At 49.0% G+C, this 70,881-nt stretch overlaps 1 protein-coding gene and 1 pseudogene across 2 annotated transcripts; both read right to left on the bottom strand.

Moving 5' to 3' along the window:
• Positions 1 to 13,347: 13,347 nt before the first annotated feature.
• On the bottom strand, positions 13,348 to 28,141 carry Phb1 (prohibitin 1). Of its 2 annotated transcripts, XM_045159708.1 has the most exons (7): positions 28,078 to 28,141; positions 25,921 to 26,035; positions 23,246 to 23,407; positions 20,882 to 21,024; positions 20,589 to 20,705; positions 16,105 to 16,200; positions 13,348 to 14,508 (listed from the first exon to the last, which is right to left on the bottom strand). In XM_045159708.1, the coding sequence occupies exons 2-7, from the start codon at positions 26,006 to 26,008 to the stop codon at positions 14,296 to 14,298; spliced, it is 819 nt and encodes a 272-aa protein (XP_045015643.1). In that variant the 5' UTR covers positions 26,009 to 26,035; positions 28,078 to 28,141; the 3' UTR covers positions 13,348 to 14,295. The 2 variants fall into 2 exon arrangements, with proteins under 2 accessions (XP_045015643.1, XP_045015644.1); XM_045159709.1 differs by lacking the exon at positions 20,589 to 20,705.
• Positions 28,142 to 32,354: 4,213 nt separating this feature from the next.
• On the bottom strand, positions 32,355 to 33,238 carry LOC123463334 (annotated as a pseudogene).
• Between the last annotated feature and the right edge of the window lie 37,643 nt (positions 33,239 to 70,881).

Raw genomic sequence — 70,881 nt, 5'->3', positions numbered from 1 at the left:
AAGACTGGGTAATTTTTTAAAAATATTTTTTAACTTTATTTATTTCAGAGAGAGAGAGAGAATGAGGGAGAGAGAGAATGGGCATTCCAGGGTCTCCAGCCACTGCAAACGAACTCCAAATGCATGCTCTCCCTTATGCATTTGGCTTATGTGAGTCTTGAGGAATCGAACCTGAGTCCTTTGGCTTTTCAGGCAAACACCTTAAACATTAAGCTATCTCTTCAGCCCTAGACTGGGTATTTTTAACTTGAGGTTTCTACTCATCTTTCTTTAAAAAAAATTATTTATTTAGCTGGGCTGATGGTGCATGCCTTAAAAAGTTATTTATTTATTTTCAAGCAGAGAGAGAGAGGGGATGGGGTAGTGCAAATGAATTCCAGATGCATACGCCACTTTGTGCATCTGGCTTTACATGGGTACTGGGGAATTAAACCCAGGCCATCAGGCTTGGCAAGCAAGCCTCTTTAACCACTGAACTATCTTTCCAGCTCCCACTCTTCTTTTTCTTCCTTCCTTCCTTTCTTTCTTTCTTTCTTCCTTCCTTTTTTTTTTTTTTTTTTTTGAGGTAGGGTCTCACTGTAGCCCAGGCTGACCTGGAACTTACTAAGTAGTCTCAGACTGGCCTCAAACTCACAGTGATCCTCCTACGTCTACCTTCCAAGTACTGGGATTAAAGGCATAAACCTCCACCCAGCTGCTCACTCATCTCTTCTTGTTCAATGAGCATGCTGACCAGCCTTGGCCCTGTTTTCTGTATAGAAATCTCTCTTCTTGGCTTTTGGAGTAAAAACCCTATGTGACCCTGGGGTGAAGCCTTGGCAACTACAGGGCACCAAAGGAATTCACTCCCCTGTCCCCAACACATACACCAGGAAGACTGGGTATGGAGTTAGGTGAATGAAGATCAAGGGACACCCTGAATCTTATACATTGTAGGAGCAGCCACCAGGATGTCTTGTTCCATTTTCCTGACCCCCATTATGAAGATGGTGCCTTTGTGGGACTTTTTCAGAGATGTGGGGCTGGAGAGATGGCTCAGTGTTTAAAGGCTCTTGCCTGCAGTCTGACAGTCTGAGTTTAGTTCCCTAGTACCCACGTAAAGCCAGATACACAAAATGGCACATGCATCTGGAGTTTGTTTGCAGTGACAAAAGGCCCTAGCATACCCATTCCCCCTCCCTCTCTCTCCTAAATAAATAAACTCAGAGATGCTGCTTCATGGTCCTCCTTAAAATTTCCCCTTGGGGAACAGAGGTAGGAGGATTGCTGTGAGTTCAAGGCCAGGCTGGGGCGGTAGGGAGCAGGCTTGGCTAATGTTGCCACCTGGCTTCAGTGGGCTAGTTCCAGACACTGAGAACCAGTGCACACACTCATGCCCTGGGCTCTGTCTGTGAGGTTTTACTTTTTATTTATTTATTTATTTTGGTTTCTTTTAAGATAGGGTCTTATTCTAGTCTAGGCTGACCTGGAATTCACTGTGTAGTCTCAAGATGGCCTCGAACTCACAGTGATCCACCTACTTCTGCCTCCCGAGTGCTGGGATTAAAGGTGTGCGCCACCACATCTGGCTACAATTTTCTTAAAAAACGAAATAGTAGGGCTGCAGGGATGGCAAAGCCAAAGGCCCCAGATTCAATTCCCCAGGACCCATGTAAGCCAGATGCAGAAGGTGGCACATGCATTTGGAGTTTGTTTACAGCGGCTGGAGGCCCTGGCATGCCCATTCTCTCTCTCTCTCCCTCTTCCTCTCTGTCAAATAAATAAAATGAAATGAAATAAAATAAAATAAAATAAAGCCGGGTGTGGTGGCGCACGTCTTTAATCCCAGCACTCGGGAGGCAGAGGTAGGAGGATCACCATGAGTTCGAGGCCACTCTGAGAACACAGAGTGAATTCCAGGTCAGCCTGGACTAGAGTGAGACCCTACCTCGAAAAAAAACAAAAACAAAACAAAACAAAAATAAAATAAAAATGAAATAGTAGCAACTAAATGAAGCAGGTTGATATTGGAGATCTTTCTTCTTCTTTTTTTAAAAAGCAACTGATGGTGACTCAGCCTTGGCTGCCAGGCCCACATCTAATGTTCTCTGTAGTCAGTGATAGTCATAATGATCGCCCGAGGCACTACAGCATCCTAATTCTTACTCTGAGTCACACTGCAAAGGATTAGGTACGCTGAGGTTTGTTTTCATGTCAGACAGAATTTATAAAAAGTCCAACTCCTTTAAGAGCTGCACCCTGTGTCTGGTATCTGTAGTGACTCTTCAGCTGGGCAGCCGACTTCCCATGGGGTCAGGTGGCATGCAGGACTCGTTTGTTGCATCAAATATCTATAGTTCTCATCTCCAGCCTCCTACCCTAGCCACACCTCTATTTCACACTCCTGTAACTGTCCCCACCACTCCCTCTTGTTCAGCTGCCCCACGGTCTCATGTAGCAATGCGTTCTGGCCCCACCATGAGCCAATCCTGCTTGCCACTCCTCGCGATTGGTCGTTCAGGCGGCTGACATTTACTGAGCATCCCGGGGAACACAGACAGAGCTTTGTGGGTTGGACACACAGCAGGGCAGAAGGAACTATGTCAGCCCCGTCTCCAGACACAACACACTCTCACTAGAGAGCTGCTTACCTGGAGTTCAAAAGAACTCCACCTCAGAACCAAAGGGGCAGAGGAGACCCAAGCAGGGTTAGGCTTATTGGAAAAGCCTTTCCAAGGTGGGAGCTATGAGGCTACGTTTGCCCGACAGAAAGGGTGGCCTCGCTGGCCATTCAGGTCTTCTGAAGAGCGAGTCCATCCTGGCAGTGAAACCAACAATTCCTGTCTCCTCTACCAGGAAGCTGCCTTCTGAACCTTGGGTGGCTCCTTCCCCTCTGGGCTCCCCGGCTGATAAGGACTGGGGACCAGCCCCAGCAAGGAGGAAGTGGACCGGCTTCCTGTTTGTTTGTGAATCTCAGAACTGTACCACACAGCTCTGCATATCAACCAAGCAGAGGGAGCCATGAGCCCCCCAGAGCCAACCCAGCAAGCCATGCAGACTCCAGCACTACACCCCAGAGAGCAGGGGGTGCTCAGGAGGACCCCTGCATGCTAGTGCTTCACGAACAGAGGGCAGGGGTCAGCAAGCTCCCCAGAGAGGCCAAAGCCACACATGCATGCTGTGAAGTCACCGGACAGCTCGAGGGACTCAACTCTGCCATCCTCCTCCTCCGAAAGGTCATTTCTAGGAGTGACTGTGGGCACATTCCTGTTGCTTATGGGAAAATCATGTACAAAGATCTCTTAGCTCTTTTTTGGGGGGTTTTCAAGATGGGGTCTGGCTCTAACTCAGGCTGACCTGGAATCTACTCTGTAGTCCCAGGCTGGCCTGGAACTCATGGCGATCCTCCTGCTTCTGCCTCTGAGTGCTGGGATGAAAGGCGTGCGCCACCGCTCCCAGTTCTTAGCTCTTTTTAAGAACCAGGAAGCAAGTATAGGGGTTCTGTTTGTAACAATGAGAGGCAAGTGGTGGCAGCTAATCCCCATGGAAGGCAAACAAAGCTCCGGGAAAAAGAAGGAGGAGGGCCTGGGGAGATGGCTCAGCTGTTCAAGGCTTTTGCAAAGACTGAAGGCCTGAGTTTGATTTCCCAGTACTCCTGTAAAGCCAGATACACAAAGCGGTACATGTGTCTGGAGTTCGTTTGCAACGGCAAGAGCCCCTGGTGTTCCATGTTCTCTCTCTCTTTCTCTCAAATAAAAGAGCTGGGGTGGCGCACGCCTTTAATCCCAGCACTCGCGAGGCAGAGGTAGGAGGATCGCCATGAGTTTGAGGCCACCCTGAGACTACATAGTAAATTCCAGGTCAGTCTGACCTAGAGTGAGACCCTACCTCGAACACCCCCCCCAAAAAAAAAAGAACGAAAGAGAAGGATTAGAGGTGCTGCAGTGGCTGGATGTGGGAGGCAGTTCAAAGAAAGCTGGAAGGCACAGGCAGTGCAGTGTGATCCCTTTAGTGAAAAACACCACAAGAGGAAGACATGTAGGCATAGACTTATAATTACATGAATTTTTTAAAAAATCATTTATTTTTGTTTTTGTGAGCCAGGCGTGGCATATATATATAAATGATATATATATCATTTATTTGTGAGCAGAGAAAGAGAGAACATGGGCACACCAGGGCCTCTTTTTGCTGCAATGAACTCCAGATGCATGCATCACTTAGTGCATCCATTGGGCTTTACATGGATACTAGGGAATTGAACCTGGGCCAGCCAGCTTTGCAAGCAAGTGTCTTTAATGACTAAGCCATCTTCCCAGCCCCAAATGATGTGTGTGTGTGTGTGTGTGTGTGTGTAAGGAAATTTACAAAATCTAACAGGTTATTTTGGAGAAAAAGGAACTGTGAGAGCCAAGGACTTTCACTTTTCACTGTCCTTTCCTGCCGTTTGCATGACAGTGATGTGTGCACATGTGTACAAAATGTTACCTGTGAGAGATGGCACAGTGGTTACGGCCTTTGCCTGAAAAGCCTAAAAACCCTAGTCTGATTTCCTAGAACCCATGTGAAGTTGAGGAACAAAGTAGTGGATGCATCTGGAGTTCATTTGCAGTAGCTGGAGGCCTGGGTGTGTACATTTTTTCTGTCTCCTCTTTCTCTCTCTCCTTGCAAATGAATAAGCAAAACAAATAATTAAAAATAAAAAAAGCTATCTGTGGACATGAGATTATATGGTTCCATCCATTGTATTCTTTGTACTTTATACTTCTCTGGGCCATTGACAATACAAAGTATTGAACATCAATCTGCTTGTTTTGTTTTTTTGAGGTAGGATCTTGCTATAGTCCATGCTGACCTAGAATTCACTATGTAGTTTCAGGGTGGCCTTGAACTCTCTGCACTCCTCCTACCTCTGCCTCCCGAGTGAGTGCTGGGATTAAAGGCATGCGCCACCACGTCTAGCTTTATTCTTCTTTTTTTTTGTTTTGTTTTGTTTTGGTTTTCAAGGTAGGGTCTCACTCTAGTCCAGGCTGACTTGGGATTTACTATGTAGTCTCAGGGTGGCCTCAAACTAATGTGGATCCTCCCCCCTTACTTTCCCCTTTGAAACTCCATTCTCCATCATATCCCCTCCCCATCTCAATCAGTCTCTCTTTTATTTTGATGTCATGATCTTTTCCTCCTCTTATGATGGTCTTGTGTAGGTAGTGTCAGGCACTGTGAGGTCATGGATATCCAGGCCATTTTATGTCTGGAGGGAACACATTGTAAGGAGTCCTACCCTTCCTTTGGCTCTTACATTCTTTCTGCCACCTCTTCCACATTAGACCCTGAGCCTTGGAAGGTGTGATCGGGATGTTACTCAGTACTCCAGTCACTTCTTTCCAGCACCATGATGCCTTCTGAGTCATCCCAAGGTCACTGCCATCTGAAAAGAGAAGATTCTCTACCCAAAGTGAGAGTAGTATTAATATAAGGGTATGAATATTAAGAGAAGTGCTTACTGGACAGTTTGATAAGCATAGTATATACACTTAGCCAGACATCAGCAGATGTTACACCCCTAGGGCTCATGACTACCCCTGTTTTAAGTTTTCAGTATCAGGGATGTATTCTCTCCCATGGAGTGGGCCTCTAGTCCAATTGGAGGGCAGTTGATTTCTACCATGACAGACGTGCCACTATTGCACCCGTTGGCTCATTTGGCCTGGCTGGCCAATTATAAGGCTTGCAGTGTCCACTGTTGAGTATCTTCACTGGTGGTATCTCTTTCTCCCATTTGAACTGCATATAGAATGGCTTCTTCCACCTTTCTGTCAGCTGGTTCATTCTCTGTTCTTTAGCTCATTAACAACTGGATAAGCTCCCCAAACTGATCTCAGGCCACCAAAACCTGCGTGTCCAGTGCCCTGAGATCCTTTCTGGTTAAAGGAAGGGTGAGAGCTGAACTGGCTGGCCAGCTCCCCGCCTGGCAACGACATGGGTAGCACCGGTTTGGCATGTGGTTAGACAGTTGGTATATTTACAGTCACAGGAGCCCAGAGGTTTCTGTATGAGGAAGTTGTCTGCCTGGGGTCACCTCAACCTATTTGCTTATCTTCAGTGTTGGCAGGAACAGACTCCTAGTTCTTCTGTAAGATCTCTTTCTGAACGCCTTGTTCCTGTCGCCCAGCCTAGCACACCCAGTGGCCGACAGACTGCTCCACCTGGTGGAGGAGAGCGGCCCAGCCTCTCCCGGCTCAGGGCTGGAGCGGGCTAGGTACGGCTAGAGAGGGCTTGCAGAGCAGGGGCAGCGGACTGGGAACTTTCCCAGCTACGACCTGCTGACAAGCCACAGCAGTGTCACAGGCCCTGGCGGGAGACTGATAAGCGTGGCACTGCCCGCTGTGCTGTGTCCTTTATGTACTGCTGAATCAGTGCACTCTTCAATGGGGCGTAATGTGGGTATGTGAGCCAGCTCTTTGTTACTGTGAAAAAAAAAAAAAAAAACACCACCTGAGAATATCACCTTAAAGGAGGAAAGACATATAGTGTTTTGCAGCCCTTCATCTGCTGGTTCCATCACCTTCAGGCCAAGAGCAAGGCAGAAACATCACCGTGGTAGTAACATGCGGTGGAACAGGCTGCTTACCTGAGGACAGCCAGGGAGAGGAAGGAGGAAGAACTAGGTCGACTTCTTAGTTTCTACCCCTTTCCAGTCATGCATCATATTATGAAATGCATCCCTGACTAATGAATGTACCCCTGGCTTAATCAATTGATTAGGCCCGAGTCCTCAAGATCCAATAATTTACCAAAGCTCTTCACTTCTAACATTGCACTGGGGCCAAAACTTCAACATATGAGCCTTCAAGAGACATTTCGTATTTAAATATTTAATTTTTTTCTGATTTATTTTTATTTATTTATTGGAAACAGAGAGAGGGAGGGAGGGAGGGAAAGAGTGTGTGAATGGGTGCACCAAGGCCTCTAGCCACTGCAAATGAACGCCAGATGTATGTATGTACCACCTTGTGCATTTGGCTTATGCGGGTCCTGGAGAATCGAACTAGGGTGTTTAGGCTTCACAGGCAAGCACCTTAACTGCTAAGCCATCTCTCCAGCCTGACATTTCATATTTAAACTGCAACAGTGGATCGTATTTTCTCAAGGTTTTTGTTGTTATTCTTGTTGTTATTATTATTATTATTTGGTTTTTTGAGGTAGTGTGTCACTCTAGCCTAGGCTTACTTGGAATTCATCATGTTGTCTCAGGGTGGCCTTGAACTCACAATGATCCTCCTACCTCGGCCTCCGGGTGCTGAGAGTAAAGGTGTGCACCACCATGCCCTTGCTAGTGTTGTTATTATTGCTTGATTTGGTTTTGGTTGAGCCTAATATGGATGGAACCCAGAGCCTTGTGCATACTAGACAAGTGCTCTACCACTGAGCTACACAGACCCCTCAATCGTTGTTTTTTAACAGGATACTTAAAGTACTTATTTTCTTTTAAGAAAAATATTTGTGTGTGTGTGTGTGTGTGTGTGTGAGAGAGAGAGAGAGAGAGAGAGAGAGAGAGAGAGAGAGAGAGAGGTAATATGATCATGCCAGGGTCTCTTGTTGCTGCACAGAAACTCCAGACACTTGCACCAGTTTGTGCATCTGTAGTTCTGGGGGAATGAGCTCAGACCATCAGGCTTTGCAAGCAAGCTCTGTCAACTGCTCAGACATCAGCCTAGCCCAATACTGGGAGTATTTAACTGACTAGAGATTTCTCAAGAATCAGACTTTAAACCCAGTTTTCCCCAATTTTTTTTTTTTTTAATTTTTTGAGGTAGGGTTTAGCCAAGGCTGACCTGGAATTCACTATGCAGTTTCAGGGTGGCCTTGAACTCCCTCCTCCTCCCTCTGCCTCCCAAGTGCGGGGGATTAAAGGCGTGTGCCACCACACTACCCTCCCCCCTCCCCCAGATTTTCCCAATTCTTCACAGTTCCAGAAACATCCACTACACTGAGCTGCTCTCTAGATGGAGCATCTGCAACGCACAGAGCAGCTGACAGCTTCATCATGGCAGCAATAGCTGGTACAGGTCACTGGCACAAAGAGAGTCTCGAAGGAGAGGACGTCACCCCCCATCTCCCACCTGGTCTAGTCTGGCTGGGGATAAAAGTGAACCCCCAGGGCGGGGAGATGGTGCAGGGGGTACAGCGCTTGCTGCACAAGCACAAGGACCTGAGTTTGGATCCTCAGCACCTACATAAAAGCCAAGTGCGGCAGCACACACCTGAAATGCCAGCTCTTGGGATTTGGAGACAGGAAGATCCCTGGAACTTGCTGCTTAGCTAGGCTAGCCAAATCGTGAGCTCCAGGTTCAGTGAGAGTCTGTGTCAAAAAAAAACGGCAGCAGCCAGGGCGGGGGGGGGGGGAGGGGTTATTGGAGAGATGGCTTAGTGGTTAAGGCACTTGCCTGTGAAGCCTAAGGACCTAGGTTCAACTCTCCAGTACCCATGTAAACCAGATGCACAAGATGGCATAGTGTCTGGAGTTCATTTGCACCCTGGCTTGCCCATTATTTCTCTAATATATAAAAAATATTTTTTTAAAAAGGTGGGGCTGGAGAGATGGCTTAGCAGTTAAGCGCTTGCCTATGAAGCCAAAGACCCCAGTTCGAGGCTCTATTCCTCAGAACCCACATTAGCCAGATGCACAAGGGGCGCATGCATCTGGAGCTCGTTTGCAGTTGCTGGAGGCCCTGGCATGCCCATTCTCTCTCTGTCTCTATCTGCCTCTTTCTCTCTCTGTCTGTCATTCTCAAATAAATAAATAAAAATGAACAAAAAATGGTAGCCAGGTGTCACATTTAATTCCAGCACTCAGAGGCCAAGGTAGGAGGATCACTCTGGTGACCACGTACTGGTAGCTGACAGAGCTCCCAACCCCTCCTGGTACCTGAAGTTTCCAGATTCTTCCCTTTTTGAGACTATTAAAAGCCTAAGTCAGGGGTCAGAAGCTTTTCAGGGACAGATAGTATTTTAGGCTTTAAGGACCATAGGTTTATGCTCTGGTTGTAGCACATAGGAACATAGATAGCTATGTTCCAAAAAAAACTCTGCTATAGACACTGAAATTGGAATTTGATGTCATTTTTTAAAAAAGTATTTTTATTTATTTGAGAGAAAGAGAGAGAGGGAGAGAATGGGCACACCAGGGCCTCCAGCCACTGCAAACTCCAGACACATACACCACCTTGTGCATCTGGCTTATGTGGACCCTGGGGAATCGAACTGGGGTCCTTTGGATCCTGAAGTGCTTGTACTCTAACTTAGATGGTCCCAGGCTTTCACTCATCAAGGGTTTTCAGGCTCATGCAGGTGGTCTATCCTCACCTTCAAGGGTGATAACAGCCTTCAACTCTCCACAGTGGCCTGGCCCTGTGGGCTTAGAAGTTACTTAATTAGAGAGGGTATGAGAGAAACCCCTCCTCGATCCACCCGGTGTCAGAGGCAAGGGTGTGCCTGTCCAGTTGCACACTGGTTTCCCCAGGCCCAGTACATTTCCATCTGATCTCTCTTCCAACTATGTTCATCTGGCCTTTGCCAAGGCACCCAAGCATCTCCCGGCTGGGGCAAGCCTCTGTCCTCCTTCTCCATTCAGTTCTCAATCCTAGTGTTGCCAGAGCTCCAGGGTTGATGTCTCTTTATTTTATTTATTTATTTATTTAGTTTTTCGAAGTAGGGTCTCACTCTAGCTCAGGCTGACCTGGAATTCACTATGTAGTCTGAGGGTGGCCTCGAACTCATGGTGATTATTTTATCTCTGCCTCCTGAGTGCGCCACCATGGCTTCCACAATCAAGGCTTCCACAAAGGCAGCCAGAGGTGAAGCACTGGAAAAGCGGACTGTAAGCCGGGTTTAGGGCAGGGAGAGGGCAGGAATGGAAGGAGAAAGGAAAGAGCAGAGAGGTGGCCCAGACAGATACTGGAGAGTGAGCTGCAGGCAGCTGCGAGGGGACAGGCTCCACCTGGAGGGAGATGCAATTCTGTGGAACTGATCAAGACGTTGGTATTAGTGGGTGCTCTGCTAGACTCAGAGAAATCTGATTCAAAAGCAGATTGAGATGGGTGAAACCCTACTTCAAAAACACAAAACAAAAATAAATAGAAAACTGCCACATGTGATGGTGCATGTCTTTAATCCCAGTACTTGGAGGGGGGGGCAGAGGTAGGAGGGTCACTGAATGCTGGGATTAAAGATGTTCGCCACCACACCCGGCTCAACAGCTTCCATAATTATAAACCATGATCATTCCCCCCCCCTCACTTTCCCCTTCACAACTCCACTCTCCATATTTTGTTTTTTGAGACAGGATCTCATGTAGCCCAGACTATCCTTGAATTCACTGTGCAGCCAAAGATGGCCTTGATCCTCCAGCTCCCACTCCTCAAAAGTAGGTTACAGGAATGTACCACCACACCCAACTTGCAAATACCCTGCCATTCTAATGCAATTAGGACCTCCCCCTGACCTTTGCCACCTGCCAATAATTACAGGTGAAGCCACCACCCTGGATGGGAATAACCTGGGTGTGAAGGTCACAGGGGCTGTATCTGACTTCCCTGCTTTTTGTCCACACCTTGCTTCAAACTGTAGTCTTCGCTGGGCATGGTGACACACGCCTTTAATCCCATCACTAGGGAGGCAGAGGTAAGAGGATTGTCATGAGTTCGAGGCCACCCTGAGACTACCTAGTGAATTCCAGGTCAGCCTGGGCTAGAGAGAGACCCTACCTCTAAAAAAAAAAATTATGGAAGTTGTCAATTGTAAAAAATAAAACAGCCGGGGTGGCGGTGCACCCCCTTAACCCCAGCACTCGGGAGCAGAGTTAGGAGGATCACTGTGAGTTTGCGGCCACCCTGAGACTACATAGTGAATTCCAGGTCAGCCTGGACTGGAGTAAAGCCCTACCTCGAAAAAGTAATAATAAGGATGACATTTACTGAGCCAGAATTTGGTGAGTAGTCTGTTTTCTTTCCCATCTTTCAAATAAACCCATCTGGAGTGGACCGCAATAAGCCAGCTTGCAGAGGCGAGGACAATGACATGCCTCTGAGGGTTTTTCGCTCCCTTCCCGGTTCAGGATCCATTTCCCAGCATGTGACACTTCCCAGCTTAAACAAGGGAGCTATTCAGCCAGGCTGAAGGAGAAGGAAGATACTTCCTGCTCTCTTCCTACCCAGGCCAGGAGATCCAAAGACTGGCCTTGATAAAGGGCCATTGTGACAGCCCCTGAGAAACTCAGAGCCATCAGGGGGCTCTGGGGCAGAGAAACCACTTAACAGCTAGCTCTTCACGCTGTGAAAAGAATTACAGAGTTTAGGTCCCCTGAGGCTGCCACTGGGAATGTGCCTCTGCTACCCCTGACCCAGAGCCAGCAGGGGACTGGCCAGCCGGCCACCCTACGAGCTGCACCGAGGCAGAAGGAAGCCAGACACCGCGCAAGCAGCTTTCCAACGCACGGCTCCGGGACACCTGGAGGATGAAACCCAATCTCCAGGCCAAATGTAGGAAACACAAGGGCTCCTTAAAAGGGCCTAGGGGATAGAGAGGAGCCTCCGGAGCACCCCCCCCCCAAGGGTAGGCAAGCAATAAATGGCAGAGGAGGAGGAAGAGGCTGCAGGGTGGAAGCTGATCTGGGACTTATTCAGGACTCTGCTGCAGACTTCCCACTCCTTCAGCAAACACACGGGAAGAGCTGGGTCTGGGTGGTGGTGGTGGGGACGCAGCAAAGTGGCTTCATGGAGACCGCTCAGGTGCAGTGAGGGGCCAGGATTCCATCAGTCGGCCACTACTGAGGGAGGGAGGGAAGAGACCAGATTCTGCCAAGGCTCTGGGAAAGGTCTATGGTGCTGGGAGAACGCGGTCCTCAGTTCCACCCGCCATCTGTGCATTGAACCCCTCTTTCCCAGCTGTCCAGCCTGGTCCTCTGGGAGAGGACGTGCAGGGTCTTAGGTCAGAGAACTGCCTGAAGAACTGTCTTCTGAAGACTGAGAAAGGCAAGCGGTGTGCTTGCTTACTGCAGTTTCTACCTTTTTCTTTTAAATATGTATTTTTAGTTATTTACTTGAGAGAAAGTGACACGGAGAGAGAATGGGCACACCAGGGCCTCCAGCCACTGCAAATGAACTCCAGTCACATGCGTCATCTTGTGCATCTGGCTTGTGTGGGTCCTGGAGAGTTGAACAGAGATCCTTTAGCTTTGCAGGCAAACACCTTAACTGCTAAGCCATCTCTCCCCAGCCTCCCCCTTAAAAAAAAAAAAAAAAAAAAAAAAAATATATATATATATATATATATATATATATATACATACATACACACACACACACACACACACACACACACACACACACACGTGTATATATATTTTTCTTTTGGTTTTTCAACGTAGAGTCTCACGCTAGCCCAGGCTGACCTGGAATTCATTAGGTAGTCTCAGGGTGGCCTGGGACTCATGGTGATCCTCCTACCTATGCCTCCTGAGTATTGGGATTAAAGGTGTGTGCCACCACACCCGGCCATAAAATACATATTTTTAAATTTATTTGAGAGAAAGAGGCAGAGAGCGAAAATCTACCTTTCTCCTTGTTTTTCAAGGTAGGGTCTCACTCTAGCCCAGGCTGACCTGGAATTCACTATGTAGTCTTAGGCTGGCCTTGAATTCAGTGATCCTCCTACCTCTGCCTCCCAAGTGGTGGAATTAAAGGTGTGCGCCACCTCACCTGGATCTTTGTTTAAAATTACTTACTTGCAAGCAAAGAGAGTCTGCCTTGATTCTAAAAGCACGAGACCGGTGGGTGACAGTTTCACCTAATTCTAGGGTCTGTTCTCTCTTCACAATCCAACATGCATGAATTTGGTCCCTCTCAGATGCCAAGGAATTCCCAGTTTGTTCCGACATCAGCCAAATAGCTCACTGCAAGCAAGCCAAGCCAATGTACAAAAATCAAAACAGAGGCTTTGGGCATCACAGGTCTCTAATACCAACCACTTACCTCCCACCAGGGAGCACTGTTGCCATGTGGGTACTGGGGAGCTAAATCTGGGCCCTCAGGTGTCACAGGCAAGTACCTTAACTGCTAAGCCATCTCTCCCGCCCTAGCAGTGGAAAGCTAGCCACCTTTTCTCCCTCCCTTCCTTCCTGTGAAGACAAAGCTCATTCAAGGTTTGATACCAGTAAGGTTGGAACGAAGTGAACATTTTCTGAGACCAAAACATCTTCTGCTTTGTTGGACAGTATCCCAGCTGGTGATGCAAATGTGCACAAACAAGAACTGCTGGGACACTGTGTTCCCCCGGCTCCCCAAACACACGAAACTCCAAAGACAGCTGGACGGTCTGGGTGTCATTTTATTGACAGCAGTTTTCACGTTTTCTTCCCACAAATGCTTCCTTGGAGCAGCAGCACACAGGCCCAAGGACGGGCAGTCTCTGGCGAGGGAGCGAGGCAGGCAGGGTGCACACGTCCTTGGCAGGTGTTTGGCCCCGGCAGGATGCAATTCTTCAAGTCGGAATCCCTTTGGGTATTTGAGGACCAAGGTTGGGGTGTGTGTGTGTGTGTGTGGACAGGAAGTCTTCTATAGGACTCACATCTCAGTCCAGGCCCCTCGTACTATCCAAGTCCATCCCAGCTTTAGGACTCTGGGGGGCAGCAAAATCAAGCCCACCCACCTCAGCAGGGGCAGATTCATCATCCTGTGCCCTTTCACACACACCTGCTTCCGCCGGTCGGTCGCAGTTAGAGGGAGTCCGCCCTACGGTTAAGACGGAGCACTTCCTCTATGAGCCCCTGCAGCTGCATCTGTGCTTGGAGGGCTGGGAAAACGGGGCTGCCTTCCTGGCGCTGCTGCAGGTGCCACTGTCCTCAAATCTTCAAGGAATCACGGGAGGGGGGGGGGGGCGGGGGCTACAGGTCTGCTTGGGCTGCCAGCTGTGCTCTGCGACCACAGTGCACACTGCCCTGCCCTTTCTTTTGCCAATTGCCAGTGCCTAAGCCGCAGTGCCAGCAGGCCCAGAAGGGCCCAAAAGCCACTCTGTGTCAGCACCTGGCAATCATGGGTAGGAAAGTGTCTGAAAAGGCAGATGGATATGGGAGCAATGAAAGTTTCATTTGATAATTAGGTATCTGTAGTGATTTGATTTTATTTCCTTCACTTTAAGCCAATCATGAAATTTCACAGTGATTTCTGAGGTGGGGACAGGAGGACGGTGGTGGTGTTCAGAACCATCAGGGCTGTGGCCCGGAGGTCGGGAGCCGAGGAGGCTCAGGCAGGGCGGGCCTCACTGGGGCAGCTGCAGGAGTACGGACTGCCCGGCCGGCAGGTAGGTGATGTTCCTGGAGCGAGAGAGCTGGTACGCGATGTCCTCGGCAGCCTCGAGCTTGCGCAGCTCGATGAGGCCGTCCCCCGCAGTGGCCAGGGAGTTGGCGATCAGCTCGGCTGCCTTGGAGTCGCCCTCGGCAGAGATGATGGCTGCCTTCTTCTGCTGCTCAGCCTACAAAGGAGAGGAGGTAGAGACAGACCAAGAACACAGCGGAGGGTGTGCATGCCAGGCCCAACTACGACCGACTAACTTGCCCTCACAGGGTCACCAAGGAACTGGGGGCTCCCTTCCCTTGTGTTAAAGCCACTAAGCGCATTATACACCTGACCTTATGTCTTATACTTCACTAGCAATCTATCAAATGCCTCTTTTCCCATCCACGGCCATGGAAAAGAGAGAGAGAAAAAAAAAAAAAAGAAATGTGGCTGGGTATGGTGGCACACGCCTTTAATCCCGGCATTCGGGAGGCAGAGGCAGGAGGACTGCCATGAGTTCAAGGCCACCCTGAGACTACACAGTGAATTCCAAGTCAGCCTCAAAAAAAACCAAAAAAAAAAACCCCACCAAAATAAAAAATGTGAATCAATCCTTGGGGTTCATCTTTGCCTGTAGTCCCAAGTCAAAGGAAGAGTGGTGGCTTCATGCCTGTACCCCCAGCACTCAGGAAGCAGAAGGTAGGAGGATCACTCAGCCAGTCAAGAGTACAGAGTGACTGTTTAGGAAAACCGAACCAAAAGAAAAAAACTCAGCAGAGCTTTAGCCTTTCATCCCAGCACTCAGCAGAGCTAGGAGGATGGGAGGCAGAGCTAGGAGGATTGGCATGAGTTCAAGGCTACCCTGGGACTACAGAGTGAGTGCTGGGGTCAGCCTGGGCTAGAGTGAGACCCTACCTCAAAAAAAATTAAAGCAAACAACCACCACCACAAAAATAAATAAATAAATAAATAAATAAATAAACCAGTTCAGCTGGGGGGAGGAGAGAGTTCCATCCTGAGGCTGTGAAATAAACGTACAGCAACCTGCCCGCCTTCTGCTTTGATACTCAGGACAAGAGCTCAGAGCCTCACACATCCTAGGAGGCATTCCACCACTAGGCCACAGCCGCAGCGAGGGTGACAGCACACAGAATCCGTGGGTGGTGGTAGACTTGCTACAGGCTCTGCAGACTCAAAGTATGACAAGCTCCTGCAAACGGTGCTCCTGTCCCCAAGTTAAATCCCTCTTCTCCCTGGTTCTGAGGCCTGAACGGTGCTGGCTTAGGAAAGCTGCTGGTGAGGAGAAAGGGACAGCAAGCAGTCTTTACAACCGCCCCGATGGCCAGGCTGCCGTGTGAAGACGTGCTCCACCACCGACACATCTGGATGGATTTAGTGATGGGAAAACAAGATCCAGTGACGACAGCACATCTGGCACAGTTTGATCTTGTTTTACAGTCAGTTTCACTATGTAACCCACGATTAAAAATGACTTCTCAGCAAAGCTGAACTTATTCCAGGAATAACATTTTTTATTTATAGGAGAAGGTTTTTGATCTTGGACAGGTAGAAAAAAAAATTACCCATTGGTGACTTAAGAACATAACTTCACATATTCCTGACTAATCCCCAAAGACTCTGGAAGCAATTGCTGCAGCAAAGTCCCTCAATCCTCTTCCGGTTATCCCGGAAGAAGAGTTGACAGACGATGAATTTCCAGGCCACCCAGCAGATGGAGAAGCCAAGCACAGGAGAAAGGGAGGGAGCGCCTGCCATCTGGTTGGATGCTCACCTTTTCCACCACAAATCTGGCCCTCTCTGCTTCCTGCTGAGCCACCTGTTTGGCTTCCACAGCTTCTGTGAACTCCTTCCCGAAGGTCAGATGTGTCTAAGGGGAGACAGTGAGCACAAGCTGAGGCCGGGTAATTGCTTAGACAGCGTTGCTGGGAGGCCTCCCTGCTGCTGCAATGAAGAGGCCAGGAATGGCTCTAGCAGCTGGAGGCACTGGGAGACACCCCTTCATCTCCACCTTCTCGTTCACCCCAAGTTCACACGTCAGGTTGTTCTGCTGCCCATGCTGTGCCACACAACATTCTGCCATCCTTGCTGTGGGCATTCCATGCAAACCATAGTGAATGAGGCTTTTTTTTTTGGTGGTGGTGGGGAAAGGATTTTTGAGGTAGGGTCTACCCAGGCTGACCTGGAATTCACTATGTAGTCTCAGGCTGGCCTCGAACTCATGGCTATCCTCCTACCTCTGCCTCCTGAGTGCTGGGATGAAAGGTGTGCGCCACCACACCTGGTTTGACTGAGGCTTTTGGTTGGGGCCTATAGGCACTAGGAGGTGGCTACTGCATCTCCTCCCTAGGAGACTCGTGGGCTCCAGGACCTCCATCACTGACTACTGCTCTTTTAGGCTTCTCTAATGCCCTGTTTCAACACCCGGGAGAGGCCATGCGGCAGGTTAAGACACCAAAGGTGGATGATGGAGCTGGTTGCCAGGGATTCACAAGCCTGTGGCTCTCTCCTGATGGATTAACCAGTCCACTTCTTGCTCACTGCACCTCCAGCCCTAACAGGAAGGCAGCGAAGGTGGAGCACAAATCATGGCACCCCCAACATACACACGTGGTTCTGGTAAAGGGTTTAAAAGAAAGAGAAGGCAGGGAAAGCCATTGGCCAGAGCGCGGGTTGAAGTATGATTAACCCCAGACATTCCCTAATCACATAAATAACTGGGACTTGGCTGAAGCGACTGTCTCTAAAGATAGTACAGACAATGGAAACAGACCTCAGAGCTCGTAAGGCCAAGCCCAGAGCAATTTACTCCATCTAGCTTTCTACTGAAAAAGCAGGCACAAGCGAAGAAGAGCATCGGTCTCACTATCAGTGAGATTCATTTCCTCCTTCATCCTCCCAATCTCTGGTCTTAAAAAATATAAGCAGCCTCAAAGTTTGGAAAAGTAAATCCTGGCCTCACTGCCTCCATAGATTTCAAGGCTTTCTTTTTTTTTTTCTTTTCTTTTTTTTGAATTTTAGTTATTTGAGACAGAGCGAGAGAGTGAGCGGGGGGGAATGGATGCACCAGGATCTCTAGCCACTGCAAACAAACTCTAGCCACACGTGCTACCTTGTGCATCTGGTTTTATGTGGGTACTGAGGAATCGAACCTGGGACCTAGGCTTCGCAGGCAAGCGCCTTAACCACTAGCAACCTCTCCAGCCCAAGTTTTTTTTTTTTTTTAATTTTTAAAATACTTTATGAATTCATTTGCAAGGGAGGGGAAGAGAGAATATGAACACACCAGGGCCTCCTACCACTGCAAGCAAACTTCAGATGCACATGCCATTTTGTGCATCTGGCTTTACTGGGGACTAGAAATCAGGCAGTCAGGTTTCCCAAGCAAGCTCCTTTAACAGCTGGGCCATTTATCCAGCCTTCTTCCAGAACTCTAAACACTGCACTCCTGAGTCTTTATTTTTACTATTATTTTTTAAAGTAGAATCTTTTTGGTGGATTTATTTATTTGAGAAAGATAGAAAGAGGGAGAGAGAGAGAATGGGCAGGCCAGGGCCTTCAGACACTGTAAACAAACCCTAGATGCATGTGCCACCTTGTGCATCTGGCTTACGTATGTCCTGGGGAATCAAACCTGGGCTCTTTGGCTTTGCAGGCAAGCGCCTTAACCGCTAAGCCATCCCTCCAGCCCCACTCCTAAGTCTTCATTGAGACAAGTTCTCACTCTGTCACCTAGGCAAGCTCCAAATCCATGGCAATCCTCCTATCTCAGTCTCCCAAGTACTGAGGTTACAGGTATGTACTAACATGCCTGACCAGGTCTCACAATGAAGGCACACTACTTTTCTTTTTCCCCTCCAAGGTAGGGTCTCACTCTAGCCTAGGCTGACCTGGAATTCACTATGTAGTCTCAGGGTGACTTTGAACTCACAAGACATCCTACTACCTCTGCCTCCCGAGTGCTGGGATTAAAGACACGCACTACCACGCCCTGACGCTGCACTACTTTGCTTGACCCTGTCTGAGTTCTTGCTCAAAGCTCAGGTAAGAAAATATAATCTTGGCTATGCTTATCAAACCAATAAGCACCTCTCTTAATGTTCATACCCTTATATTAATGCTACTCTCACTTTTCGTAGAGAATATTCTCTTTTCAAATGACAGTGACCTTGGGATGACTCAGAAGGTATCATGGTAATGGAAAGAAATGACCGCAGTGCTCAGTACTACAATATCTCTATCACACCTTCCAAGGCTCAGGGTCTAATGTGGAAGAAATGGCAGAAAGAATGTAAGAGCCAAAGGAAGGGTAGGTAGGACTCCTTACAATGTGCTCCCCGCAGAGACAAAATGGCCTCGATATCCATGACCTCACAGTGCCTGACACTACCTACACAAGACCATCAAAATAGGAGGAAAAGATCATGGCATCAAAATAAAAGAGATGAGGAGGAGATATGATGGAGAATGAAGTTTCAAAGGGGAAAGTGGGGGAAGGGAAGGTTATTACCATGGGATATTTTTTATAATCATGAAAGTTAATAAAAACTTTTTTTTTAAAGTTTTTTTTTGTTTATTTTTATTTATTTGAGAGTGACAGAGAGAAGGAGGCAAAGAGAGAGAGAGAGAGAGAGAGAGAGAGAGAGAGAATGGGCGCGCCAGGGCTTCCAGCCACTGTAAACAAACTCCAGATGCGTGCACCCTCTTGTGCATCTGGCTAATGTGGGTCCTGGGGAATCGAGCCTCGAACCGGGGTCCTTAGGCTTCACAGGCAAGCGCTTAACCGCTACACCATCTCTCCAGCCCTAAAAAATTTTTTTTAAAGAAAAAAAATTAAAAAGAAAACATAACTTGGGCTGGAAAGATGGCGTAGCAGTTAAGTGCTTGTCTGCAAAACCACAAAGGACCCTGGTTTGATTCCCCAGGACCCATGTAAGCCAGATGCACAGGGTGGCACATGCATCTGGAGTTCGTTTGCAGTGGCTATAGGCCCTCGCATACCCATTCTCTCTTTCAAATAAAAAAAAAAAAACCCACAAAAATACAATCTTGAGAAATGAAAAATGAAGTATGTAATTAAGGAGTAAAGTTTCTTTCTAAAAGGTCTAGCGGAGGGCAGCAAATTCCCCAGGAAATCTAATTTTATTCTCACACCTCTTAGATATGGTTTCTTGTGGTCAGCCCACATTTCCCCAGGATGGAGTATGTGGTTGGAGTCCAGCAAAATGCCAAGTTTTCTCTTAGGTTTTTACTTTGTGCAGTCTTAAAGGCAAGGTACGTGGGTTATCAGTTAAGTGAGGAAGAGAGAGAGATCATGGGACTGGCTCTCTGCAGAGGAGCCAAAGGCTGCAGCCTGGCATGCTGCCAGTAGAGGGAGCCCCAGTCCTTCCCCTAGGAGCAACAGAAGGACCAAGGTGAGGGGAGCCGCACCAGTGTTTAAACAGCTGCACAGATGCACAGGGAGGCGGCCTTTCCCTGCGGACGCTCTAAAGAACTGAACAGGAAGCCATCTACTCGGACAAATCACCCCAAAGCACTTTTCCCGGAGAATCTAGCAACACGACCCCTTCCCCTCAATGTGAAATGCTATCCTGCCTGTATTGCTTTCTGTCTGAGCTATGACATTCAATGTCACATAAATACCGACCATGTCTCAAGAGGCCCGCTTACACCTTAGAGATGTCCCCGCCCCCTTCCAGGCCTTGAGGAACAGAACCATTCATTTTGCACTCTCTCACCTTTCACTGGGGTTCCCAGAACTCACTTTACTGAGCTTTGAACACTGAAGTGTTGGGAAATTCCTAGGAGTCAGGCTGGGAGGTATGTGCTAAGAAGGCCTATCGGCTGCTTTCTGTGGCACGTCGCAAACACTCAAGTTTGCTGGTTAGAGACCAGCTAGGGGCAAACAGAGGTTCTAAGAAAACTGTGTGTGGCAGACAAAAGGTCATGCATCAAGAACGTTCCATGCCGGGCGTGGTGGCGCATGCCTTTAATCCCAGCACTCGGGAGGCAGAGGTAGGAGGATCGCCGTGAGTTCAAGGCCACCCTGAGACTACATAGTGAATTCCAGGTCAGCCTGAGCCAGAGTGAGACCCTACCCCCCCCCCCCAAAAAAAAAAGAAAAGAACATTCCATGTGTTCAAGTCTCCCATCTAGAAAAGTGTGACATAGAATCTAACTGTGACTACCCAGCAACAGAGCCAGGCACCCGAGTAAGAACTTGGCAGTCCCTTCTCCTCAGCCTCCCCAGGAACTTACCAAGGACACGTCGTCCAGGATGAGCCCAAAGGTTGCTGCTCGCTCTGTGAGGTCATCACTCACCTGCCTGGAGACCAGCTCTCTTTGGGTGATCAGTTCTCCAGCATCAAAGCGAGCCTGGTCCCAAAGGCAGGGGCAGAAAGCAGGTCATGTTAACGGGGATGCAGAAAAGAACTGGCGGCGTACTGTATTAATAGCCCCAACCTAACCAAGCCCTGACTAAGCTCTCCTTGCTACCTAGTGACCTCTAGGGCTGTGTTCTGGACTCAAGACCCTGGGTCCTGTCCGCTCACCACCACCGACTTGAGGATCTCCGTGGTGATGGACGGCAGCACGCGCTCGTCGTAGTCCTCGCCGATGCTGGTGTAGATTCGAGGAAGCTGGCTGGCGACAGGCCGGAAGAGGATGCGCAGTGTGATGTTGACATTCTGCAAATCTTAGGGTAAGGAACAGACATTAAAGTTAAGAGAAGGGATGGCTAAGCGGTTAAGGTGTTGGCCTGCAAAGCTAAAGGACCCAGGTTCGATTCGAACGTAAGCCAGATGCACAAGGGGTGCACGCGTCTGCATTGTTTGCAGTAGATGGAGGCCCTGGCACGCCCATTCTCTCTCTGTCTTCCTCTTCTTCTGACAAATACATAAATAAATAAAAATAAAAAATGTCAAGAGAAAATCCACAGGTGTCCTTTCCTGTGACTTCCCCTACCATAAATTCAAACAGGCAAGGAGCAGCTGTGTTCTGGTCTCCTTGGCAGAGGACCCAGCAGAGCAGCACCGCAGCTAAGACTGCTTAAAGGGTTTGGAAAGACACTCAACATTTCAAGACAACGCACAAACCAACGCCATGGATTCTAGGGTGAGGCCTGCCTTTCCAAGGCCTGGAGTGTGCACCGAGTTGAGAGTCAGCCTCAGCTTACTGTGGGTCTGGTGAAGACGGCACCAGCTGGGGGCCCACAGGCTGCTGTACCCCACTCTGCTGCTCACACATGATGCAGCCAGGTGAAGCCTTAGCCAACCTGAGCTCATTTCCCTGACTGTGAGAATGGTGCAGAAAACCGAGGGAGAAGTCAGATATGAGAGCACTGTCTCGTAATCAACAGAATTAAGGAGGTCTTAAAATTCTCTCACTGTACACTTGCTACCTGATACTCTGGTACTCCCAGTGTGTGAGGAGTTCTGTCTGGTACAGGGTCTGAGGGCAGCAGGTGGGCCACTGGCATGCTGAGGGCTTAGACGGCTGATTATCCACAGGCTTGCCCAGCACCTGAGGAGAGAATCTGCCTTCTCCTGGACAACTCACGGCTGTGCAGAGCTAAAGCACAGCTACACTATGCTTGCAGCCATCCACGCCACGAACCAAGCACCCCACCAGCAGTGACCTGGCCACCAGCAGAGGTGGGAAATGTGTAACTCCACACAAGCCTCTGCTCTCTGGAGGCGCCTGTCCAGGTTTTAACCAACACGTACATAATGCATCCTTAGAACTGTATGACAGTACAGAAAGAAGCCCCAACAGGTGGAAAGTTCAGAAGAAGGCTTTTAAGTTAAACCCATGTTTCTTCAAACTGCTCCCATCTTTTCTTGGCAGAAAGCAGGCCAGTCATTACATACGCAGCTGACACTTTTCCCTTCGGTACTTTCCTGCACCCCACATGGCCTTGGCCCGGTCCTCTCATGCTCTGAACTTTTTATTTGAGAGAGAGGGAGAGAGAGAGAGAATATGGATGCACCAGAGCCTCCAGCCGCTGGAAACAAACTCCATACACATGTATCACACCTTGTGCATTTGGCTTAGTTGGGTCCTGGGGAACTGAACCTGGGTCTTTGGGCTTCGTAGCAGGTGCCTTAACTGCTAAGCTATCTCTCCAGCCTGGTATTTTCTAAAAACATTTTATTATTATGATGATGACGATGATTTGAGAGGGGGAAAAGAGGCAGATAGAGAGAATGGGCACGCAAGGGCCTCTAGCCACTGCAAATAAACTCCAGAAGCATCCACCTCTTGTGCATCTGGCTTATGTGGGTCCTGGGGAATTAAACCTGGGTCCTTATGCTTCTGAGGCAAACACCTTAACTGCTAGGCCATTTCACCGGCCCCTTTGTTTTTAGTTGTTTTTTTTTTTTTTTATTTATTTGAGAGAGAAGGAGAGGGGAAGAGAATGAGTATTCCAGGGCCTCTAGCCACTGCAATCAAACTCCAGACACATGCATCACCTTGTGCATCTGGCTTTATATGGGTCCTGGGGATTTGAAACCTGGGTGCTTTGGCTTTACAGGCAAGGACACCTTAAGCACTAAGCCATCTCTCCAGCCTGTTTATTTTTTGAGGTAGGGTCTCACTCTAGCTCAGGCTGATGTGGAATTCACTATGTAGTCTTAGGTTGGCCTCTAACTCATAGCATCCCTCCTACTTCAGCCTCCTGAGTACTGGGATTAAAGGCGTGTGCTACCATGCCCAGCAACATTTTCATACATGAGCCATTATAATTTGTAGCAAGTTGTCTTCCACCTGCACTGTCCCTCCCCACAGCAGGTGTTCTTATAATGAGAGGCTTAACCTCTTTGGATCCTGATATCCCACAGATGCTTCTGGGGGCAAGAGAAAAGCACAGCACCTCTCCACACCTCCTACTTTACCTAACCACAGGCAAGACCCACCTTTGCTACCAGTGATGACTGGTACATTCCGTGGTCGAGAGCGGCAATCAAAGATAATTGGTTTCTGCACCCAAGGGATGAGAAAGTGAGTCCCTTCCCCTACCACAATGTCCTGCACTCCACGGAATCGGTCAAAGATGACAGCTCTATGCCCAGCATCCACTAGGAAGAAAGAAAAATGACAGGTCAGAAAACCCCTTGAGTCTGTGAGCATGTCTTTGAAAGATGTTGGCTGGCCTCACCCGTGTCAGGAGTTTACATTTCTGCCCTTTTCTAATCATTTATTAAGCTTCTCTTTGCTGCATCTTCCTGCACTTTTGGCTTCTTGAGGTTTCTAACACACCTAAGCAATCATTTGTCTCTTGCAAGGATTTCAGTAGCAGGCTGCTCTCAACATCCTTTCTCCTTTCAAGGAGTAGCTGATAGACCAGGCGTGGTGGAGCACTCCTTTATCCCAGCACTTGGGAGGCAGAGGTAGGAGGATCACTGTGAGTTCCAGGCCAGCCTGGGATAGAATGAGACCCACATCTTGAAAAGAGAGAAAAAAAAAAAAGAAAAAGAATTGACCTCTGGACCAAAAACAAACAAAAAAGATGTACTGCATCTTAACAGTGATTCTTATCCGATCTTGTTTCTGAAAACATGTCCACCAGGGCTTTAAAAGCCATCATGTAAATTACCAGTAAAGTATAACATATGCAAACAACAAAATCACTTCCATAGTGACAATACTTCAACCATATGGATATAGTCATAGAAACTAGAGGTTTTATGATTATTTTAAGGTTTTTTTTTTTTTGGTCTAGGTAGACAGTCTGCATTTAAATATCAACCATTCTCCTCTTTCGCTTCTTCCCTTAAAATTTATATGTATCCAGTACATTTAATTGAGAATTGTTATGTTTTTTTATTATGCTGGTATTTTCTTTTTATTTTTTAATTATTGTTTATATTTTCAATTAAAAATGTACAAAATACAGTTATGCTGCTGGTCTTGTAAGAACTATTCAATTTCCATAAATGTATACCTGTAACTGCAGCAGTTCACCAATTTCAAAAATTTGTAATTTGTTATCATTAAGACCACCTCAGATTTAAAGGCTACCTTACTGTACGTTTAAAGTGTATTATAACAGTGTGGTAGTTAATAAAACACTATTTATTTTCTTAAAAAAAAAAAAGAAAAAAAAAAAGAATTGACCTCTGAATGAATTTGATTAACCATCCTATCGACAAACTCCCACCAACACAATTCCGGTAATCACTTCACCAAGATTCTATAATTCATGAGCTCTTCACCATACTGCATGTACACACTGGCTCCAATATGACCCACTGCCCCTAGAAGCAGTGTCCTCACTATGGGAAACCTAAAATTCAGAAGTGCTCTTTTCAGTTGCTTATTTTTTTTTCTAGATAGGGTCTCACTCTGGCCCAGGCTGACCTGGACTTCACTATGCAGTCTCAGGCTGGCCTTGAACTCACGGTGATCCTCCTCCATCTGCCTCCTGAGTGCTAGGATTAAAGGCGTGTGCCACCACACCTGGCTTCATTTCATTTATTTATTAGAGAGAGAGGGAGAAAAGAAAGAAACATAGAGAATGGGTGTGGTAGGGCCTCTAGCCACTGCAAACAAACTCCAAACACATGTCCCACCTTGTCCATTTGGCTTACGTGGGTCCTGGGGAATTGAATCTAGGTCCTTTGGCTTTGCAGGAAAATGCCTAAACCACCAAGCCATTCCTCCAGCCCCAGTCTTAAACAAAAAAAAAAAAAAAGAGGAGCTGGGTGTGGTAGCACACACCTTTAATCTCAGCACTCGGGAGGCAGAGGTAGGTTAGCCATGAGTTTGAGGCCACCCTGAGACTACATAGTGAATTCCAGATCAACCTGGGTTAGAGTGAGACCCTACCTTTGAAAAGCCAAAAACAAAAACAAACAAACAAAAAGCTGGAGGAATGGCTGAAGGCACTTGTTTGCGAAGCCTAAGGACCCAGATTTGATTCTCCAGGTCCCAGGTAAGCCAGATGCAAATGGTGGTGCATGTGTCTTGGAGTTCACTTGCAATAGCTGAAGGCCCTGGTGCACCTATCCTTACACACTCACTCTCTTCCTCTGTCTCTAATAAACAAATAGAAAGCCTTAAAAAACAAAAAAACAAGAGCTGGGCATGGTGACACTTGCCTTTGATCCCAGCACTTGGGAGGCGGAGGTAGGAGGATTGCTGTGAGTTCAAGGACTCCCTGAGACTACAGGGTGAAGTCTGATTAGCCTGGGCTAGATGGAGACCCTGAAGGGAAGATGACAAGCAAACAAACAAAGGACAAGCTGCACACCAAGGGGATCAAATCTGACAATGCAGGTGACAGCATCACCTCCAATGGCTAGAGCATCTACAAACACCCAATCAGCAACTGAGCTGGAACTCTTTGGCAGGTACAATAAAAAATGTTGAGCCAGGTGTGGTGGCGCACACCTTTAATCACAGCACTCAGGAGGCAAAGGTAGGAGGATCACTGTGAGTTTGAGGCCACCCTGAGACTACATAGTGAATTCCAAGGCAGCCTGAGCTAGAGTGAGACTCTACCATGAACACCCCTGTCTCCCCAAAAAAGTCAAATGGGCATATAGACCAGCAGAAATCTTCCGGAAGCTGCCCCCACCTAGGGCCTCACCATTATATAAGGCAGAGTTCACCACGCCTCCTGCAACCGCTAAGGCCAAGCCAAATTTGCCGATGGACTCAAACACTTTAGCAGCCATTTTTCCTTCAGTTGGACCCACTCACACCTAAAGAAGAGGTAAAAACAAAACAAGATGACAACTCCAAATCCTTAAAAGAAAACAACTGAGACGCAGCATTCACTCCTCAAACTAAGTATCCATGCCCTATTCCCGAGAGTTCTAACTTGTAACTGGGCACCCCATAATAAGCCTTCAACATCTCCCAAAGTGTAGCATCAAGTCGTCTACTTTTTTTTGTTTTGTTTTTCTTTATTTCAAGGTAGGTTCCCCCCCCCCCAAACTATGTAGTCTCAGGGTGGCCTCTAACTCATGGCAATCCTCCTACCCCTGCCTCCCAAGTGGTGGGATTAAAGGCATGTGCCACCATGCCCGGCTAAGCACTCCACTTTTTGTTTTTGTGGTTTCTTTTCAACCACTCAGGAGTCTGGGACATTTGGCTGTCATGGGAATGAGGCATCATAGTAAACCACACTTCCATTTCCTAGACAAACAGGCCCCAAGAGAGAGAGGCTGTGTGTGCTGTTAGTTTTGTGCAATGTGGGTTTGGAAAAATAACTCAAAGAATGTGTTACAACTGAGATGCCAATAACAAATAATCGTGACTGTGAACATTTAAATTAGGCAGTTCCCCCCCCCCCCTTGAGGTAGGGTTTCACTCTAGCCCAGGCTGACCTGGAATTCACTATGTAGTCTCAGGGTGGCCTCAAACTCTCAAGTGATCCTCCTACCCCTGCCTCCCCAGTGTTGAAATTGAAGGCACGTGCTACCACACCCTGCTATTAGGCAGTTTTCTTAATCTTCACTCTATACAGATAATTGCAGATGGGGAAACTGAGGCTCAGAGGGATTGGTTACATTGAGGAGGCCAAGATCACACAAATATTAAGTGGCAGTATCAAGATTTAGAACCCAGAGGTCGAATTCTAGAAGGCTCAGCTGAATTCCTCACCATACCACTTCTCAACACCCTTATATAAGAATGCCTTGTTACTGGAGCTAGAGAGCTGTCTTGGCGGTTAGACACACTTGTTTGCAAAGCCTGACAGCCCAGCCCAGGTTCAACTCCCCAGCACCCACGCAAAACCAGATGCACAAAGTGAAGCACACATCTGGACTTCATCTGCAGCCTGGCATGCCCATTCTCTCCCTCTCTTTCTGCTTGCAAATAAATAATAAAAAGATTTTTAGCCAAGCATGGTGGTGCATGCCTTTAATCCCAAGAGAGGTAGGAGGATTGCCATGAGTTCAAGGCCACTCTGAGACTATAGAGTGAATTCTAGGTCAGTCTGAGCTAGAGTGAAACACTACCTCGAAAAACCAAAAAGAATATATTTTTGTTTTAGTATTTTTATTTATTTGAGAGATAGACAGAAAGAAGCAGAGGGAGAGAGAGAGAATGGGTGCACCAGGGCCTCCAGACACATGTGCCACCTTGTGTAGCTGGCTTACATAGGTCCTGGGGAATCGAACCTAGATCCTTTGGTTTTGCAGGCAAGCACATTAATCGCTAAGCCCTCGTTTGCAATGGCTGGAGGCCCTAGCGTACCCATTTTCTCTATCTCCCTCAAATAAGTAAATTTAATTTAATTTTAAAAAAGAATGACTTATTAAGAAACGGGAGCTGGCAGGGGCGCAGTGAAGCAGAGCTCTTCGGGACTGGAGGTGGAGCTGCGGCCGGGTGGCTGGGAACACACAGTGAGATAAGTAGAAACAACCCACCCAACCTTGAACTTTTGAATGCCCCGCCCCACCGCCGACGTCGCTCCCTTCCGAAATCTTCCCTCCTTTCCTTTACACCGCCACTCCAAGATCACCGGGTTTTCTCCACGCGCATTTACTTTCCTTCCCTGACACCAGGACACCAACCCTCTCCATTTCTAATAGCTTCTGGATTTTTCCTTACCCTTCCCCCATACACACCTCCCTCCCCCTGCACAACCCCTGGCCGGTCCTGGACTCAGCAACTTTCCTCTTTCCCACAAACTCTGTAACATGCATGCACCCTGCTCGCGCAACGTGCCTAAAGGACAACAGAAAGCTGCAAAAGCTGCCAGATACAGACCAGAAGCGCCCACCACAATTCTCACCTGCTTTCACTCTGACCTCCACATGAATTCCCCAACTACGCATACTGCGCGTGCGCCAAAAAGCTCCTCCCCTTCCACCACCCTCTCTCCAACACTCTAGCTCTCGATTGGCCGGGCGGAGCGCGGTGAGTTCTGGGAAGCGTGGTTTATAGCCTTCCTCTGGCTCTATGGCTTTTGGTAGGGGAACTACAATTCCCAAAAGGCCATGCAGCGGCTGTCCCGCGCAGAAAACTCTTTTCTCTTTGGTGGTAACTGGTGGGATGTTGCCGCAATGCCTTTTGGGGACTGTAGTTCCTTAGGAATAAACGCACGTGCCTGTTTAGTATAAGTTCCCGAGACTGCTGGAAGAGAGGATCCTCAGGGCCCCGGGTAGGAAGGTGACACAGAAAGATTTGTGATAAAGTGTACACGTGGGCACTTCAGAAAATGTGTTGAAGTAACTGATGAACGGAGGTTTTTTTTTTCTTTATTAGAGAGAGAGAGAAATAAGCAGATAGAAAATGAGCGCGCTACGACCTGTAGCCACTACAAAGGAACTCCAGACACGTGTGCCACCTCGTGCATTTGGCTTTACCTGGGTCTTGGGGAATCCACCTGGGTCTATAGGCTTCTCCGGCAAGTGCCTTAACCGCTAAGCCATCTCTCCAGCCCTGTATTATAAAATTTTTCCCCCTCAGTTTATTTTTGTCACTTATTGCGGCTGCTGCTTCCTTTTAAATTTATTTTTACTTTTTGGTGGTTTTTGAGGTAAGGTCTCGCTCTAGCCCAAGCTGACCTAGAATTTAGTATGCATTCTCAGGCATTCCTCCTACCTCTGCCTCCCGATTGCTGGGATTAAAAGCGTGCCCCACCCACCAAGCCTGGCCTAATTATATTTTTAAAGTATTTTATTTATTTAATTATTCGAGAAAGAGGCAAAGGCAGATACATAGGTAGGTAGGTAGGTAGGTAGGTAGGTAGGTAGGTAGATAGAGAAAGAGAATGGGTAAGCCAGGCCCTCCTAGCTCAAATGAACTGCAATGAACTCTAGTTGTATGTGTCACCTTGAACATCTGGCGTTAGGTGGGTTCTAGGGAATAGAATGTGGGTCCTTTGCTTTGCCAGCAACCACCTTAACTACTAAGCCATCTCTCCAGCCCCTACATTTAATTTTTTTTTTTCCCAGAGAGAGAGAATTGACGTGCCAGGGCTGCAGTCACTGCAAACAAACTCCTTGTGCCACCACTAATGGGCATCTGTGACCTTTCTCTTGCCTGGCTTATGAGAGTCAAACATGGGTCTGTAGGCCTGGCAGGCAAGTTCCTTAACTGCTGAGCCATCTCCCCAGGCCCAGTTTTTGTATTCTTACATAGGATACCACACAAATGATGAGTGAAAATTAATTTTAACAATACTGGGCCCATTTCTGGATACTAACAGGATTTGATTCTTTCCCATTTTGGTATGCTTCTGTTCTCTCCATCCTCCTTTTTTTTTGTCCCCCTTGACACAATCAAACGTCTGGAGACTCCCATGGCAGGCTCTTCAGATGGTACGGGTTTGTCCTAACCAACCATAACTTTACCTTTCTACTAGAGACTATGAGAGCTGCAGACTTAGTGTACTGTCTTCATTGTTCTGTTGTCAGTGTTGACACAGTAAGCGCTCACTATGTATGTGTTGAATGAATCAGTGATGGAGAGCATCAGAGTGGTTGGTAGACAGGCTTTGGCCAGAAAACACAATGCAGGATGCTTAAGTATCTTGTAAGAGTAGAATTTAAAAAAAAAAAAAGAAGGAAAAAGAAAAAAAAAAAAAGAATAGAATTAGTCATGTTTGCTTGTCATTCAGTGTCAGTATCAAGAATGTTAAAAACCAGCCAGGCATGGTGGCACAAGCCTTTAATAGCAGCACTCGGAGGCTGAGGTAGGAGTATTGCTGTGAGTTCAAGGCCACCCTGAGACTACATAGTAAATTCCAGGTCAGCCTAGGCTAGAGTGAGACCCTACCTTGAAAAACAAAAAACAAAACAAAACAAAACAAAAGGACACAAAAAAAAAAAGCACTAAAAACAAAGCTGGTTATGGTCACATATGTCTATAATCACAGCACCAGCACTGGGAGGCTGAGGCAGGAGGATTTCAAATTCAGGGCTAGCCTGGGCTATATGAGACCCTGTCTGAAGAAAAACAAAATAAACTATGTATGTATGTTGAAAACTGCTGTGGACTTGTTGCTCCATAAACATATAATCTGTAAGAAGCACATATAGGGGGCTGGTGAGTTGACTTAGTGGTTAAGGTGCCTGCCTGCAAAGTCTAAGGACCCAGGTTCGATTCCCCAGTACCCACCTAAAGCCAGATGCACAAGGTGGCTATAGGCCCTGGTGCCCTCATTCTTTCCCTCTTTCTCTAATAAATAAAATCAGTCAATGTTAGTGGACTTTGAGGCTTATTAGTCCAGCCCCATTGGATGTTCAGAACTAGCTCACTCAGTGTGTTAGTTTGAATGTATATGGACTCAGGATATTTTTTATCCCCAAAGGAGAAGATAGCTTATTTTGAAGCCAACCATGAATGACCATGGCCCAAGAACACAGAGTTAGGTTATCCCAGATTTCATCTTCAGCACATTAGCAATTTCATGAAGTTTTTATAGTTGGACTCAGGTGTTTTATTAAATCTTGGAGATCCACCTGCTGGAACTGAGCTGATAATCTCCTCCATGTAGAACAGCTGACAGAAAGCTGGAAGAAGCCATTCTACATGTAGTTCAATGGGAGAAAGAGATACCACCAGTGAAGATACTCAACAGTGGACACTGCAAGCCTTATAATTGGCCAGCCAGGCCAAATGAGCCAACGGGTGCCATAGTAGCACGTCTGTCATGGTGGAAAACAACTGCCCTCCAATTGGACTGGGGGCCTGCTCCATGGGGTGGGGGGGAAACACATCCCTGATACTGAAAACTTAAAACAGGGGTAGTCATGAGCCCTAGGGGTGTAACATCTGCTGATGTCTGGATAAATGTATATACTATGCTCATCAAACTGCCCAGTAAGCACTTCTCTTAATATTTATACCTGTATATTAATGCTACTCTCACTTTGGGTAGAGAATCTTTTCTTTTTTTCTTTTTTTCTTTTCTCGAGGTAGGGTCTCACTCTGGTCCAGGCTGACCTGGAATTAACTCTGTCATCTCAAGGTGGCCTTGAACTCATGGCAATCCTCCTACCTCTGCCTCCCAAGTGCTGGGATTAAAGGCATGTGCCACCACGACCGGCAAGAATCTTTTCTTTTCAGATGGCAGTGACCTTGGGATGACTCAGAAGATATAGTGCTGGAAAGAAGTGACTGGAGTACTGAGTAACATCTTGATCACACCTTCCAAGGCTCAGGGTTTAATGTGGAAGAGGTGGCAGAAAGAATGTAAGAGCCAAAGGAAGGGTAGGACTCCTTACAACGTGTTCCCTCCAGACATAAAATGGCCTGGATATCCATGACCTCATAGTGCCTGACACTACCTATACAAGACCATCATAAGAGGAGGAAAAGATCATAACATCAAAATAAAAGAGAGACTGATTGAGATGGGGAGGGGATATGATGGAGAATGGAGTTTCAAAGGGGAAAGTGGGGGGGTATTACCATGGGATATTTTTTATAATCATGGAAAATGTCAATAAAAATTGAGAAAAAAATAAATAAAACAAATAAATAGATAAATGCAAAAAAAAAAATCTTGGATTTCTGGCCACCTGGCTGCAAAAGGTGTCACTGGAGATGGATCCTGGGGTCCAGCTCTAAGGTGTGTTTGGGACAGACTTGATTTTCAGCCAAAAGACCTCTACACTCACATCCACATGCATGTGTGTGCATCCCACACATATGAACATGCATACACACGCACACCTCACATACATGCCCCCACAAAGCCAGGAGTGAGGGTACACAAGACCAGTATGGCGGCAGAGTCAGGTGCATCTTGGGGCTCAGCAGCCAGCCAGTCTGGCATACTTGGCAAGTTCCAGGTCAGTGAGAGACCCTGTCTCTAAAAATTTGGACAAGCTCGTCATGGTGGCCCACACCTTTAACCCCAGCACTTGGGAGGCAGAAGCAGAGACAGGAGGATTGCTGTGAGTTTGAGGCCAGCCTGAGACTACATAGTGAATTCAAGGTCAGCCTGGGCAAGATAGTGAGACCCTACCTTGAAAAAGAAACAACAAAAGAAGAAAGAAAGAAAGAAAAAAAGAAAGAAAGAACAGTAAAAACCAAATCTTCTTACATTCTTGACCATTTCTAGTTAGACACACTTTGTAGCAGGCTAATGTCTCCTTTCTGCATGATCCGTCCCAGTTTATTTATTTGAGAGAGATTGAGAGAGAGGTAGATAAGAGGATGGGCACGCCAGGGCCTCTAGCCACTGCAAACGAACTCCAGACTCATATGTCACCCCGTGCATCTGGTTTATGTGGGTACTGGAGAATCGAACCTGGGTCCTTAGGCTTCGTAGGCAAGCATTTTAATGGCTGAGCCATCTCTCCAGCCCTAAAATATTTTATTTCTTTATTAATTTATTTGAGACAGAAAGAAGCAGATAGAAAGAGAAGAATGGGAGTGCCAGGGCCTCCAGCCACTGCAAGTGAACTCTAGACACATGTGCCACCTTGTGCATGTGTCTTACATGGGGACTGGGGAATCAAACCTGGGTCCTTAGGCTTCACAGGCAAATTCTTTAACCACTAAGCCCTATCTTCAGTCCTTAAATTTATTTTTTTAATGTTTTTATGTGTGTGTGTGTGTGTGTGTGCACGCATGTGCATGCATGTGCGTGTGAGGGTCTCTTGCTGCTGCAAATGAATGACATATACTTGTGTTATCCTTTGCACCTAGCTTTTATGTGAGTGGCTGGGGAATTGAACTCAGTCAGGCAGTCAGGTTGTTCAAGCAAGTGGTTTAAACTGCATAGCCATCTCCTCAGCCCCTAGAATGAATTTCTAATGTATCATCTAACATGAGGTTCATGTACTCATCAAAACCAATAGTACAACTGTCTGTCCACATATGCACTTGCTTATGGGGCACACCTGAACCTTAGATCTATTTTGCAAGTATCTGAAGATCACTTTGATGGGCTGTACTGTCACCTTCTGCACCTTTTGGCTCTGGCTGCAGTACATCATGTTGGAATCTTAAATATTTTATTTGAGAGAGAGAGAAAGAGAGAGAGGGAGGTAGAATATGGGCACACCAGGGCCTCCAGCCATTGCACAGAAACTCCAGATGCATAGGCTACCTTATGTATCTGGCTTATGTAGGTACTGGGGAATCAAACCTGGGTCCTTAGGCTTCCTAGGCAAGTGCCTTAACTGCGAAGCCATCTCTCCAGCTCCTTATTATTTCTTTATTTGGTTTTCTGAGGTAGGGTCTCACTCTAGCTAAGGCTGACCTAGAATTCACTATGTAGTCCCAGGGTGACCTCAAACTCACGGCAATCCTCCTACCTCTGCCTCCCAAATGCTAGGATTAAAGGCATGTGCCACCATGCCCAGCTTACTTATAATTATTATTTTTTTTTAAGTAGTGCTTACTGTGTAGCCTAGGTTGTCCTTGAGTCTGCAGTCTTCCCACCTCAGTCTCCTGATGGTTTGGGTTCAATTCCCCAGTACCCACATAAAGTCACATGCACATAGTGGCACACACATCTGGAGTTTGCAGTGGCAAGAGGCCATTCTCTCTCTCTCTCTCTCTCCCCTAGGAAGTAAATAATAAATAGTTTTCTAAGGTTTTTTTTTTTTTAAAGTAGATCTTTTTTTGTTTGTTTTGTTCATTTTTATTTATTTATTTGAAAGCGACAGACAGAGAAAGAAAGAGGCAGAGAGAGAATGGGTGCACATCAGGGCCTCCAGCCACTGCAAGCAAACTCCAGATACATGTGCCACCTTGTACATCTGGCTTACATGGGTCCTGGGGAATCAAGCCTGGAACTGGAGTCCTTAGGCTTTACAGGCAAGCACTTAACTGCTAAGCCATCTCTCCAGCCCAGTTTTTTTTTTTTCACAAATGATAGTATTTTATTATAGAAAAAGCACCCCAACCACAGGGTTTTGTAAACACTGGTTAGGTTAACAAGTGCAACTTTAAATACAAAGGAACCAGGCAAAACCTACAGTTTGCCGTTAGGAGAAATTCGGGATACAAATGTGCCGCAGCTGCCGACACGCTGCTTTGGCATGAGCTCAGAAGACCCATTTTCAGTTTCAAAATGATGGCAAGATGTGGCATCAGATACGCCCCTAAAGACGACCCTACACCAGTGTGTGGTGGAGGTCGAGGGAAGGCTGCGCTCGGCACCTCTACCTCAGAGCCTCTGGGCTGCCCCACAGTATCTTCCTAGACCTGCAGGCGCCACACACTACACAGTCTCCAGTCACATCCAAGCACCTCGGGCTACTGCCTCCTCCAGTCAGTCCAGCTACTTCCCAGTCCCCCTCCCTTGTTCCTTCAGCATCTTTTCCACTGTGCATAAGCCATACAGTTATCTAATGGCACAGCTCAAATGTTTCCTAACCAACTAGACAAGGCAGGGCACGGACACAAACTCAAGACTAAACCACAAGTTTGGGTTCACATGGCATGCCAAGCCACTCTACAATTCTTGGGTAAAATCCCTTTCCCAGCCTGGCGTCGTGGTGCACGCCTTTAATCCCAGCACTTGGGAGGCAGAGGTACGAGGATCACTGTGAGTTCAAGGCCACCCTGAGACTACACAGTGATTCCAGGCCAACCTGGTCCAGCCCAGGTTTTAAAGTTTTTAAATAGGAAACTGGGAATATGGCTCATTGCTAAAGGCACTTGCTTGCAAAACCTGCCTGCCTGGATTCAATTTCCATGCTATTCATGTAAGTTGGATTCAAAAAGTGACAGAATCATGTGGTGTTCATTTGCAGTGGCACACATATGCACAAATAAACATACATTTAAAAAGTTCTTTTGGGGGCTGGATAGATGGGTTAGCAGTTAAGATGCTTGCCTGTGAAGCCTAAGGACCCAGGTTCGATTCCCTAGTACCCACATAATACAGATGCACAAGGTGGAACATGTATCTGGAGTTTGTTTGCAGTGGCTGGAGGCCCTGGTGTGGTCATTCTCTATCTCCCTCCTTCTCTCTCAAATAAGTAAGTGAATAAATACATATTCTTTTTTTAAAATATTTTTTAAATTATTTATTTATTTATTTGAGAGCAACAGACACAGAGAGAAAGACAGATAGAGGAAGAGAGAGAGAATGGGCGCGCCAGGGCCTCCAGCCTCTGCAAACAAACTCCAGACTCATGCGCCCCCTTGTGCATCTGGCTAATGTGGGACCTGGGGAACCGAGCCTCAAACCGGGGTCCTTAGGCTTCACAGGCAAGCACTTAACTGCTAAGCCATCTCTCCAGCCCAAATACATTTTTTTTTTTTAGAATTTTTTTTTGTCCATTATTTATTTATTTATTTGAGAGCGACAGACACAGAGAGAAAGACAGATAGAGGGAGAGAGAGAGAATGGGCGCGCCAGGGCTTCCAGCCTCTGCAAACGAACTCCAGACATGTGCACCCCCTTGTGCATCTGGCTAACGTGGGACCTGAGGAACCGAGCCTCGAACCGGGATCCTTAGGCTTCACAGGTAAGCACTTAACTGCTAAGCCATCTCTCCAGCCCCCAAATATATATTTTTAAATATATTTTATTTATTTATTTGAGAGACAGAAAGAGGCAAAGAGAGAGAGAGAGAGAGAGAGAGAGAGAGAATGAGCACACCAGGGCCTCCAGCCACGGCAAATGAACTCCAGATGCATGTGCTCCCTTGTGCATCTGGCTTATGTGGGTCCTGGAGAGTCGAACCAGGATCCTTTGGCTTTTCAAGTAAACGCCTTAACTTCTAAGCCATCTCTCCAGCCCTAAAATATATTTTAAAGATTTATTTGCTGGGTGTGGTGGCACACAACTTTAATTCCAGCATTTGGGAGGCAGAGGTAGGAGGATTGCTATGAGTTTGAGGCCACCCTGAGAATATAGAGTGATTTCTAGGTCAGCCTGAGCTACAGTGAGGGTAGAGAGAGAAAGAGAGAGAGAGAATGGGTGTGCTAGGGCCTCTAGTCACTGCAAACGAACTTCAGATGAAAGTGCCACCTTGTGCATCTGGTTTATGTGGGTCCTGGTGAATTGAACCAGGGTCCTTAGGCTTCTCGGGTAAGCACCTTAACTGCTAAGCTATCTCTCCAGTCCAAAATACATATATTTTTTTTTGGTTTTTCGAGGTAGGGTCTCACTCTAGCCCAAGCTGACCTGGAATTCAGTATGTAGTCTCAGGGTGGCCTCAAACTCATGGCGATCCTCCTACCTCTGCCTTCCACATGCTAGGATTAAAGGCATGCTCCACCACTCCCAGCCTCCAAAATATATTTAACTAGTTAATTATTTATTTTTATTTTAGAGAGAGAGAGAGGTGGGGAGAGACAGAGGGAAAAAGAGAATTGGTGTGTCAGGGCCTCAGCCACTGAACTCCAGATGCTTCCACCACCTAGTGGGCATGTGCAACCTTGCAGTTGCCCCACCTTTGTACGTCTGGCTTATGTGGGATCCGGAGAGTCAAACGGGGGTCCTTAGGTTTCGCAGGCAAGTGTATTAACAGCTAAGCCATCTTTCCAGGCCCCAAAATATTTTTTTAAAGTGTTTTTTGTTGTTGTTGTTGTTTTTTTTTGAGATAGTGTCTTGCTCTAGTGCAGGCTGACCTGGAATTCCCTATGTAGTCTCAAGCTGGCCTTGAACTCACAGTGATCCTCCTATCTCTGCCTCCCAAGTGCTGGGATTAAAGGTGTGTGCCACCACGCACGGCTAAAAACGTTTTCAAGAAGACAAAGGATTTGAACAGACATCTAGTGGAAGGAGCTACAGGAGACACAGCTCAGTCGGTAGACAGTCAGGCAGGTGTAGCCCTGGGTTCAAGCCTCAGCATTACATAACCCGGGAATAGTGGTGCTTGCCTCTAACTGCAGCACTCAGGAGGTGGAGGCAGGTGGATCAGCAGCTCAAAGTCATCCTCAGCTATTGAGTTCAAGACCAGCCTAGAATTCATGAGACCCAGTCTCAAAAACAACACAAACAAAACAAATTGAAAGTGGCTTGTTGTGGTGGCAAACATCTGTAATCAGCACTCAAGAGGCTGAGGTGGGAGGAGGGAGAGTTTGAAGTTAGCCTGTGCTACGTAGCATGATTGTCTCAAAAGGAAGGATGATGGCAGCTAAAAAGAAGAAATCAGAGCTGGGGTGGCACACACCTTTCATCTTTTTTTTTTTAGAGAGAGACAGAGAATTGGTGGCCTCGGCGCTCAGCCAATGAAATCGAACTCCAGACACTTGCGCCACCTAGTGGGCATGTGTAGCCTTGTGCTTGCCTCACCTTTGTGTGTCTGGCTAATGTGGGATGTGGAAAGTCGAACATGGCCCTTAGACTTCGCAGGCAAGTGTCTTAACCACTAAGCCATCTCTCCAGCCTACACACACCTTTAATCTCAGCACTCAGGAGGCTGAGGTATGAGGATCTCTATCAGTTTGAGGCCAACCTCAGCCTAGAGTGAGTTCCAGGTACAGGCCTGTGCTAGAATGAGACTCTACTTCAAACAAAACAAAACAAGGGCTGAAGAGATGGATTAGCCATTAAGGCACTTGCCTGCAAAGACAAAGGACCCAGGTTTGATTCCACAGTACCCATGTAAGCCAGATGTACAGGATGGCACATGCTTCTGGAGTGTGTTTGTAGCAGCTAGAGGCCCTGCCCATCCTCTCTCTCTATTGCCTCTTTCTCTCTCAAATATATAAATAAAAATAAGGGCTGGAGAGATGGCTTAGCGGTTAAGCGCTTGCCTGTGAAGCCCAAGGACCCCGGTTCGAGGCTCGGTTCCCCAGGTCCCATGTTAGCCAGATACACAAGGGGGCGCACGCGTCTGGAGTTCGTTTGCAGAGGCTGGAAGCCCTGGCACGCCCATTCTCTCTCTCCCTCTTTCTGTCTTTCTCTCTGTGTCTGTCACTCTCAAAAAAAAAAAAAAAAAGAGGGAATTACCATGGGATATATTTTATAATCATGGAAAATGTTAATAAAAATTAAAAAAAAAAAAACTAAAAAAAATAAAATAAAATACAACAACAACAAAAAACCCCAAACCAGTAGTGGTGGCCCATGAAGAAGTAGGAGGATCACTGTGAATTTGAGGCCACTCTGAAAGTACATAATGAATTCCAGGTCAGCCTGGGCTAGAGCAAAACCCTACTTCAAAAACAAAACAAAACAAAACACCAAACAAACAAAGAATGACAGAATTTTAATTTATTATTTTATTTTATTATTATTATTATTTTTTTTTTGAGGTAGGGTCTCACAGTAGTCCAGGCTGACCTGGAATTCACTATGTACTCTCAGGGTGGCCTCGAACTCATGGTGATCTACCTCTGTCTCTAGAGTACTGGGATAAAAAGCATGGTCCACCATGCCCGGGTCTATTTTTATTTATTAGAGACAGAGAGGAGAGAAAGAGAAAGAATGGGCAGGGCCTCTAGCCACTGCAAATGAACTCCAGACACATGTGCCACATTGTGCAACTGGCTTACATGGGTACTGAGAAATTGAACCTGGGTCCTCTGACTTCACAGGCAAGTGCCTTAACCACTAAGCCATCTCTCTAGCCCCAAGAATGACAGAATTTTATGTAAATGAAGTCGTACCATCATTTAAAAAATTATTTATTTATAAGCAGAGAGAGAATGAGAGAGGGAATGGGTACACCAGAGCCTCACTGCAAACAAACTCCAGATGCATGTACCACTTTGTGTGTCTGGCTTTACGTGAGGACTGTGGATTTAAACCCAGGCTGCCAGGCTTTGTGAGCAAGTTCCTTTAACTACGGAGCCATCTACTATCAGCTTTAAAAACACCAAAAGGGCTGGGTGTGGTGGTGCACGCCTTTAATCCCAGCACTCAGGAGGCACAGGTTGGAGGATTGCCAAGAGTTCGAGGCCACCCTGAGACTACATAGTGAATTCCAGGTCAGCCTGGGCTAGAGTGAGACCCTACCTCAGAAAACAAACACAAACAAAACAAACAGCAGCAACAACAAGAAAAACCCACCAAAACCCTAAAATGTGACAGCAGTTGTCTTCCTAGACTGTTAAAAATAATTATAGAATGTGTAAACTCACTTAATTGGGGTAATCATTAAAAGACATGAATATCAACACAATTACAGCATTGATGAATTAATTACAAAGGGCCACAGCATAATGATTATGCAGCATAAGAAGACACGTGCTCTTCCTATGGATAAACACAGGACAGTTAGCAACAAGGACTCTTCTTTTGTATAATATATTGTATATTTTTCTTTTCTTTAAAATTTTATTTATTTTTATTTATTTATTTGAGAGCAACAGACAGAGAAAGAGGCAGATATATAGAGTGAGACAGAGAATGGATGCGCCAGGGCCTCCAGCCACTGCAAATGAACTCCAGATGAGTACACCCCCTTGTACATCTGGCTAACATGTGTCCTGGGGAATCAAGCCTTGAACCGGGGTTCTTAGGCTTCACAGGCAAGCACTTAACCACCAAGCCATCTCTCCAGCCCTCTTTTCTTTCTTTCTTTTTTTTTGAGGTAAGATCTCACTCTAGCTCAAGATGAGCTGGGACTCACTCTGTGGTCCTAGGCTGGCCTTGAACTCACAGCAATCCTCCCTCTTACCTCTGCCTCTTGAGTACTGGTATTAAAAGTGTGTACCACCACACCTGGCTTTTACTGTATAATTTTCTTTTGTATAATATGTAACCATTTTGGGATAGTTATTAAAAATCAAACAAAGGACCAGGTGTGGTGCACACTTGGGAGGCAGAGGTAGGAAGGTTTCTGTGAGTTCAAGGCCAGCTTGAGAGTACAGAGTGTGTCCCAGGTCTGCCTGGGCTAGAGTGAGACCCTACCTACCTTGAAAAAGCCAAAACCAAAACACATACATACACACACAAAAAAAAATCAAATAAAGGGCTGGGGAAATGGCTTAGCAGTTAAAGTACTTGCTGCAAAGCCTAAGGACCTAGGTTTGATTCCCCAGTACTGATGTAAAACCAGATGCACAAGGTGGCGAATGTATTTGGAGTTCCTTTGCAGTGGCTGGAGGCCCTGGCATGCCCATTGCCTCTCTGTCCCTCAATCAATCAATCATTAAAATATAATACATAAAATATTTTAAAAAATCAAATAAAAATTACCTAATATTCAGAAATGACTACAGTTAGAATTGTGGTGACTTTCCTCCTTTTTTTTTTTTTTTTTTGTTTTTTGAGGTAGGGTCTCACTCTAGCCCAGGCTGACTTGGAATTCACTAAGGAGTCTCAGGGTGGCCTCGAACTCACAGCGAGCCTCCTACCTCTGCCTCCTGAGTGCTGGGATTAAAGGCGTGCGCCACCACGCCCGGCTTTGTTTTATTTTTTGAGGTAGTGTCTTGCTCTAGCCCAGGCTGGAATTCACTAGGTAGTTTCAGGGTGGCTTCGAACTCTTGGTGATCCTTCTACCTCTGCCTCCTGAGCACTGGGATTAAAGGTGTGCACCACCACGCCTGGCTCCTTTCCCCCCTTTTTAAGAGATCAATCATTGGGATCAGACTCGACACCTGGCTTCCCATCTTGCTTCTCACTTGACATTCTCCTGAGGAAATCCTCATGTCATTGAATGTTTTCACAAGCTTGGGGGAAGATGATAGACCGGGATGTGGCAACTGAGCAGGTCAGCAATTCTTTGGGGAAGAGAGAAGAGTGATGAAGGGAGAGGGGCTGGAGGATGAGGAGAGGAAAGGGGTCTCCACTGGGGTGGGGGGGATGCTGGACCTGTGTGCATACTGACCTAGTCCACAGTGCTGATGTGGCGAGGGTATGGGGGACGAGCAGAGTTGTTGGAGAGGCAAGGATGGAGCAGAGGTGGAAGCCTTGGCCCCAGGAGGAGGGCTCGAGGGGCAGTCACAGGAGGGTTTGGGGCCTAGTGGGTGGGGCCTGAGGCACGGCAGATGGTGTCTCCATTGAGGATGCTCTAGGTCATCGGCCGAGATGAGGCTGCAGGGTGGGGGAGAGGTTCCAGGAAAGATAAGAGGCCACGAGACTCCAGAGAAAACACAGAATTGCCAGCAGAGCTGAGCTCCTTCGAGGCTTGGGAGTGTGAACACCGAGGGACCCCGGCCAGTCCCGTGAGCCCTGCGCAGTGGAGCATGTATCTGGCCCACTGGTCCAGGCTGGGGTTTTGTTACGTGGCTTGTGACCACAGAAGGAGAAGTGTGATGGGTGGGTGGACAGATGGCAAAGGCTGGGCAAGAGGGTGGTAGAACGTGGTACCTGACTGGGAGGATTCAAAGCCTTTGAGGAAGAATGGCCACAGGGGACTCAAGAAAGCAAGCAGGAGGGACATGTGGTGGGAGCCAGAAAGTGGGTGCTTGAAATTAGAGATTTCAGGGGTGCTATAGTTTTAGGTGGTGATAAGGTTCAGGGAGGCCTGTCAAAATCGGGTAGTCACGGGGTGGGGAGAAGCGAATGGATCTTGAAAAACAGAGAAGAGGCTGGGGGTATCGCTCTGCGGCAGAGCGCTTGCCTGCGTGCCGGAGGGCACTCACCACCCCCAAACAAAAGAAAAGAAAAAAGGAAAGGAGGGAAAGTAAACAGGAAGCAAGGAGGACTCTTAACCCTCCTCTCACGCCTAGCACGAAAGGCCAGATGGGAGGTTGACAGGAAGGACGGGCTTTCTGGGGAAGGTTGGGGGGGGAGGAAGTTTGCCCATCACAGGACAGGGCACTATGAAGCACAGGGCTGGGTTGGGTTGGGTTACAGGTGGGCAGGGCGGCACTGTGGGACACGGAGGCTGGGACTTCTTTATTTCCCAGGTAGGGTTTTGCTGTCTTGGAATTCCAGGCTGACCTGGAATTCACTATGTAGTCTCAGGGTGGCCTCGAACTCACGTCCGTCCTCCTACCTCTGCCTCCTGAGTGCTGGGATTAAAGGCGTGCGCCACCACGCCTGGCTAAGGCTGGGACTTCTGATGGTGATGGAGGCAGAGGGTCTTTGGGGAGAGGGAGGGTCTCCCGACGCTTCTTTCCCTGCGCAACCTGGCTGTCTTCCACAGTGGCTCCGGGGTCCTCTAGACTCTGGGATCCCCCTCTTCCTCCTTCCGGCCTTCTTGTTTTTACAGCAGGATCTGGACCTGCTTTCCCCACAGGTGGCTAACTGCCTTGGCACCAGGACACTTGTTTCTCTGCATCAAGGCCACATTGAGTAACTTGGAGTCATGCTATGCCCAGAGTGGGTACTCCCTGGGCATGAAGGATTAAACAGAATTGATCCAAGGGAGGAAAGGAAGGGAGCATGCCACATGTCTAGACATAGACTGGCCTGCTTGGAGCCAGGTGCTGATTTCCTAGCACCAAGTGTCCTTGGTTTTCACATGAGGCCTCCCCATGCCTCCTGGTGTGGGCATCACCACCCCTCTTCCCTACACTCTCTGTGTGTGGGCAGGTCTTCAGTGCCTACCACATGCATATCAGACCTGGTGCTGGACTCTGGGGTAGGGGTACGTGTATGTGAGGGTGCTGGCTCCTTTAGTTTAACACCAACTCCCCAAACACACTTTCTTTTCTTTTCTTTAAATATTTTATTTATGAATGGGCACACCAGGGCCTTTAACCATTGCAAACGAACTCCAGACACAGATACCACCATGTGCATCTAACTTATGTGGGTTCTGGGGAATCAAACCTGGGTCATCCTTAGGTTTTGCAGGCAAGCACCTTAACTGCCAAGCCATCTCTCCAGACACACACACACACACACACATACATATATATGAGAGAGAGCAAAAGAGGCAGAGAGAGAGAGAGAATGGGCATGCTAGGGCCTCCAGCCACTCTGAACAAGCTCCAGATGCATGTGCCACCTTGTGCATCTGGCTTTATGTGGGTACTAGGAAATATAACCGGGGTCCTTAGGCTTTGCAGGCAGGTGCCTTAATGGCTGAAGCGTCTCTCCAGCCCCAGCCACCTAGACGCACTTTCTATTATATAGAACAGTCCCTTGGATCTGAATCTCCCTAGCCTGCTTGTCAGCTCCTTTCAAGTGGGTCATGCCAATGGATGGCATAGCGGGAGGTGGGTGGGCAGGACCTGGAGGACTTCGTCCTCACTCACCTGGCACCAGCTGGTTCCTCGCAGTGTCGCCCTTGTGGCCTCTATAGGCCACTGCTCGCTGGCTGCTCGCTCGTAAGGGGCGTAGTTCCATCACCCCCACCACTACCACCCAGCACACAGAGTGGGGGGCGTCTTGATCATCCCGGGGTGCTGAGCTTGGCTCACGTTCACATGGGGCTTCCTAGGCAGTGACCCAAGAGGAGCAGGTACCTGTGAGATGGTTCCTCCTTTCATTCCCCATAGCTACTATCCAGCTGCTCCCTGCTTGGAACTGAGCTGGAGCCAATTCCTCGAAGTGACAAAAGCATGACTCTCGCCTTCCAGGATCTCCTGGCCTTGAGTCTGACGCCGCCCACATTGAGAGCAAAAATTTGCTGCAAGGAAGGAAGAGTAGCAGGGAAGATGGGCCTGTGCTGGGAGTCGGTCCTGGCAACAGTTTGTTCAGCTCTCCTTGCCTCAGGTCATACCAGACAGGTCCCTGGGAGGCATACATTGTGTAAAGAAAACTCTTCTGTCAACACTGAAGTTGAGAATCAAGGCTAGTTAGACCTCCCCACCACACACACACACACACACACACACACACATTCATCATCTTGCCAATTCTATGACCTTGAGCAGTTATATTTGGCCTCAGTCTCATCCTCTGCTAAATGGGGGCAATGGAGCACCTCTGTCATCCCGGAGTGGTTCCCGAGAGCGCCCCAGGGCCTGGTCAAATGTCACAACGTGGGGTAGGCTCTCCTCCTCCTCCTATGAGACCCTTTTCTTCTTACCTCTCCAGAAATGTAGTCCCAGCCAGGAGGGAGGGATCATTGTGCCCTAGTTGGTTGCCACACACAAGTAACTGCTTCCATGAGAGGGAGGAAAAGTTACAGAAATGGTACGAAACCCCTCCCACGGAATGGTAAGTAGGCAAAATCTTTAGCTCCTGAAGGAGGTAGGGAGAAGGGTGGGGGTGGGCTGATGAAATCCCCTTCTCCCCAGAGCTGCTCACCGCCCTCTCAGGGTTGGTAGGGGCAGGTCACACTTCTGAGAGGTGTTTCTTTGTTGTCCCTAAAGCCACTGGGACGTTTCATGAAAGAGCTTCATGACAAGGGCTGGGAACGGGGCTCTGCACTGAACCCTTGCTTAGCATGTGTGAGACCCTGGGCTTGATCTCCCTCACCTAAATAAAGAAACAAAGGGGCTGGAGAGATGAATCAGTGGTTATGGCCCTTGCCTTCAGAGTCTAAAGATCGGAGCTTGATCCCCAGAACCCATGTAAAGCCAGATGCACAAAGTGGTACATGCATCTGGAGTCTGTTTGCAGTGGCTGGAGACCCTGGTGTACCCATTGCCTCTGCTCGTCTCTTCTCTGCTTGCAAATTAAATAAATAAATAAATAAATTTTTAAAAAGGAACATATGAGCCAGGCATGGCGGCACACACCTTTAATCCCAGCACTCAGGAGGCAGAGGTAGGAGGATCACCATGAGTTTGAGGCCACCCTGAGAGTACATAGTGAGTTCCAGGTCAGCCAGGACTAGTGTGAAACCCTACCTCGAAAAACCGAGAAAACAAAAAAGTAATACATCGCTTAGGATGAACTGAACCTGGGGGCTTCAAAGAGTGTGGGCATTCCTGACGTGGATGGTTGGATGTTGATGGGGTTTTAGCTCCAGTGGACATTAATTGCACACCAGTGCATCCCAGGCTCTGTGTTGGGCCCTCAGGAAACAGCCGTGAAGTCAGCATATCTCTGAGGGGCCCTCGGGCTGGCCTTGACAGATGTAGATGTGCATGGATCCCAAGCCTCCTGCCTCCTGGTGGTAAGCCGTGCGTGCACTTCCTTCTTGGCCCTGAGGTCTGGCAGAGGAAGAATGCATCTCGGGGTTAGTTCTCAGCTCTGGCACCAGCGAAGGTCTCCTATAGGAGGAGGTGCAGTGTCTGTTCTGGTAGCGGTAGCTGGAATTGGGCTCAGTTTGGAAATGGGTCAGAAGGAACTGAATCCCATGCTCTAGGGACTTGGGCTCCAGGTTCAGTGGGGACCAAAAGCAATACTCCCTATGGTCGCTAGGAGGAACCAGTGTCCTTGAATGAACCACAGGGCGGCTCTCTCTAGGGACTGGGAGCATCCACCTGTGGAAAGGGAGAGCCTGTTCCAGGTCTTGAGGGTCTTCCCCTGAAAACCTCCCCCCTAACCCTGGGTTCTATCTAGCTACCTCTCTTCCACGCATATGGCCGTATGGAATAGATTATGCATGAATCAAAAGAAAATGTGTATTTCCAGGGCTGGGGAAATTGCTCAGTTGGAAAAATGCTTGTCTTGCAAATAGGTGGAACTGACTTCAATCCCAGAACCCACTTTTTAAAAAAACTAGGTGCAAGCCGGGTATGATGGCGCACGCTTTTAATCCCAGTGCTCGGGAGGCATAGGTAGGAGGATCACTGTGAGTTCGAGGCTGCCCTGAAGGTACATAGTGAATTCCAGGTCAGCCTGGGCTAGAGTGAGACCCTACCTCGGGGGTTGGGGGTGGGGAGCTAGGTGTGGTAGTGCCTACTTGTAATCCCAGCACTGGAGAGATGGAGACTGGTGGACCCTTGGGGCTTGCTGGCCAACCAGTCTAGCCTAATTAGTGGGCTCCAGTATAATGAGAGACCCCGTCTCAAAAGAAAAAGTGGACAGTACTGCTGAGGAACAATATGCCTGTTTGTGCATTTGCATAGGGGCACGTGTGTACACACGTGCACTGGATATACATTTCACTTCCCTAACCTAGTGGGAGAGCTTGGCAAGGCCATTCTACATACCCGAGTCTCCATGGCCTCATCTGTGAGGATCTGTTTAGCTAAATGTTTTCTAAGGTTCACCCATGGGGGGAGGGTCTTGAAATCCACTGGCTCCTAGCCTTGCCCTTGGACCCTCTACCCTTGACCTTCATGGTTTTCTGCAGATGCACATCAGCCGTTCCTGTCACAGAGCTTCCTGCTCTGACTTCCTCCGCCTGTTTGAGGACATTTCACTGGAGTCTTCTTGGAAAGGCAGCAGCTACCTGAGAGACTGGCGGGGAGGGGGCATTGGTGGAGGCCCATGCTCTTGGCATCGCCCTGCCCCTCTGTCCAGGGCACATTTCATTCCCAAGCGTAGCTTAGGTTTCCAGATCTCTTCACCTGCACATTCCTCTGACAACTGCACCCCCAACATGCCCCAGACTGAACCTTCCACTCCACCCCAGGCTGCCCTTCCTCTCAGGGGTGGCCCCAGCATCCCCCAGTCACCCGAGCCTCAAGTCCAGGTGTTAACCTCGACCCCTCTTGTCTATGTTTTCATCACCTACCTTGAACATGTCCACCTCTCGTGGCTTCCACCATTCCCACCCCAGGCCTTCATGTTACTTCCGGAACTGGTTGGTCTCCCTGACTCCAGTCTGTCCTCTCTCTGATCTATCTTCTCTCTGTTGCCAGAGAGCATTTTCCAAAGCACAAATGTGATTATGCACGTCTCTGCTCTAAAGTCTTGACTCTAGCCCTGTGGCCTGCAGATAAATCCAATGTCTTAACGAGGCTTCCAGATTCACTCATGGTTTGTTCCTTGCTTCAAGTACGGGGTCATGTTCTAACTCCATCCACTCTGTATCCCCCCCCCCCACCTTCTGAACAGCCCATGTTCTTATTTTCTTTACGTTTAATCTTTTTTTTTTTTTTTCTTGTGGATTTTCAAGGTTAGGTCTCCTCACTGTAGCCCAGACTGACCTGGAATTCACTATGTAATCTCAGGCTGGCCTCAAACTCATAGCAATCCTCCTACCTCTGCCTCTGCAGTACTGGGTTTAAAGGCATGCACCACTATGCCTGGCTCAGCCTGTGTACTTTTGGGGGTTCTTAACTTTGCAAACATCAGCATCTCAGCCAAGCATTCTCAGCCTGTTTTCATTTCTTTCCTTCAAGGTAGGGTCTCACTCTAGCCCGGACTGACCTGGAATTCACTGTGTAGTCTCAGGCTGGTCTCAAACTCACAGTAACCCTCCTACCTCTGCCTCCTGAGTGTTAGAATTAAAGACGTACACCACCACACTCAGTTCTTTCATTTTTTCTTTTAATATTTTATTTATTTATTTGGGAGGGAGAGAGAATGGGGGTACCAGAGCATCTAGCCACTGCAAAAGCAGACTCCAGATCACCCTACACATCTGGCTTATGGGGATTCTGGGGAATTGAACCTGGGCCCTTAGGCTTTGCAGGCAAGTGCCTTCACCACTAAGCCATCTCTCTAGCCCTTAAAAAAAAAAAAGATAAGGTCTTATGTAGCTCAGCCTGGCCTCAAACTTGCTATGTAGGTGCAGAAAACCTTGAACCCATGATCTTCCTGTCTCTACCTTCCAATTGCTGGCATTCTAGGCAAGTAACATGACACCCATTTTTTTTTTTTTTCTTTTCAAGGTAGGGTCTCACTCTAGCTCAGGCTGGCATGGAATTCACTATGCAGTCTCAGGGTGGCCTCAAACTCATGGCGATCCTCCTACCTTTGCCTCCTGAGTGCTGGGATTAAAGGCGTGCGCCACCACGCCCAGCTTACAACACCCACTTTCTAAGGTGCGAGGAATGGAACCCAGAGCTACATGCTAGGCAAGCACTCCACCAACTGAGCCCCATCCCCAGCCCCTGATTTCTGCTTGGTGTACTTGGACTCCTCTTTGAACACTGAGTCCAAGGACAAATATTCGTCTCATGCGAATCCTTCCATCCTCCCTACATGACTTTCTCAAGTTTCCAGGCAGGCTTCCCATCACACACTCAGATTTCTCTATAATCCGTCTGCCTCCCCCACTAGACAGTGAGCCCAGTGTATGTGTATCTAACCATTGTTTGATGTGCAGTAGGGATTCAGTATCCATGCTGAATGAATGGCGCGTGCACAAATGGTCTGGGGGATTGCATGCTGGGTGGTAATCCTCCTTCTCTGCTGGATCCCGTGGAGAAAGAGAAAGGGGAAAGTGACAGGGGAGGAGACGGGGGACTTGAGCAAGGACAAGACCAGGCAGAGCTTCGGGGACCCAAATAAGGGATTTTGGCTTCTTTCTTGCTTTTCTTTGTAGTGTCTCAGGTAAATGTTGTCAGCTCTCATCCTCAGCAACAGTGTCATCCTCTTCATTATCGACTGACTTTTTGGGGGTCTCCCGTACACAGTGAGAACCCAGTGCACTTTTTTGCATGTGAATCCTTCAGTCCTCCTCCCTATTTTTACTTATAGAAGTAGTTGAGGTTCGTTTTCTTTTTTAAAAAATATTTTATTTTGGGCTGGAGAGATGGCTTAGCGGTTAAGTGCTTGCCTGTGAAGCCTAAGGCCCCCGGTTTGAGGCTCGATTCCCCAGGACCCACGTTAGCCAGATGCACAAGGGGGTACACATGTCTGGAGTTTGTTTGCAGTGGCTGGAGGCCCTGGCGCGCCCATTATCTCTATATATCTGCCTCTTTCTCTCTCTGTCTGTTGCTTTCAAATAAATAAATAAGAATAAACCAAAAAATTAAAAAAATATTTTATTTTGTAAACTTGGCATTGTGGCACATGCCTTTAATCCCAGCACTTGGGAGGCAGAGGAAGGAGGACAACCATGAGTTTGAGACCACCCTGAGATTACATGTATTTCAGCTCAGCCTGAGCTACAGTGAGACCTTATCTTGAAAAACCAAAATAATTTTTAAAAATTTATTTGCACACAGAAAGACACACACACACACACACACACACACACGCGTGTGTGTGTGTGGGGGGGAATGTATACAGGCACACTAGGGCCTCCAGCCACTGCAAACAGACTCCAGATGCATGTGCCTCTTTGTGCATCTGGCTTTATGTGGGTACTGAGGAATCAAACCCTGGTCGTTAGGCTTTGCAGGCAAGCACCTTAACTGCTGAGTCATCTCTGCAGCCCCATTTCCTAGGCAATGAGAAGTCTTTGGGAGCTTTTAAAGTAAGGGGATTGGTGTGACTTGATTTCCATTTTATAAAGATTGCTCTGCCTGTTCTGATGCAAATGCATCCAGCTGCCAGGAGCAGGGATGAGAGCATGTCATTTGGAGAGACAGGAAAGTAGACATGTGGGCACAGGTTTCAGAGTCCCTCTGGCTGATGGATGAGCTAAGAGATCAAGAGAGAAAAAGACCTCAGCAAAAAAGCCTTCATACAGAAGAAGTTGAGGGGCAGCCCTTTGGTCAGAACCACAGCCAGGGAAACTATCTGGAAGCTGGGTTTGCACAGCAAGTACCTGGTTCTCATTTAGACCGTACTCAGGCAGGACAGATAAAGGGATTCTTTGGGAGATAACAGAGGGAGCAGTGCTGTCCCTCCAAGCCAATTTTTTTGGGGGGAGGGACTTTTGAGGTAGGGTCTCGCACTAGCCCAGGCTGACCTGGAACTCACCTTGTAGTCACAGGCTGGCCTCAAACTCATGACAACCCTCCTATCTCTGCCCTCCTGAGGGCTGGGATTAAAGGCATGCACCACCACACCTGGCTCCAAGTCAATTTCTATTTATTTATTTGAGAGCGACAGAGACTGAAATAGGCAGATAGATAGAGAATGGACGCGCCAGGGCCTCCAGCCACTGCAAAGGAACTCCAGATGCATGTGTCCCCCTGTACATCTGGCTTACATGGGTACTCGGGAAATCAAGCCTTGAACAGGGGTCCTTAGGCTTCATAGCAAGCATTTAACCGCTAAGCCATCTCTCCAGCCCCCAAGTCAAGTTTGAATATCACCGCTACCCACAGGGACCTTGCCTGGAAGGCTCTAGTTCCAAATCTATTCAAACCTGAGCCTCTCTCATCCATGTCTCAGTTCACAGATCCTCCCAGGCTAGCTCTGACACCCTAGCTGAAGAGATGACAGCTGTCATGAACTGCCCTCCCCCCAACACCACCACCCACCACCACTCTGCCAGGGTCTTTATAGCACTTGCCAAAGCTCTGGTACCTCCCTGTCGCTCTGGCATGGGGACCTTGGCAGGTTTTGGTGGAGAAAGCTGCAAGGAGCGAGTCAAGGAGAAAACTCTAAGGCTAGGACCTCAGCCCTAGAAGGTGCCCCCTTACCCTAATCTGGTGCCTCTGCCCCAGACTCCACCAGCAGCTGGGGAGGAAGGAGGAGGCCGGGTGATTAAGAGCTCCGGTTGTCAAAGTAGAGGCCAGGGGCCACGGCCCCCCCGGGTGACATTTTCTCAGCATTGTGTCCTTTGAACAAAACCCAGTCTTATTTGAGGAGCTGGAGGGGGAGGGACCGCCTCCCCCAAGCGGCCCAGTGGAATCATAGCTGCAGGGAATGGCCATTAGTCATCAAAGGCCGGGGCAGCCCTCGTCTTTGAGTGCCCTCCGCAGCCCGCCCGTGCCTGGCCACAGGGCCTGGCCCCGATGCCCCGATGCCCCGCGCAAGGCTGGGGTCAGGGCTGAGCGCGCGCGCGCAACGGGCCTGGAGCCAACCAGGGCGGACTTCCTGGAAGAAAGAGTGTGGAGGTGTGCTGGAGGGAGAGAGGGCGTGAACCCGAGATCCGCTGCGGGGCTAAGGGGAGAAAGAAAAGAATAGGGTCTCAGGGCACCAGGGGCGATGCGGGCGCGGAGTGGGGGCAGAGCCTCTAAGGTGCCAACGCAGCACCCCCCGGATGGAGTGTCCTGAGGGGGGCGCTGGGGGAAGAGGCCCGCTTCCTGCTACAATGGTTATTTTGGGGCCTGAATCAAATCAAATCCGCCGCAGCCCCCAGAGCCCCCAGCAGCTGCGCACAACAGCTGTCCAGGCTCGGAGAGGCTGGAACCGCGCTTCCTGCCCCCCACTGATGTCTCCTGGCCCAGGGGTGTGGGCTGCGGGGAGAAACGCAGAAGAGGGTGTGAAAGGGCTTGCTGGTGGTGGGGGGGTTCTTCTCAGAAACCTGGGCCTTTCCTTCCCACCTCTCAACAGACTCTGCCATGCAGGCCTCTCCTTGCTGGGCTACCCAGAGGCCAAGACTGTCTCTGTGCACTTTCTGCACCGGCTTCCTCCACTGAGCCTAGACATCTCCCCGGGGCCAGACGACCCCTGCCTGGGCAGCCCTCCTCCGTTGCCCCGCTGAAAGCACCCCCTAGATAGCTGAGGAGATGGGCTGCCTTCTCACACACCCCTTCATCTTCCACAGCAACCGCTTGAGTTTATGATCTGTCGCTGGCACCCTCGACAGATCAGACCCCCCTAGCAGGTGCTGTTCAGGGCTCTGACTGTGCCCAAGGGGAACCCCCATACATGCCAACTAGAACCCAAGACATTATTGGCCTGTGGGGGAGTAAGGAGAGCTCCACGTTCTTTGTTCATCCTGACCCAAGGCCAGCCAGTGACCACAAGTGAGCGCAAGGCTAGCCATGGCCCGGGGCAGCCCTGTTCCCTCAAGTCCATGACGGGGCTCCTCGTGCCCATCTTGTGCAGAAAGAACCCCATTGTCCCTGGGGCATAGTTGAGGGGTGAGTTCAGAGGCCAGAGATGTGGACCACTGGGCTGCTCATGGGTTTCTGACCACAGAAGGGTGTAGCCAGTGGCCGGTAAAATCCAGGGGCGGGGACACAAAGCCCCAACTGAGGGTCCACTCCTCCCATCCCCCACCCTCTGAACAGCCCCTCTCGCCATCCACATTCCTGCTGGCAGATGCCAGGTTCTTCCCCCCAACAAGCAAGTTACCAAATCTCTCCAACCTTCCTTCCGGAAGCAGCCACTGTGAGGGGGAGCCGGGATGTGACACCTGTCCCTGGGGGCCCAGGCAGTCCCTAGAGCCCCACCCACACTGGGACAAGAGCCCAGGAGTGCTTTGATCTCCTGTGCAGTGCACTTGTGGCCTAGGCTGCCAAGATGAAGTGAGATGCGCCTAGCAGGTCTTTTGGCCAGATCTGCTGCTAAGCTTGTTTCCAGATCTGAACCCTCCTCTTCCTCCAGACACCCCTCCCTGACAGCGTTCCCGCTCAGTGCCGGCTCAGTGACTTCTCTTTCCTTTCCAAATCTCTCCCCATCAGCGCGCCCCTTTGAGTCCCTCCTCCAGAAGCGCTCCAGAAGCTTCTCTGCGGGCTCCAGAGACAGGGTTCTATAGATGGTGGCTGAGACAGTTTGTCCTAACCTGCCTGTGCCCCCCAACACACCCCATATACACAGTGTTATCACCCCCTATCACCTTCATGGCTGCAGCCACCCGAGGCAGCCTGGGAAGGTTCCAGAAGGAATCCATGTCAGCAGCTTGAGAACTGCCCCGCCCCTTGGTGTTACAGGGCTGGCCCAGCTTCCAGCAGACAAGGGGCTGGTGACAAAGGGGTGAATGGCAGGGGTGCCTAACCAAAGGGAAGGGGAGAGAGAGAGACCCAAAGATCCTGAGACAAGGACAGAAAGCTAAAGAGGTGGGCAGTGGAGAGATGGAGGGGTGAGGAGGGAGAGAAGGAAAAGATGACATTAGGAAGGGCGCAGGGAAAGGAAGGCAGGCAACTTAGGGAAGAAGTGCTGACTGAGCCAGGAGGCTGGAAGGAAGGAAGCCATCAGCTCCTTCCCTCCCCCTCCCTCCAGCCCTGCGGGCAGAGTTCCAGACACAAGTGCATCCGATTGGGCAGCTGCCATGGAGGCTTCAAAAGGCAACCAGAACTTACCTGGCCAAGGGCCCCTCCGGCACTACCTACAAAGCAGCAGCTGGGCCCAAGAACCACAGAGAAGGCACGTCTACCCTGGGGGCTCAGTCCCTTCCCAACCCCTGCCCTGGCAGGAGAAACTCTCCCGTCCGGGAACCACCCTAACCACTGGAAGGCCTAGCCGGCTGGAGAGACACGGGGCCACCCCTCACCCTCCGCTTTGCCAGTCAGCGACTCTTTGCTGACTGTCTCTTTCATGTTGCTAATCGTCCAGCCCCATCTAATTGGTAATTAGCCTTAAGAGCCCGGCCTGTGCTCGGCTAATTGCTGTTTGTCTCACCCTCATCTCCGGCTGCGCAGCCGTGCCAAACCCTGTGCCTGCGCTCTATCCGGGCTGCTGGCATCCGTGCCAGGCTCAATGGAGGTTTCTGTGGCCTCACCCAGGTCTTTCAGGGGCGCTGTGGGGAACAGCCTCACACTCAGCAGCGATGTCTGGAAGTACGCAGCCTCCCCCGCCCCCATGTAAGCGGGCAGGAGCAGACTGGGCCCCCGTTACACAGATCAGAGCTCGGTAGATGTGAGTGAATGCGCCCCAGCCCCTGCTGAGGAGCGGAACTCTGGAGGGCTCCCCGGAGAAGGTGAACATGGCCAGGATTTAGTCGGAGGAGGGATGTCCTAGGCAGAAGGAAAAGCAGGCAGCTCGTGAAGGAGGGCTCCAAGGCTGAGGTTGCATGAAGGCAGTTTGGGGACCCATAGATACTGACGCAGTGACTGCATGTTGGATGGTGAATGAGTGGCTCTGGGTGCCAGGCTAAGAAGGTAGGTTTCCCTCTCCAGGCAGTGGGAGCCAGGGAAGGTTGTTGATCTGGGAAGAACCGTGCTCCATGCTGGGAGGAATCTCCCAGGAGAATGAGGGTTGGTGAAGGGGGAGCCAGGACTTGCTGGCGTGGAGGTAGCTGCTGCCTTTGGGCTGGAGGTTGAGAGGAGGGGGCAGTTGTGTCAGAGGAACCCAGGGGATTTGTGATGGTTAGACACAGTAGTCATCCCTGGGGAAAAGTAAAGACTTCACTAAAACAGCCACGGCGGCTGCGCCCCCCGCCCCACTTCCCAGTCTTGCTGGGAAGCCAGATGGGGTGAGTCTCCAGAGCAGTCTCAGTAGCTTGACGCTGCTTTTCTGACCTGGAATTCACTATGCAGTCTTAGGGTGGCCTGGAACTCACAGCGATCCCTCCTACCCCTGCCTCCTGAGGGCTGGGATTAAAGGCATGTGCCACCACACCCAGCAGAGACTGCTTTTCTTTTCCCCTCTCTCTCTTCTTTTCTTCTTCCATTTTTAATTTTTTCTTTTTTTTTTTCCCCCCAAAGGGTTTCACTGTAGCCCAGGCTAACCTGGATGGAATTCACTATGTAGTCCCAGGTTGGCCTCAAACTCAGGGTGATCCTTCTACCTCTTCTGCCTTCCAACTGCTGTGATTAAAGGTGTGTGCCACCATGTCCAGCAAAGACCACCTTGAAAAAATTATTTATTTATTTACTGGAAAGAGAGAGAGGCAGATAGAGAGAATGGGCATGTCAGGGCCTCCAGCCATCGTAAACAAACTCCAGAGGCATGTGTCCAGCCAAGGGAAATACTCACCCACAGCTGGAAGTTCCCAAGTGGTCAGAGCCTGCCCTCCCCTTGCAAAGGTATTTATAACCTTATAGTGGTGGGCTGTCTTCCGGAAAGACCTCCCACCCAGGAGAGGTCCCAGGACCCTCCCCTCCCCTGAGGTAGGGTCTCACTCTAGCTCAGGCTGACTTGGAATTCACTATGTATTCTCAGGGCCTTTAACTCATGGCGATCCTCCTACCTCTGCCTCCCAAGTGCTGGGATTAAAGGTGTGCGCCACCACGCCCGGCCTCCAAGACCACTTTTTTGGGAATACATTCCACTTCTTTTTTTGTTGTTGTTGTTGTTTGGTTTTTTTTTTTTTTTTTTGGATTTTTCAAGGTAGGGTCTCACTCTAGCCTAGGCTGACCTGGAATTCACTATGTAGTCTCAGGGTGGCCTCGAACTCACGGTGATCCTTCTACCTCTGCCTCCCAAGTGCTGGGATTAAAGGCGTGCGCCACCACGCCCGGCTCTTCTGGTGTTTTGAGGTGGGGTCTCATTCTAGCCCAGGCTGACCTGGAATTCACTATGGAGTCTCGAGGGTGGCCTTGATTATGTTTTAAGACCCTCTTAAGAAAATGAGGCCAGCTAGAGCAGCTTCTGGCTCAGAGTTTGCTGGTCTGGGCCACCAGCCTGAGCAGACATCAGCCTGGAAAATAAGACATCTTCAGAAATGAACCCCTTCATCCCTGGCGTGTCTTACATGCAGGGTGTGTTCCAGTAGGATGGAGAGGGAGTCCCCAATTCCTTCTCTAGAGGGGCCATTTTCAGCAGTGGAAGTCTGTCTCATCCATGGCTTTGGGCACTTGGCAGCCATCCCACCTTTCCAGTGGGGCAGTCTCCATGGCCTGCCCCTGCTCACCAGTAGTCTCGATTTCCAGTTTATCATCAAACACCACAGTCCCTTTGAAAGAAAGGAAACAAACAAGACTTGTCCTGTGCAGGCTGAAAACACGACCACAAAACAAGACATCTGCTCCCCAGCTCCTGCTGTCGATGCTGCAGACAGTCCCTGGCCGGGTGATGGGGTTTCATGTGTGTTTGAGAAGACACAGTGCTGAGGAGGGAGACCTCCATGAACCCTCTGTTTAGAAGCCCACCTCCCAGAAATTCTGTTGTTGCTGACAAAATGAGAGGAGAAAAGGGCCATACATCTCCTGGAGAATTCTGGAAGCCTTCTGAGGAAAACACCCATTTGTTTGGGAAAGTTATGCCTGAGCACATGGCTTAGCCTTGTGTGATTTACCAGAGATTCCATGAGGTTCCAGGTGGGCTATATAGACCCCCTAATCAGGAAAAGGGGGGGGTGCAGTATGGACCTTCTCACTGTGAGGACATTACAGATGAGCAGAGAGCCAAAGTTCTACGGGCCCAGATTGGTGAGTTGTAGGAAACAGATGTGTGGTCAAGCACTGGTCTAGAGTTGACCATGGGCAAAGAAAGGAATGGGTATAGCACTGTTCCCAATGTCCAGTCACCTTTCTCTGTAGGGGAAGCCAGAGGTCACATTCATTTGGGTAGAAGCCAGAAAAACATGGAGTCAGATGTGTGGAAACCCTCCCATGGAAGGCAGCTCCAGCAGGAAAGGCAGGGGTCATGCAGCTTGGTAGGCAGAGACCTGAGGTCGAAGGTAAAGGTCAGCGATGGCGAGGGAAAGTCAGGCTCTCCAGAGAGCCACTGGCCCTTACACACGCAGGGCAGTAACATGGATGAAGCAGTCCACTTCTGCTCTGGGGTGACTGATGAGCAAAGCCCATTGCTTCGTGGTCCTGGTTGGAGGCCTGAGGTAGACAGGGAGATGCAGGGGGACACAGAGGCCTTTGAGCAGGAGGCTGATGCTGAGGTGGACAGTCCCTCGGGAGTGGCTGGTCCAGAAAGAACAGCTGCCAGCTCTTGGGGACAATATTCTTGGACAACTGTCCACAGATGTGAGATGGTGTTTGGTGACACAGATGGAGCCATTCAGTGTGACGAGGGCTGTTGTGAGAGGCCCCATCTAATGGGCCATGAGCCTTCTGGTTGTGATTGGCGGTCTGAGGAGGAGGAGGAGGGTACTGAAGCTTGCAGCAAATCTGAACAATCATGTGAAGGCCATGAAGTGGTCCCATGTGACCTGAGCTGCACTGAGAAGTCACACCTGACAGGTCATGTGCCTCCTGAGTGTGACTCTTCAGTCTGGCAGAGCCTTGCAGCCCAGAGAAAAAGTCAATACAGAAGTCCAGCCTGATCTTCCCCAGAAAGGGCTTCAAGTATCAGGTCAGCGTTCTCCACTCCATAAAGAGCCAATGGCAGACTGGCCAGCCACTGTGCAGCCAGCAGCAAGGAAAAGGGGCTCAGAGAAGGTCAGGAGTGGGGTGCACAGCACAGGTGAAGAAATGGAGCTGGGAGATGAATGGGAGGAGGTCAGGGAGGAAAACTGGAAAGAGAGCTCAAAAGGCTCAGAGCCAGAAGCCTTTGCCGTGTCTCCAAATGCAGAGCTGATCTATGGGTTGAAGAGGAATTTTAGATTGAACGCTGCGCTTCCTGGTGATGTAGAAGGTCCCGGGAATGGTGGCACTGAAGATGATGTGCATGAGATGGAGCATTTTCAAGAAGTGAGAGGACAGCGTCGGCTGATTGCGCACAGGGTGGGCTTTATCGAGAGGTGGGCAGGGTGATAAGCTGGGAGTCGGGGCACTCTCTCCCTCCCCAGTTGTCAGGCGGTCATGCTGTGAGAAGGAGCAAGCTGGAGTGGGGTGCATATGCCAGCACCCCTGTGGCCCCCATCGTAAAGGGGAAGGAGGGCTGTGCAGGCACGTGCGGCAGGTTCCAGAAGAAATTGACCATGGCCAAGCAGGATGACCTTAAGTCCAGAATTGACAAAGCAACTCAGTGTGATGTGAGCTCTTCCGAGCTTCCACCTCTGACAAGATGTGAGCCTCGGGGTACCAATCTGGAGCCTGATGTGGACCCTGAGTTGTGCCCAGGGAAGGATGATTGTGACGCACAGAGCAAATCAGAACTGGCACCTGATGAAGGCCATCTGGATCACTTGAATGGTGCCTGCAAGTGGAAGAGTTGACTAAGGCATTTTCCTTTTGAAGTGACAACTCCAGCATGAAACAAGCATGAAGGAACGTACAACAGGAGGGCACCGTGGCGCGTGCCTGTGAGCCGAGCTTCCAGGAAAACTGAGATGGGAGAGTCTCTTGAGTCCAGCAGTTTGAGCTCAGACGCATCTTGAAGAACCAACCCTATTTTGTAAAAGAGCAACAAATTCTTTTTTTTTTTAATTTTATTTATTTATTTGAGAGTGACAGACACAGAGAGAAAGACAGATAGAGGGAGAGAGAGAGAATGGGCGCGCCAGGGCTTCCAGCCTCTGCAAACGAACTCCAGACGCGTGCGCCCCCTTGTGCATCTGGCTAACGTGGGACCTGGGGAACCGAGCCTCGAACCAGGGTCCTTAGGCTTCACAGGCAAGCGCTTAACCGCTAAGCCATCTCTCCAGCCCTCTTTTTTTTTTTTTAATAAATTTTTATTAACATTTTCCATGATTATAAAATATATCCCATGGTAATTCCCTCCCTCCCCACCCCCAAGCAACAAATTCTTAAAACTAAAAAAAAGAAAATGAGGTAATTGTCAGAAGAGTTGGCCCCAGTTGGGTTGACACAGAGGTGTCAGCTTCCCAGAAATTTCTGGGAGGAAGTCTCAGTTAACACCCTCATTTTTCAGATAAGGGAAACTGAGTCAAAGAGAGATGAGCCCTTTGTCCAAGGTCTCACGGATAGTAAATGACCAAGGTCTGGTGCTAGAGTTTGTTTTAGCGATTAATTAGCTTAAGTCAAAATAGCATTAGCCAGGGTGGTGATGGCTCGGGCAGTGCTTGCTGCACAAACAGCCTGAGCGGGATTCCTGTTGCTGGAGCCAAGTGTCGTGGCCTGTATCCGTAGCAGTGGGCAGGCAGAGGATGAAGGCTCCCTGGGGCTTGCTGCTAACTAGTCTAGCCAAATTGGTGAGCTCTAGGCTCAGTGAGGGACCCTATCTTGAAAAAATAAGGTGGCAAGCGACTGAGGAAGACCCCTGATGTCAACCTCTGGCCTCCACATGCATGTGCACATACATGTGCACCTACACACTTATGAACATGCAAACACATACCCCCTCCACACCATACACATGCAATACAGTATCAACCAGCCTGTCCCCTCTCTCCAGGGTCTCTTTTCTCTTTTCTCTTCAACTCTGTTCAAATTCTAGCCATTCCTTTAAGCCCAGAATGAGACGAGACTCCTTCCTCTAGGAAGCCTGAGTTTCTACACGTGCTGGACATGACTGCCCTCTTAGAATGCTTGATTTTGGTGTTTTCTTTTCCCGTTCTTTTGAGGTAGGGTTTCACTCTAGCCAGGCAGACCTGGAATTCACTATGTAGCCTTAGGGTGGTCTTGAACTCACAGTGATCCTCCTACTTCTGCGTCCCAAGTGCTGGGATTACAGGCGTGTGCCGCCACGCCCAGTTAGTATGCTTGGCTTTGAATCCTGCGGTGGCACACACATTCTTCCACTACCCCTTGTCCCAGACTGGCCCCTTAGAAAGGGAAGACCCTCCTCCTGCTTCAGGAGGCCCCAAAGTGTCATCCACATTGCCTTGAACTGCCCCACAGTAGGTCTTATTCTCCTTGGTGGACAGCAAGTGTTCTGAATCTCTTGGTCACTTTTAGGTCACCTCCCCTGGCACCCCAGCCTGGCACCATGCATAGACTATGCCCCTGTTGCATAGCTGTGTGCTGACCTGCCCAAAGGGAGGAGGGACATCACTCTTTTTTATTTATTTATTTATTTATTTATTTATTTATTTATTTATTTATTTGAGAGCGATAGACACAGAGAGAAAGACAGATAGAGGGAGAGAGATAGAATGGGCGCGCCAGGGCCTCCAGCCACTGCAAACGAACTCCGGACGTGTGCGCCCCCTTGTGCATCTGGCTAACGTGGGACCTGGGGAATCAAGCCTTGAACCGGGGTCCTTAGGCTTCACAGGCAAGCGCTTAACCGCTAAGCCATCTCTCCAGCCCAAGAGGGACATCACTCTTGCCACGCTGGGCTGAAGTGGCTCCGGGCTGTACCCCCATTTCAAGCTCACGTCTCATAGGAGAGAACTTTGCCTCTGTCCAGGACAGCCCCAGGCCTGAGTGGCAGCGTTAAGACCATCCCAGGGTGGGAACATCCCAGGCTATTGAGGGCTCCCAGGAAGATGCTTGGAAAAGAACCGCATGTGGTGAGATGAGCGACTCCTGGTGCTTTCATCAAAACCATCTTGTGTTTTCCTTTCAGGGCTTGTGTTTCCTCCAGCAGCATTGGCCTGGTGCCCCAGAAAATAAACTGAACAAGAGCTTCCTGCCTGTCCTGCCGGGAGGGGCCTCTGTGGAGCTGTAGAAAGAGGGTGGGCTGATGAGCCAGGGTCCTCCATTGCTCCTCAGTAGACTAAAGCCCCCAGAGCCGGGGGTTGGAGACCTCACTGAAGGAGGGTCGTGGGAGATTAAGGGTATTTTCAGATGTGTCTGGGAGACTTGGCATCTTAAAGGCGCTGAGGGCTGCCATAGGCAAAGATAGCATCCTCGACCTTATTCTTTGCACACATGCTCTGCTGTCGCTGGCTCACCCACTCACTGAAATGGAGGCTCTGCCATCCCTGTCCCTTCCTACCTGTGTGGCCTGGCACAGGTCACCCAGCAGCTTTGTGCCTCGTGTCCCCATGTGGACCACAGCAGTGATCAGAGACATTCTAATTCAAGGTGGGCTGTGGAGGTGGTCAAATTCACAGTGCCATACGTGGCACTCAGTAGGGCTTTGTACAATTAGCTCACATCTGATGTTTAGAATATTTATTTATGAGAGAGGGAGAGGGAGAGAGAGAATGGGTACACCAGGGCCTCTTGCCACTTTGAACAAATTCCATTATACACGTTCCACTTTGAGCATCTGGTGTTATGTACTGCATACTGGGGAACTGGATGTCTGGGAGGCCAGGGTTTGCAAGCAAGTGCATTTAACATTGAGCCATCTCCCCAGCTCTGATTTTTCTTTTCTTTTCTTTTCTTTTCTTTTCTTTTCTTTCTTTCTTTCTTTCTTTCTTTTTTTTTTTTGAGGTAGGGTCTCACTCTAGGCCAGGCTGACCTCAAACTCACAGTGACCCTCCTACCTCTGCCTCCCAAGTGCTAGGATTAAAGGAGTGTGCCACCACACCTGGCTTCATTTTTTAAAAATTATTTTATTTGAGAGAAAGAGAGAGAGTGAGAGAGGCAGATATGCAGAGAGAATGGGCATGCCAGGGCCTCTAGCCACTGCAAATGAATTCCAGATGCACGTATGTGCCACCTTGTGTATCTGGCTTTACATGGGTACTGGGGAATTAAACCTGGGTCCTTTGGCTTTGCAGGCAAGTGCCTTAACCACTGATCCATTTTTCCAGCTCTCATTCTTTTCAAATATTATTAATTTACTTATTTATTTGAGAGTATGGGCATGGCAGGGCCTCCTCCCACCGCATATGAAATCCATACACATGCACCATTGGTGCCTCTGCCTTTACATGGGTACTGGGGAATTGAACCTGGGGCAGCAGGCTTTGCAAGTAAATGCCTTTAACCACTGAGCCTAGTTCCCAGCCCACTTTTGTTCTTTTCATATATTTTAAAATTTTTTCGAGGTAGGGTCTCGCTCTAGCCTAGGCTGACCTGGAATTCACTATGTAGCCTCAAGCTCACAGCAATCCTATGTCTGCCTCCCAAGTGCTGGGGTTAAAGGTGTGTGCCACCATACCCGGCTTGCTCTTTTTTTTTTTAATTGTAATTTTTTTTAATTTTTTTAAAATTATCTCTTTTTTTAAATTTATTTATTTATTTATTTGAGAGCAATAGACACAGAGAGAAAGACAGATAGAGGGAGAGAGAGAGAATGGGCGCGCCAGGGCTTCCAGCCTCTGCAAACGAACTCCAGATGCGTGCGCCCCCTTGTGCATCTGGCTAACGTGGGACCTGGGGAACCGAGCCTCGAACCCGGGTCCTTAGGCTTCACAGGCAAGCGCTTAACCGCTAAGCCATCTCTCCAGCCCCCGGCTTGCTCTTTTTATTTTTTTATTAGAGTGAGAAAAAGAGGCAAATAAAGAGAGAGAGTGGGTGTGCCAGAGCTTCCAGCCACTGCAAACAAACTCCAGATGCATGTCACCACCTTGTACACCTGGCTTACGTGGGTCCTGGGGAATTGAACCTAGTCCTTTGGCTTTGCAGGCAAGTACCTTAACTGCTAAGCCATCTCTCCAACCCTTTTGTTCTTATAATTCCCACTAGCACACTCGCTCAGCTGAGGGAACAAGTTGGCTCGAGGCAGGCAAATGTAGAAAATGCCTCTAGGACAGTCTCACTTTTTGGAGACTCTTTTGTGTGGCCAACCGGGACTCAGAGCAGAGAGATGGAGGACAGACAGGTGTCTCATGGTCTCTTTCTTCCTGGAGGCTTCTTGGCCTTCTCATCTGAAACCATTTAGACCTTTGAGATGTGTCCTGACCCCCGGCCTGACAATGGGGGCTCCAGAGGGGCCCTGGTGTCAAGACACAGCCCCTCTGTGAACCAGAGCCAGCTGCCAAGCCGCTGAAGGCACATTCCTAATGAGGCCAGGCGGGAGGAAGAGTGGGGGCAGGGCACTGGCCCCTTGGCCCCACCCTGACCCAAGGAGCCGTTGCTGCCCGGTCTCAGACAAAGGTCCCCTCTTCGCACTCTTATCCCTTTGCCGTCTACTTGGGGAGTTGTGCCAGCAGGGTCTGCCTCGGAAGGGAAACACGAGGCCAGGCTGGGGAGAGGGGTCTCTGGGTTTGGTTGCAACCCTCACGGTGCTGCTGGGTAAGGCGGGCCGGGAGGTGCCGTCCCTCCGGCCAGCGGCTGCTGGCGCTTGTACAGTCCACCAGCACTGTGCCCGTGTTCCTTCCTGGGCTCTCAGTCCGCAGCCACTCTGCCATGTCTCCTCCACGCTTCTCTCCCCCACCTCAGGATTCAAATCAGCACCATGGAGTGTGGGCAAAGGAACTCCAGCACCTCATGAAGATCAGGGTCTGGGGATGTAGGTGCCCCTAATCTCCAGGCAGGATGAAAATGAAAGCCTCTACAGGAAGCCTTCAGCACTGTCTCTTCTCAGACCTGGGAGATGCTGTCAGCTGGTGTTGACTGAGCCCTCATGATGAACCAGGCCATCGTGTGTATCATCTCATTTAAACTTTGCGTCATGGGCTGGAGGGATGGCTTAGCAGTTAAGGCACTTGCCTGCAAAGCCAAAGGACTCAGGTTTGATTCCCCAATACCCATGCATCAAGCCGATGCACCAGGTGGCGCATGCATCTGGAGTTCATTTGCAGTGGCTAGAGGCCCAGGTTGTCCCCATGTTCTCTCAAATAAATAAGTAAATAAATGAAATATAAGCCTTATGTCCTCAGGGTAGTGGGTACCATTACAGCCTCCATCGTGAAAATGGAGGTTTACAACAAGTAAGCGATGCTCACAGTGGCTCAGGTAGATGCTTGCTCCAAGGCCACGTAGGCAGTACGTGGCAGACCTAGTTCTGGACCCAGGCACTTTGACCCCCAAAATTCACTTCACTCAAAACTGAAGCCTCAAACTGCATGTGGTGGCACATGCCTTTAATCACAGCACTCGGGAGGCGGAGGTAGAAGCCTTGCTGTGAGTTCGAGGCTAGCCTGAGACTACATAGTGAATTTCAGGTCAGCCTGGGCTAGAGCGAGCCCCTGCCTCAAACAAACAAACAAAAAGATGTCTTGACCAGAGCCTCATACAGAACCAGCGTTGCAGTCAGGTTTGCATTGCTGGCAGAAATCACCTGCCCAAGAGCAGCTTGTGGAGGGAAAAAAGGGTTATTTTGGTTTATAGACTCGAGCGGAAGCTTCATGATGGCAGGGGAAATCGATGGCATGAGCAGAGGGTGGACATCACCTCCTGACCAACATAAGGTGGACAACAGGAACAGGAGAGTGTGCCAAACACTGGCAAGGGGAAATTGGCTATAACACCCATAAGCCGGCCCCCAACAACACGCCACAGGCTTGAATTTCCAAATTGCCGTCAGCTGGGGACACGGCATTCAGAAACCTAATTTTTAGGGGGACACCTGAATCAAACCACCACAACCAGCATTCCATAAATGCTAGTGGTCATCAAGGGCGCTACTCTTTGCCGGGTAGTGGGCTACTATTAGAGAGCCTCATAATTGGTCAGTAAAAACTATTCCACTTGAGCAGACTCTTGGAAGGAGATGGATATGAGCAGACAGAACGTACTAGGTAGCAGGAGAGGTTACTCTACACAGAGCCATGGGAACATATGCACTGTGCCAGGACTCGGGGAGGCTTCCCTGAAGAGGTGACTTTACCTAGGACCTGCAGGATAGATCCGAAGGAAGAGCAAAGCCATCCCAGCCGAGAGAACAACAGAGACAAAGTGCTCGGATGCAAAGGATGCATCCTCAAGGAAGCTGGAGGTGTTTTGGGAATCAAGAGGTGCTAGGTAGCTGGGCATGCCTTTAATCCCAGCACTCAGGAGGTAGAGGTAGGAGGATTTGCTATGTGTTCGAGGTCAGCTTTGGACTACAGAGTGAATTCCAGGTCAGTCTGGGCTCGAGTGAGACCCTGCCTCAAAAAAATAAAGTAAAACAAAAAGAGGTGCTAGCTCTGGTGCTGGGTCTGGCATCCTGGGAGGACGGGGCTGCGTTTCTAAGCTCCTCTGAGGACACTGGGTGTCGCAGAGATGGCAGACAACCACTGAAGGGCTGCCCACAACCAAACAATATGAGTTCCGTATAAGACAGCCAGGGGCTGCGGAGATGGCTCAGTGGTTAACACGTTTTCTTGTGAAGGCTGATGGCCTGGGTTCGATTCCCCAGTACTCACATAAAGCCCGTTGCACAAAGTGGCACAAGTGTCTGGAGTTCATTTGCAGAGGCAGGAGGCCCTGGAGTGTCCATTCTCTCTCTTTCTCTGCTTCTTTCTCTCTATCTCTTAAATAACTAAGCAAATAAACTAATAATAATAAAAAAAAAGACACACAGGGAAGCAGATCCTGAGGGCTTGGGGGTGGGTTCTGATGTGTGCTAGTGATTGAGACACCTGGGATTTCTCTTTATTTATGTATTTTTTCTGACAGAGTCTCTCATGTCTCCCAGGGTTGCCTTCAAGTCACTATGTAGTTGAGGATGACCTTGAACTTCTGATCTTCCTGCCTCTGCTTCTAAGTGCTGAGATCATAGGTATGCACCACCAGGCTCCGCTCATGCAAAGCTGGAGGTGGAGCTCGGGTGGGGGGGGCTTTGTGCCCGCTAGGTAGCATCCTTCCACGGGGCCACGTCCCCGACCAACACTTGGATTTCCTGATGGGAGATGGCGGAAGTGTCTGTTGAGGCTGAAAAGCATATGGGCCACTCTTAGTAGACCTGAGAATTGCTGTGGATAGAGGAGTCCTGGCATAGGACCCAAGGGAACTTCCAGATCTTTCTCGGCATGGTTTTTAAATATTTTTTTAATTTTAATTTAATTTAATTTATTTATTTATTTTGGTTTTTCAAGTTAGGGTTTCACTCTAGCACAGGATGACCTGGAATTTACTATGTAGTCTCAGGGTGACATCAAACTCTTGGCGATCCTCTTACCTCTGCCTCCTGGGTGCTGGGATTAAAGGCATGTGCCACCACACTCAGCTTTTTATTTTTGCATATTTTATTTATTTGAAAGTTAGAAAAGCAAAAAGAGAGTGGGAGAGAATAGGCATGCCAGGGCATCCAGCCACTGCCAAAGAACTCCAGATGCATGGGCCTCCTTGTGTATCTAGCTTATGTGGGTCCTAGAGAATCAAACCAGGATCCTTTGGCCTTGCAGGCAAACACCTTAACTGTTAAGCCATCTCTCCAGCCCTATTTTTATTTATTTATTTGAGAGAGAGAGAGAATGGGCATGGCTGGGCCTCCATCCACTGCAAACAAACTCCAGACTCATGTGCCACCTGTGCATCTGGTTTACGTGGGTCCTGGGGAATCAAACCTAGGTCCTTTGGCTTTGTAGGCAAATGCCTTAACTGCTAAGCCATCTCTCCAGCCCTCAGCATATTCCCCACCCCCCCTCTTTTTTAAGGTAGGGTCTTGCTCTTGCTCAGGCTGACTGTGGAATTCACTATGTAGTCTCAGGGTGGCCTTGAACTTTGAACTCACGGTGATCCTCCTACCTCAGCTTCCCAAGTGCTGGGATTAAAGGCATGCGCCACCATGCCCAGCTATCGGCATGGATTTTGATGATCAGAAATCCTGTCTGTTTGGGATAGGAAGTGAGATCAAAGTGAGCGTGTGAGTGTGAGCACGTGTGGGAGATCTGGACACCATCTTGGCCTAGGAGAAGGAAGCAGAAGGATCATGAGAAGCCAGAGACCTGGCTGCGTGGAAGGAGTGGGGATGACTGCCCCACGCTGACCCAGCCTGGGAAGCCCACATCGGCAGTCTTACTAACGATAGTGGAAGGCTCTAGAACAGTGATTCTCAAACTGTAGCCCGAATGGAAACTCCCCTGGGGCTCTTGTCAAAGCGCAGCTTCTGATTCTGGGGGGTCGGGTTGGAGCCCAACATACTGCACCCCCTTCTCCACCATGTTGCCTCCTACTGATCCAGGACCCCCACTATCAGTGGCCGAGATCTAAAGCAGTCATTGGTGGGCCAACCTGTATACTCAAGTCACCTGGGAAGGCTTTGAAAAGCAAGAGGGGCTGGGGAGACAGCTCAGTTAAGTGTTTGCCATGCAAACATGAGGGTCTGAGTTGGATCCCCAGAACCCATATAAAATGCATATGAACACATAGACCATGCTCCACACATACACAAATGAAAAACAGCCGGGCGTGGTGGCGCACGCCTTTAATCCCAGCACTTGGGAGGCAGACGTAGGAGGATCGCTGTGAGTTTGAGGCCACCCTGAGACTACGTAGTGAATTCCAGGTCGGCCCAGACTAGAGTGAAACCCTACCTCCAAAACTCAAAATAAATAAATAAATAAATAAATAAGTAAGTAAGTAAATAAAAAGAGAGAGAGAAAGAAACAAAAACAGATAGATGGGTGTATACCAGGACCTTACTTAGACCAGTTCAATCAGAATCTTTGGGCAGGGTCTGGGAATCCATAGCTTTCAAAGCTATAAGTATGTGAAAGAAAACTCTAGAACATGCCCATTCAGGCTGGGGTAGCCACTCAAGCTCCTGTCCCAGCAGATGGTCTAGAAATACAGAGCACAGCTACCCATGTCCTGACATTGCCCTGTGAACGGCATTTTCGGTAACCCCAGGAGGGCAACTGAGGGGTCCCCATGTCAGGAAGGGGAAGAGGCAGGAAGGAAAGCCCACTCTCAATTCTGTTCCCACCGGCCCCCTTGGAAGTGGCTTTGTTCAGTGTCTGAGGCACTTGGCTAAATATAGCCCGGGTTGGGGGCTGAATTAAGGCTATTGAGGCCTCTTGCCTGTCCCTGACCCAGTCCTAGAATGCAGAGGTTGCAGGAGAGGTTGGGGGCCACTGGGGAAGGAGTGGGGAAGTGAGGAGGGGCCAGGGACCCCTTCGCTTGGCCAGCTGGAGGGGAACTTTTAGCTAGATCACAAACGGGGTACAATGTAGGGGAAAATGGAGATACAGTCCTCACTCTGTGCTACAACTGAAGTAGAACCTCGCTACCCCCCTATTTATATGCTAAAGACTTCACCCTTGGGGTGTCTAGATTTGGAGAACAGACATGTGAGGACAAATAAGAGTTTAACAAGACCATAAGAGTGAGGATCTGGTCATACAGGAAAGCACCTCTAGCCTTGCAGCCTCCCTAGCTCCTTCCTACCCAAAGCACATGCATCCGGGAAAGGCCTCATGCGGATGCGTCAAGACGGTGGCCACCTACAAGCCAGCAAGGGGGTGCTGGCTGGAAACTGAATTAACCAGAACCTTCATTTTGAACCTGTAGCCACCAAGATGGCAAAGTAATAGATTTCTGGTGTTGAAGTCATCCGGGCTATGGTGTCTGTCATAGCAGCGCAAGCCAGATACCTCATATGCGTAGGCTTACCCAACTATCCTTCCAGAAACTTCCTTAGAGGGCAATTATTCTGTGATTATTAACTATATTTCAACATGACTGGGCCCCAGAGTGCTTAGACCTTTAACTGAACATGATGTCTGCAGTATGTCTGTGAGGGAATTTCAGGATGAGATGAACATTTGTCTCTACAGATTGATTACAGCTGATGTCCACCCTCTCACACTTTTTCTGAATCCCTGACTAGCCTCACACTCACCATGTAGCTGAGGATGACCTTGTACTTCTGATCCTCCTGCCTCCACCTCCCAAGATATTGGTGCACCAGCAGACCTGGTCTAAGCAGTACTAGGGATTAAACCCAAGGCTTCACAAATCCCTGGCAAACACTTAAAAAAATGTATATAATTTATTTTTTATTTTAATTAATTAATTGATTTTGGTTTTTCAAGATAGGGTCTTGCTCTAGCTCATGCTGACCTGGAGTTCACTATGTAGTCTCAGGATGACCTCAAACTCATGGTGATCCTCCTACCTCTGCTGGGATTAAAGGCATGTGCCACCACACCTGACCAAAGACATAATTTTATTTATTTATTAGAGAGAGAGAGACAGACAGACAGAGAGAGAGGATGAGAATGAGAATGAGAATGAGAATAAGCACTCCAGGGCCTTTAGGCACTCCAAACGAACTCCAAACGTAACACCACCATGTGCATCTGACTTATGTAGAACCTGGAGAATTGAACCTGGGTCCTTAGGCTTCACAGGCAAATGTCTTAACTGCTAAGCCATCTCTCCATCCCACAAACACCTTTTTGATGAGCCACGTCCCCTGGCCACACTTTTTTCCCCTCCTTGCGAAAGGGAGGTTTTTAAAAAATATGTATTATTGATTTATTTATTTGAGAGAGAGACAGAGACAAAGAGGCAGACAAGTGAGAGTGAGTATGGCTGTGCCAGGGCCTCCTACCACTTCATAAGAACTCCTGCATGCACCATTTTGTGCATCTGGCTTTACATGGATACTGGGGACGCGAACCCAGGCCATCAGGCTTTGCAGACAAGTGCCTGTAACCGCTGACCCACCTCTCCAGCTGGAGATGGGATTTTGCTATGTATCCCAGGCTGGCTTTGAGCTCACTACATAGCTCAGGCTGGCCTGAAACTTAGGATGTTTCTGCTTCAGCCTCCTGCGTGTTGGGACTGTAGGCATGCACCACCATACCCAGCTAGCTAGCAGCTCTCTCTGATGTGTAGAAGGCCGAAGAGAACAAATGGTGGGGTGAGGGAGACTCAATCCTCCCTGACTATGGGAACTGGGAAGGCAGCCCTGCCTTGCACTGAACATCACCAGTGTCCTGGTTCTCAGGCCTTTGGCCATGGACTTGAGCCACCCCACTGGCTTTCCTGGGTCTGTGGCTTTCAACAGGTGGTGGGACTGCTCCACCTTCTTGATCATGTAAACCAGTTCTTTACAGTGAATCATGTTTATTGTGTGTGTAGATATGCATATGCCTCCTGTTGGTGCCACTCCTCTGAAGGCCTGATAGATCCTTTCCTTAAACACTGCCCGTCCTTGTTGCCCACCCAGTGCATCTACCCTTCCTTTCTCTCTTCCTTTCTTCCCCCCTTCCTTCCTTCTTCCCTCCCTCCCTCCCTTCCTCTCTCTCTCTCTTTCTTTTGCTTTTTTTTTTGAGGTATGGTCTTGCTCTAGCCCAGGCTGACCTGGAATTCACTATGTAACCTCAGGCTGGTCTTGAACTCAGGACGACCCTCCTACCTCTGCCTCCCGAGTGCCGGGATTAAAGGCGTGCGCCACCACGCCCGGCTTGCACCTACCCTTTCCATGCTCCACTAATCATGAGTGGCAAGAGGAAGCCCGTAAAAACAAGGCTCTTTTTTTGGGTGCTTACCAGAGGCTTAAGAGAGGCACAGGGTCAGGGTGGGGCACACAACAGAGAATGGGTCAGATCCACCCACTGTCTCTTGCACACCCACCCTCTCATACCAACCTACTCCAGAAGACAAGCACCCCCCCCACCCAAAGCACACTGAACATCACATAGTGAGGCACTGGCACCCTTGTATGTGGCTTTCCAGGGCACCATGCCCCACCCAAGTAGGAATGTGGGCTCTGTGGCTGGTCCCCACCGGGCTTGTTTAAGTGGTGCGTTTGCACAGCAGCGAGACCAGAGGCACATTAAGGATTAACTTCCTGGCTGTAACCAACTTGGCTCAACCTTCCTGTTAGAGGATTCTGTGGGCAGCCTCCGCCCAGAGCCACAGCTCTACAAAACCACAGCCCCCCTCCCAGACCTGGGCCCTCACTCACCCACCAGTCCCCCCTCTGTCACCCAGGCAGGAGCTAACGCTGCCCCTCTTGCCAAAGACCTTCCATGCAGATGTCTTAGAACAGTGTGCCCCAGTGGTAAAGGGACCTCATGTTGGCGGGGGAGATGTGCTGAGGTATTTCAGCTCCCAGCACTGTTGGGTAACAAGTTGGAGACAGATTCTTCCCTCTTCAGTCTCCTGTCTGTGAAAATTTGGGGGAGATAGCTCATGACCTCTAGCTCCCACCATAAAGGAGGAGGTTACTATTCCTCGGGGTCTCTAATCTTGTGGCACAGGCCTGTAAGAGGATAGTCTGGGGCTGCAGAGTGCGTTCTAGGTTAGACTTAGCTAGAGTGAAATTGGGGGTGCGGGGAGGATGACAAACCAACCAACCCCATGTAATCTGTTAAGAGCAGCAACCCTAAGATTAGCAGAAATGAAGACAGAGGTAGCTTTGGGATGGAGACAAGGAGGGTGTAGCTCAGCTGGCAGGACAGGTGCAGCATTCCAGGAGGTCACGATGGCAGAGCTCAAAGTTGGCATTGCTGCAGACTTCCCTGAAAAGAGCCCTCAAAGGCCCGAGTTGTGTCTCCTTCTCTCAGAGGGCAGGGCCCTTGGGCCCTCTGCCTTCAACACCTCACGGAGGCTCCAGCCCTCCATCTTAGACCTGCAAGCTTCCCTTCTGGGACCCTAAGTGACACAGAGGGTCTTCCAGACCACCCCGCCTTCCCAGAGTGGACCTAGCCTGTCTCCAGAAGCAGAGGCTTCTCTGGCTGGGCCCTGGTTGCTGCCCCCCATTGGCCTCATTTCTGCTCCAGTAACCTCTGCCTCCAAGTCTCAAGCCAGGAAAGCAGCTCTGGGTGGGGGGTGGGGGTGGGTGGGAGTCAGTGTACCGAGG

This window comes from Jaculus jaculus, chromosome 9 (assembly GCF_020740685.1).
Source record: "Jaculus jaculus isolate mJacJac1 chromosome 9, mJacJac1.mat.Y.cur, whole genome shotgun sequence".
NCBI lineage: Eukaryota > Metazoa > Chordata > Mammalia > Rodentia > Dipodidae > Jaculus > Jaculus jaculus.
Note: the sequence above shows the minus strand (reverse complement) of the source record. Positions and strands in the feature narration are given on the sequence as shown.

Excerpts from the sequence above, each read along its gene's own strand:
- Phb1 (XM_045159708.1), bottom strand. The coding sequence starts at position 26,008 with ATGGCTGCTAAAGTGTTTGAGTCCATCGGCAAATTTGGCTTGGCCTTA. Across the intron at positions 23,408-25,920 it reads GAACTCTGCCTTATATAATG|TGGATGCTGGGCATAGAGCT; the intron begins GTGAGGCCCTAG and ends CTTTCTTCCTAG. Across the intron at positions 14,509-16,104 it reads CCAGATTTGTGGTGGAAAAG|GCTGAGCAGCAGAAGAAGGC; the intron begins GTGAGCATCCAA and ends TCTCCTTTGTAG.